Source organism: Labeo rohita, chromosome 13 (genome assembly GCF_022985175.1).
Source record: "Labeo rohita strain BAU-BD-2019 chromosome 13, IGBB_LRoh.1.0, whole genome shotgun sequence".
Classification (NCBI taxonomy): Eukaryota; Metazoa; Chordata; class Actinopteri; order Cypriniformes; family Cyprinidae; genus Labeo; species Labeo rohita.
This window is the reverse complement of record NC_066881.1, coordinates 12,371,541-12,443,629: the sequence shown is the minus strand read 5'-3', so window position 1 is coordinate 12,443,629 and position 72,089 is coordinate 12,371,541. Positions and strand designations below refer to the sequence as shown.

The window sequence follows — 72,089 nt, the reverse complement described above, 5'->3', positions numbered from 1 at the left end:
TCTGTGGTAGAATGTAACCTTTGGTTTCAGTTTAAGAGTAACAGTCATTATTTAGAATCTGTTTATTTAAATTATTACTAATTATTATTCAGTTTATTAAATAATTAAATGTTTGACAGATGGCATGCTGTTTTAATGTAATTAGAAACAAATAAAGCCTGAAAATCTGTTGCGGGTGCAGATATTTCCCCTTAATGAAAAAGTTAATTTCTGACACTGTTGGAGACTGACATTAAAATCATGGTGAAATAATCGCCTGAGTGTGTTATTAGACCAGCGTGTGACAGGACTCTCTGCTACCGCACATAACTGAAATACCCACCAAAAAGCAAAGCGCACTGTCCCACAATACGCAACAGATGAAGAGCCAGGGATGTGTGTGTGTTTGAGGACACCTGTCCCCAAAGCTCACTCCTCTCTACGGCTGTCTCTCACACATCCTCGCTAATCGCTGATTTGGCAGCGTTACTCTGACAACATTCCAAGGTCCAGTTTCAGGAGAAGAGCTCTCACACACACAAGCTTACACAATTACACACAGACGTACACTCACACGTCAAACACACAGTCGTTCTGGGGGCTTTATGTCCCTTTTTCTTAACATGGTCTCCGTTTTGAACTTTTATCGCAGTGTTACAGCTGTGAACTCAATTGCGAAATGGTTTATACGTAATACTTGTAAAAAAAAGTGCTAATATATTAAGAAAAGTTCTGATATCTTACAAGGGGATCTGACGAATGAAAGCCAAGATACTGATAATGCAATAGTCCATAATTGATGTCTTGGACTCAAGCGACTGATTGCATTTAATATCATGTTTCACAATATGGGAATATTGTAATGCACTTTATTTGTAGAGACCTCAAAGTTCAAAGTGTTTCCAAGTACGCAGGAATTAGCCCTAAAAAGAGCATTTTGATATAAACATACTAATTAAAAAAGTATGCTTGGTTATAAACTGCTTAAATACAACTTCATTACTCAAATAATTTTGAAAATCAAAGGATGTGTGTTCTTATTAAATTCACAGTTGAAGATCTATGTGGAAAATATGCAACTGTTACGATGTACTGAAATTTTTAAACATTATGTTGAGATGTTTTTAAACCATGAGGTTGATGTGGGGTTGGTACAAAGTTATAATCCTTATTTAACATGTAGATTCAGTAAACTTTTTTGCATGCAGGGATGCCAGGATACCAGTGACATACTGTCCACTATCCATAAAGCCTTTTTAAAGAAGCCAAATTCCGCTCATAGAACTTATTTCTAGATAGCCAGTAGTAAAAAGTAATCTTTCCTAAAAAGGATAATCTAAATAAAATAAATTGTTTGTTTTACTATATAGTTTATGCAAGTGATTTATAAGAATACAAGCTTTCACGTTTATGCCTTGAAACCCTTGGATGTCCATTGTAAGTGGATTACTGTACATGGGTTTTTAAAGGCTGAGGGACAAGTCAGAATAATTTTCTGGAGTAATCAGCAGCATGCCACAGATGCTGGCGTTACAGCTTGAGCTGTATTTAAGCCAGAACATTCTTCTGGCGACAAGCATGAAAAGGTACATTTGAGCACCTCTTTGAGTGTGTCCGCAGTGCCTGCTTTCCTGAAACATTCAGGCGTTGTGTTGCAGAGCCAAAAGCTTTCACACAGAATGCGTCTCTCTGTGGAAACATCTGGAATTTGAAGGAATTAAGGATGCCAAATATGCTGCCACAAAACCTCCGTAGCCAGAGGGCAAAAATAAGAATTATAATTATGAATCTGTCTTTTTCAAACTCTTTTCCTCTTGTATTCACAACCTCATATCATCTATCAGAAACAACATCCAACTGTAATTTTAAGGGGCCACTAATGGCAGCCCAGACTGGTGCCCTAGATGAGATAAAATTTGTGTAAATACTACTTTAGTTAGCTACTTAAGTATAGAAGTCAGTTTCCGCCACTGAATAAAAAACAAAAAAAGGTCATTGGGACTTTTTATCTCACAATTCTCGCAATTGCGAGTTTACATCTCACAATTCTCACTTTTTTCCTTATAGTTGTGAGATATAAACTTGGAATTGTGAGATATAACTACTATTTTAGTTAGGTACTTCAGTATGGAAGCCTATTTCCACCACTGAATAAAAAATATAAAAGGCAATTGCGACTTTTTATCTCACAATTCTCACTTTTTTTTCTCAGAATTGTGAGAAATACACTCACAATTGTGAGTAATATAGTGATATAACTACTTCTTTAGTTAGGTACTTAAAGGGGTCATCGGATGCCCATTTTCCATGAGTTGATATGATTCTTTAGGGTCTTAATGAAAAGTCTATAATATACTTTGGTTAAAAATTCTCAATGGTTGTGTAAAACAACACCCTTTTTTACCTTGTCAAAATCAGCTCTGCAAAAATCATCTCATTCTGGGCGAGACTGCTTTAAATGCAAATGAGCTCTGCTCGCCCCGCCCCTCTCTTCTCTCTGTGGAGTGACGAGCCTGTTTACGTTAGCCACATTTAGCCGCGTTTAGCCGCTAAACTTGCTAACTAGCACATTATTAGGAAAGACGATTGCAAAGATTCATAAAAAACACCTTTTACTCATTTCTGCTGTAAGTGAAACTGGATCATGAATGATAATTTTACAGATTAATTAAAAACCACTGCATGGATTTTTACCATTATGGGGTAGATTTGTACATACACTGCCAACACACATTAATGTTCAAACAACATTTAAAAGTGAACTTACTGAGTAAAAAAACAAAAAAAAGGTAATTGCGACTTTTTATCTCACAATTCTGATTTTATCTTCTCGCAGTTGCGAGTTTACATCTCGCAATTCTTTTATTTAGAATTATAAGATATAAACTTCCAGTTGTGAGTAATATAGTCAGAATTGTGAGATATAACTACTTCTTTAGTTAGGTACTTAAGTATGGAAGCCTATTTCCAAAAAAAAAGGTCATTGTTACTTTTTATCTCACAATTCTGACTTTATTTCTCGCAATTGCAAATTAACATTTTTTTTCAGAATTGTGAGCTACAACTACTATTTTAGTTATGTACTTAAGTATAGAAGCCCATTTCTGCCATTAAAAAAAAAACAAAAAACAAAAAAAAAGGTAATTGTAACTTTTTATCTCATAATTCTGATTTTTTCTTGCAGTTGTGAGTGTACATCTCACAATTCTGAGGGTTTTTTTTTGTTGTTGTTTTGCAGCATAATACAAACTTGCAGTTCTGACTTTGCAATTGCGAGTAATAAAGTCAGAATTCTGACTTTTGTGTCTCAGAATTGCAAGATATACAATATTTTAGTTAGGTACTTAAGCATGGAAGCCTATTGACAAACCATTAAATAAAAAATAAAAAACAGTAATTGCAACTTTTTTTCTCAGAATTTTTTTTTCGCGGTTGTGTTTACATCTTGCAAATTTTACCTTTTTTCACACAATTGGATAATTGTTTGTTGAATTGTTGTTGAAAAAAAGTGTTTTTTTTTATTCAGTGGCGGAAACAGGCTTTCATAATTAAGGGATAGTTTACCCGAAAATGTTGTCATATTTACTCACCATCATGTCATTCTGGGAAACACAAGATATTTTGATGAATATGTGTATTTTGAGTGTTTTTTGGTCCATACAATGGAAATCAGTAGTCTTCAGTTTTGTTTGGTTTGGTTCCCAGTGTTCATCATCATCATCATTGGGTGAACAATTCCTTTAGTGTAAGAGTAAGTAGTCTAGCCAGTGTGTTTGTTTAGTCAGACTGCCAGTGTTTGATTAATTCAAATCCCGAGCAACCGTAGTTTTTCATTTAAAAAAACAAAACAAAACAAAAAATTGCAGCTGATCATCACAACCAGTGATCATGCATTTTCACTGTAAAGAAAAGAGCAGTTTTGACAAGTTAACAAACATTCTTTTTTAACACAAATAATTATCAAAGTTGATTATTTTATCCTTTGATTTTTGGCAGTTGCATTTACGTTCACTTACGTTCAGCTTGCATCCATTTACATTCAAAAATCTGACATGAGTAGGAATGATGTTTCTGCCATCTCTGTCGTCAGCCGAAGGTAACGAGCGTGTGGAACAGTCCCCTTTGAGCGCCTTACTCATCTTTTACCGTTCAGAACACAGAGTTCACATTCTGCTGTGCTGGCATTTAGACTCAATTCAAATTTTCTAAAGCTCTCTGTAAACTTCTCTCAATATGGCGGGGAGTCCTCACCCCAGCCAGCTTCAATCTGGATTTCAGCCAATTGTCAGAAGTCTACATACTGACGCTACGTTTGACACATCTTTCCTCTCTCAACCTCTCACTTTCTTGTCATTTTTCCCTTCCGCCATGCCCCTCTCCCCCTTCTCCCACTTTCGCTCTGTGCGTCATAAGCGTTGGTGTCTGCAGTGGCTTTTTAATAGGGGCTGAAAAATGTCGCCGCTTCGCCGTCCAACGCCACAGACTAACGGTAAACATCTTGTCTGGTCAGAGCGCAGTGCCAGCCGGGCACACACATGCACATGAAAACATGTTTTTACTTTATTAAATTTAGCAAAAAATAGTCGGTGACTCTGTCTTTTTCTGCAACCACATCGAAGGTATTAATTATGCTTAGGCCTCCCAAACTTTGCCTCTTATTGCATACCTCAGACCACCGATGAGTGTGTGTATATGTGTGGGTGTGTGTGTGCTTCAGCGTACAATACACACACTCAACCAGCAACAATTACAGAAGGGTCTGGCACAACATGAGTCCAGCAAACACATTTATACACAAATCAAATGAATTAAGTGCAGTCGGGAGGAGATTTCCTGCACCCTCTGTTTTTAGGTCTGTTTATGCACTGGGGCCATTTTGGAGTCTTTCTTTTTGGTCAAAGAAGTATTCAGTGTGTTGACTGAGGATACAGACCAGCTTTGGGTAGAGAGAGCCATAATCATCCTTACACAACTCACAAGTCATAGTTAAAGGGACGTTATGGTTTTAAAGACCATTTTTATTTTTAAAACTTAATAGGGGTATTATTTGATGTGATATAATTTGATGTTTTGTTGTCATTATAAGAATTCTCAGTGGTTCATTTATCATTTTAGTTTAGAGACATTTTCCACTCTTGCTTTCTGGCCTTGTAATTAAATGCTCCGTTTATTGCTTATAGACTCCCTCTTTGCATGTAAAATATAATAGAAGCATTTCGTACCATTTTGCTTTTGACTCCAATATAATCTACATCTCTCCATCATTGTCTTTGCAAAGCCTTTGTGATGCCAGAAACCCAACAAGCAGCAAAAGATGGTCTTTTGAAAGTTTCGAGCTCCGAAAGTTAGTGTATTCTCATGGTATGACCCCTTTAATTCTGAAAACTACATATATTATGGTGCACTGATTACAAGGACCCTGAGGTGCACTCGTATACCCTGAAATGCTTGTGAGTCATCGGGTAGTTTTTTTTGTGTTTACTGTGTATACCACATATAAAGTATTGAGGGATGGAGTCATTGTGAAAGCTGCAGTGTGGAGTACCAGGTGCCCACAGTTATCTTGTGGCCTATCATCAGCTCAAACAAACACATAGCTTTTGCATTAGTAATATTCTGAAGCCTCTGATCCATCCACCATCTTGGATTTTGAACATCATTGTTGTAAAATGGAATCATTGTAATCAGATGCTCATTACACTCTTGGGGATGTAACAATTACCGGTTTGACGATAAATCATGATAAAAATTTCCCACGGTTAGTATTACCGTTTCATATATTAATTATCATTATAACCGTATTCGATCGCCGCGATTTGAACAACTGACGATAAATAAATACTGTCCAGCATAAAGCACAGTTAAGTAACAGTCTCATTTGCACACAGCACACACAGTAGTTTCGTAGTTCTTTTCGTTCAGTGTTTTAAAAGGGTGCTAATGGCATAGGCGCCGATCCAGAATAACACAAGATAGTCTTTGTTCATTTCGTTCTTCATTTGAAGGGTTTTTTGATGTTTTTCTAATGGCAAATGCAAAGAGTGCATTATTGTAATTACGAGAGGGTGCCTGCATGAATCTCTCGGATTGCAGCGGGCTTGCTCTCCCAAATATACAGGTGCATCTCAATAAATTAGAATGTCGTGGAAAAGTTCATTTATTTCAGTAATTCAACTCAAATTGTGAAACTCGTGTATTAAATAAATTCAGTGCACACAGACAACAAATTAGAATACTTCATAAGACCAATAAAAAAAAAAAAAAAACATTTTTAGTGAATTGTTGGCCTTCTGGAAAGTATGTTCATTTACTGTATATGTACTCAATACTTGGTAGGGGCTCCTTTTGCTTTAATTACTGCCTCAATTCGGCGTGGCATGGAGGTGATCAGTCTGTGGCACTGCTGAGGTGATATGGAAGCCCAGGTTTCTTTGACAGTGGCCTTCAGTTCATCTGCATTTTTTGGTCTCATTTCTCATTTTCCTCTTGACAATACCCCATAGATTCTCTATGGGGTTCAGGTTGGGTGAGTTTGCTGGCCAGTCAAGCACATCAACACATAGGCATTTAACCAACTTTTGGTGCTTTTGGCAGTGTGGGCAGGTGCCAAATCCTGCTGGAAAATGATATCATCATCATTAAAAAGCTGGTCAGCAGAAGGAAGCATGAAGTGCTCTAAAATTTCTTGGTAAATGGGTGCAGTGACTTTAGTTTTCAAAAAACAGTGGACCAACACCAGCAGATGACATTGCACCCCAAATCATCACAGACTCTGGAAACTTAACACTTGCTCTCATCTGAAAAGAGGACTTTGGACCACTGGGCAACAGTCCATTTCTTCTTCTCCTTAGCCCAGGTAAGACGCCTCTGACATTGTCTGTGGTTCAGGAGTGGCTTAACAAGAGGAATACGACAACTGTAGCCAAATTCCTTGACACGTCTTGATGCCTTGACCCCAGCCTCAGTCCATTCCTTGTGAAGTTCACCCAAATTCTTGAACGGATTTTGCTTGACAAGCCTCTCAAGGCTGCGGTTCTCTCAGTTGGTTGTGCATCTTTTTCTTCCACACTTTTTCCTTCCACTCAACTTTCTGTTAACATGCTTGGATACAGCACTCTGTGAACAGCCAGCTTCTTTGGCAATGAACGTTTGTGGCTTACCCTCCTTGTGAAGGGTATCAGTGATTGTCTTCTGGACAACTGTCAGATCAGCAGTCTTCCCCATGATTGTTTTTGTCACGTTTTTGTCATGGCCAAAAAAACAGACTGAATTTGCATGCCCTGCTGTAGCCTAAATTTTGACCGGTTGATGAAAAACAAGTTTATGTGGGTTCGACACATTTAAACAGTTCAGATAAGTTATCAAAAATTATGTATGGAGCAGATAAAATACATATAACCATTTATAAATCAGTTATCAGTTTGACCTAACCCTTTTCTTTATTTAAAGGCTGAAATATGAGGTTTACCTTTTATGAAACGTTTTCAAAGCTTTATTTGATCATTTACATTAGATATTTGAACATGCCATATAAGTTGTCAGTCATGTTGTCATTTAAAATCCAGACATCATTGGTACTGTTATTGTTTTACTGATTAGGCAAACAAACAGTCATTTTATTTGTTGTTTGTTGACTTCAAATGTAAAACTTGGTGAAGTGATTTATGTGTCAGTACTTTTTGAACATTTCCAGCACATTTTAACAATACAGTGATAATACTGATAACTGTGATAATTTTGGTCACAATAATCGTAATAGGAAATTTTCATACCGTTACATCCCTAGTCTGTGTATATAATTTAATTTAATAATGTAATAGAATAATTGGTCATCATAATATGAATAATGTTGTGCCACTGAGTTCTGAATAACATAAAAAAAACTTTTCATATGTTTTCATATGTTTCAAACTGTCACACGAATTGCACTTGTGACTGTGAGTGTTTGTTTGCTGGAGTCCTGCAGGCTCTCCAGAGCTGAAAGACTCAAATATGTCCTGAAGGGGAACATCCTGCTTCCCCAGAGCTCTGAAGAGACTCATTCAGTGCCTTTAGATGAGTGTGTGTGCGCACGTGTGCGCTGACTTTACTCTGCAGCTCAAGAGCTCCTTTCACAGATGTGTTTGAGAGAGCCAGGTCTAAATTGGTGTGTCTGATTCAGAGCTGTGTTTGCTCAGGGGGAGGCTTTGCATCCCTCATTCCTATACACTTCTTTTTTCATTCTTGCAGGGTTCTCTGACTCCAACAAGCCTCGATTTCTCTCGTTTTTTCCTCCCTGCATGACATCTTTGACTGCTGTCACCCTATTACCAGGTTGTCCCACTGTGCAGTAGTTTGGATGTAATTGCTCAGGGTTCACTGGAAATCAGTCACCTCACAGACTCTTCGAAATCAGATGCTACATGGGATTTGTCAGATGTGTAATCTTGCCACAGACATCTGTACGTCACAAAGCGCTTTACAAACTTTTGGTTATATTTCTGCATAATTAAATTTGCTGAAGGCAACTTCAATGAGGACATGTGTTTATGTACAGATGCGTAATGTGTTTGGTCACGCAGTGGCACTAGTGATGCTGAAGTCATCCTAAAAAGCCCTGAAGGAATGAGCTGTGCATTGCTGCAGGAAACCGTATGATCATTTCTAAGTCAAAAGCATCAGTGAGATGCTCTCCATCACTGAAAATGATCACTTTGCAAAATAAGAAAATAAAGACACAGTAATGTACAAACAATTGAACTGAGAATCACACACTGCCAACACACAGGCTTTGCCTTTTGATTCTTTCTGAGAGTTTTGATCAGTGCAAAGTGCACATTCAGTCCGACTTCTCTTAAACGTCCCAAGACAGATTATCCTGTTCCCAAGACTGATTATCCTTACCCTGTTCAGCACTGTAGTGGCAAGCAATTCCAGCTGCAGTGTTGAACCGATTCCCCATTGTCCTGTCTTCTTGTGCATTTATTTTACGTGGACAGCCAGACTTTTTGGGGGACTTGAATGAATTAGTGTCATTGTAGACCTGCAACATTCAGGAAATAACAAATTTGGAAAGACCAACTTCTCTTGCAGTGGTTAAAAGTGTCAACTCTTTGGCCTATATCTGGACAAACTCTGTCGCAGTTTTTCAGTTCATCTTGCAGTCTCAGTGAAAGAACACTGCCAGTTAAATAGGGTTTGTCATAATCAAGGAAAATTAGCACCAGGTGCCAGATTAACACCAGTGTGCGAAAGAATGCAATTAATTCATGAAATATGCTTAAACTGCCCTTCTAGTCATGTTAGGATAACTTCAAATAGGACTACGCAGTGACTTTGAAACCTAGTAAATTGCAGATTTACAGCGGAGATCAAAGTGAGAGCACAAACTACATTGTTTTTCCTTTTAATCATTAGTTGAAAAAATGTAACCCTAAATTGAAGTAAACTGATTAAAAGTGGCAGAAGTGAAATAAATTCTTTTCTCCAGTATATGTTGACCACAATTATTGGCACCCCTAAAAATTCTTACGAATAAATTTTCTATGAAACATCTTCCCTTTCAAATTTACTGTACATTTTTAACATACCAGAGTGATTACAAACATGAAATTGTCCAGTTATGACTTCCTGTTTCACAGACGTATAAATATGAGTTAACACAAAGGCCAAATTCCCAGAAAAATCAAAGAATATAGTTCTGATTTGCAGCAAAAGATTGTTAAGCTTCACGAAATAGCCTGTACGAAAATAGATACAGCATTGAAAATTCCCATTTTAAACATCAGGGCAATAATTTAGACTTTCCAGTCTCGGAGAGGACTTGTGTCTATATCATTTTAATGCATGGTCAGGAGGAGAGCTTGAGTGGCCAAAGACTCTCCAAGAATCATAGCTGGAAAATCTCAGAAATTAGTTGAGTCTTAGGGTCGGAAAGCCTAAAAAAATATTAAACAGCACCTACATCACCACAAGTTGTTTGGGAGGGTTTTAAGAAAAAATCCTACGCTCTCATCCAAAATCCAAATACAGCATATTCATTTGCCAGACATGACTGGAACTTCAAACGGGACCAGGTTCTATGGTCAGATGAAACTGAAAAAAAGCACTTTTTGGCGCACATGAGATGGGATACACAGGGACTAAAAAGTACCCCATGACCACAGTTAAATATAATGCTGGATCTTTAATGTTGTGGGCCTATTTTTCCACCAGAGGTCCTGGACATTTTGTTTGGACACGTGGCATCATGGATTCTATCAAATAACAACAGGCTGCCAACTAACCAACTGACTGCTTATGCTAAAAATCTTATAAATGGGCCGTTGTTGGATCTTCCATCAAGACAATGATTTAAAACAAACATGACGATCAACACAAAAAAATAAATTTTCTGCCATGGCAATTCCAATCCCATGACCTGAAACATATTAAAAATAAGTGGGGTGAATTAAAGTGGCGAGGCACCAACATGGACATTTGAAGCATCTGAAGAGTCCTGTATGCTAGAATAGTTGCTCAGTTGTTCTCCAACCTCATCAGGCATTGAGACTCTTGGCAAAGAATCTTGGCATGATGGAGGTTGCAAAGGTATTGAATAAAAGAGGGTCTAAATTAACAACTAAATTATCATTTTTTATTTATTTCTTATATTAAAGGGACAGTTCACCCAAAAATGAGAATTCTGCCATTAATTACTCACCCTCATGTCGTTCCAAACCAAGATGTTCATGTCTTTCTTTCTTCAGTCATAAGGAAATTATGTTTTTTGAGGAAAATATTTCAGGATTTCTCTTTATATAGTGGACTTCTATGGTGCCCACGAGTTTGAACTTTCAAAATGCCGTTTAAATGCAGCTTCAAAGGGCTCTAAACCAGGGTTGAACTCAGTCCTGGATGGCCAGTGTCCTACAGAGTTTAGCTCTAGCCTCAGTTAGACACACCTGAAGCAGCTACTCAAGCTCTTGCTAGGCATACTAGAAACTTCCCAGCAGGTGTGTTGAGGCAAGTTGGATCTAAACTCTGCAGGACACCAGCCCTCCAGGACTGAGTTTGGGCACCCCTGCTCTAAACAATCCCAGCTGAGGAAGAAGGGTCTTATCTAGCAAAACGACTGGATATTTTCTAAAAAAAAAAAAAAAAAAAAAAAAAGAAAAAACAAGTACAATTTATATACTTTTTTTAAGCATTGTCTAGCTCTACGTGTATTCTGTGTATTCCGGTTCATGGTTGAAAAACTCCAGTCTCATTTTCTCCTCCAACTCCTTCCTACATCGCTGTTTTACCTTTTTTTGTAAAGGGCGTTTGACCTTTTTTGCATGTTCACTTTGTAAACACTGGGTCGGTGCTTCTGCAGTGATGTAGGATGATTTTGAAGTTGGAGTAAAAAAGACAAGACGAGCATTTGAGGTCTTTTTTGTTTTTTTTTTTTTTTTTTTTTTTTAGAAAATATCTAATCGTTTCACTAGGTAAGACCCTTCTTCCCCAGCTGGGATTGTTTAGAGCCCTTTGAAGCTGCATTTAAACTACATTTTGGAAGTTCAAACTCGAGGGCACCATAGAAGTCCACTATATGGAGAGAAATCCTGAAATGTTTTTCTCAAAAAAACAAAAACAATTTCCTTACGACTGAAGAAAGAAAGACATGAACATTTCGGATGGCAAGGGGGTGAGTAAATTATCTGTAAATTTTTGTTCTGGAAGTGAACATCTCCTTTAACCATTGATGTCAATTGATGTTCTGGGTCTTAAACATGTCAGTTGTGTTACCGTAAATGCAGGGTCAGAAAGCTCTCAGGATTTTATCAAAAATATCTTAATTTGTGTAAAACATAATTGCATAAAGGTGAGTAATTAATGACTGAAATTTTTGGGAGAACTAACCCTTTAACACATTGGATGATGTTGCATCATCCTGTACATGCTACCCTTACATGTTACAGTTTCAAAGTAAATGGACATTGTTCTTAAGGAAGGCATCTTCCCCATCTTCTCCAACAGTACTCTACAGTGCAGTATAAATTGGAACTGCAATCAGAAAAATCACAGATTAGATTTGCTTCTCCAAATCATACAGTCATAAGTAGTACTTCCACGACTGGGAAAAACTCCCAAAATGCATTTTTACTGCACAACAGCTGTTTTGCACTGCATCTGGGCACTTTTCATGTTTTTAGTCAACTAGCCAAGCACAAAAAGTTGTGTGCATCCGTCAACTAAATCTGTGTTTTTGTATATGAATACTGACAAGATGAAAAATCTTTTTTTTAAGATATACTTTGCCATGACTTGCACCGTTCCTAAATTCTGTCATAGTTTTTAAGCGTAACCATATTCTCATATCTAAAATGTCCTGAAAAAATTGACTATTTTGGACTGTGATTCTAATTTTAAGTGCTCCTGCTATGCATAAAACCCACTGAAGTGCATCAGATGAAGATAAGTTTTTGCATATTGTAGATCAGAGTGTAACAGACACATTATGTTAAACAAATATGTAAGCATTAAGTTACAAGAGACTGTGCTGTATTGTACATATGTCATATTCAAGGCATTTTGAGGGCACAATTAACAAATGTTACAGTATCCACTGTAGTTGTCCGGTAGTAAAAACATAGTTTGATCAGTCATTATCCGTGTTTCGTCATTATATTGTGTTTGCTACAGTTTGCAAGGGGAGTAGAGTTATATTCAAGCAGTTTTAAGGCATGAAAAAATTCTTTTCACAAGAAAAAACATTTAAATATGTCATTTTGATGATCAAAGATCAGTTTTAAGGGATAAAAATGTTGACTACGGGGGACTTTAAATAAATAACAAACAGTTAATTCTGGCACAGTTTTGATGCTACATTATTGATTGCTTATGTTGCTATGGGTGGTTGCTAAGGGTGCTGTGCAGTGATACACTGTTGGGTGAAAAGTTCATAGCAAATTCATACTTTATTGTGAATAAAACACAACTGCTGACCAATCAGAATCAAGTTTTATATACAGTACTGTGCAAAAGTCTTAGGCCACTAGTATTTTCACCAGCTAAAAAATGGTTTAAAGTAAGTTATTTCTATCTTTTGCTGTAGTGTGTCAGTAGGAAACATCAGTTTACATTTCCAAACATTCTGTTTGCCAGAATGCCATTAACTGTAATAATCTAGTGAGATTTTTGTCTGACAACAGCCAGTGCTCCACACAGACATCTGATCTCACCATCATCCAGTCTGTCTCTGGAATGACATGAAGAAACAGAATAACTGAGACAGACTAAATCCAGAAGAACTGTTTCAACATCTCCAAGATGTTTCAAATAACCTACCTGCAAATCTACCTGACAAACTCTGCACAAGTGCACCTAGGGCAAAAGCTACTTTAAATGCAAAGGATGGTCACATCAAATGCTGATTTATTTTAGTTAATAGAAGTTCATTGATAAAGAAAATCTATTTATGACATTGTTTTTGACAGCATCCTCATTTTATGTGCCTAACTGTCTAAAAATTTTAACAGTACTGTAGCTTTGTAGGTGTAGGTCTCTTAAAGCATCTTGGAGATGTTGCCACAGTTCTTCTGGATTTAGTCTGTCTCCGTTTTGTCTGTTTCTTAAGACAGACTGGATTGAATGATGCAGAGATCAGATCTCTGTTTGCACAAGGAGTCTGACAACAGTCTGTGCTCCATACAAAAATCCCACTGGATTATTATAATTAATGGCAAAATGAATGTTTAGAAATGTAAACTGATATTTCCTACTGACACACTACAGCAAAAGACCGACTTTAACTGACTTTAAACCATTTTTTAGCTGATGAAAATACTAGTGGCCTAAGACTTTTGCACAGTACTGTATATAAAAAAAGATACATTATATATTAGAAAACAAATATTATTCAGTAGATTTTACAAGAAAATACTACTTTAGTCTTTGCTTAAACATTGAGGCCCGGTTTCACAGATGGGGCTTAGACTAAGCCAGGATTAGCCCATGGTTCAATTAGGACTTTTAAGTAATTTTTATAAACGTGATTAGAAAAAAACATTACTGGTGTGCATTCTGAGACAAAACAAAGCCACTGATATATTTTAAGATCAGTCAGTTCAAGTTTCTATTTGTTAAAACATCTAAGACTTACATTTTAGTCTAGGACTAGGCTTAAGCCTTGTCTGTGAAACCAGGGGTGAATGTTTAATTTTAATGTTACTTTGCCATTTCCTTGCAATTATTTGTGAAATTTACTAGCAGTTTCTGAGTGAAAAATGTTTCAGGGTAGATTCTAAATCAGTTTCTCTTCTCTCTCTCGCTCTGTGTTGCAGTTTCTTTGTGATTATTTAAGGTAATTAAATATAGTCCTATGTGTGAACTGTCAGTTGCTGAGTCATGCACCATATAGCAACATCACAGTGTTACTTTCATGTCTTTTGTATGATTTTGTGCGGTTTCTCTTTTCATACCATCGTCAGTTAGAATAGCTAATAGGTGCCATTAGGCTTTATTGACAGCATTTGTCATGGCATTGTTGGTTTGGAAAGTTGTGTTAATGCTGTCAACAGAGCTTAAGTCACTAATGGGACCAATCAGATATTCTGCTTTGGTTAGTTTTTTGAAAAGAGAGAGCACAGATAAAATAGTTAGTTGGTGTCATTTTATAACTAAGATTGACTGCTTAGTATAATAAACTGGCCTTGGAGGACATGAGTACTTTATCTCTCTCTCTCTCTCTCTGTATGTATTTAGCAAGGAAATGTCTCAGGAGAGTAAGGAAACCAGTAAGATACACACAAAGCTGGCTAATAGTCAATGAAGTAATAATGATTTATTATTTTAATATTGTTGCATAGTCCTGTAGCGAGACTGATCATTTTCATTGTATTATGTTGTAATAGACTGTTTTTTTTTTTCTTTGAGCGAGCCCATAAGGTCATCCTGAACATGTCGTCCGGGTTCATTTTGCTTTAGTAACTGAATGGCTGCACATTATTTGTAAATTCATCAAAATGATTTTTTTTTGTTGTTGGCCAAAATCTTAAATAAAATCTAAAGTTTTCGTTTGGCTGAAGTAAAGGTTCAGTAACTGAATTTGGGCAATTGTGTAACTGAGCTCTTGGTGTTCAGGGATTTTCAGTCATAATAATGTGACCTCTTAATATTTCAGCCAAACAAATTTTACGTATTGCTACTCTAGAAATTTGTAACTTTACTTAAATTCGATTAAATCTGTAAAATGGAAGTTCACTTGATTATTTTGTGTTGGGACTACATGAATCATTTTGTTGACATAATGAACAGGGCTGCATTTCCCAAAAGCATCGTAAGCTTATTTGATTGTAGAACCATTGTCACCAATGGAGCTACGATCGACTTTGGTAAACTCAGCCCTGGGTAGTGGGTCTGTAGTTCCCAGCATTCTTTCTGAATTAGGATAGACATTTTTTCCATGTGTTTTTCAGTAAAGAGAAGGACTTGTTAGTGTTTAATATTCTGTTATGTTGGAGGTTTAGAAGAGTTTGTGTTATGGTTTGAGTTTTGTGGTTTCCATTGTGCAGAAGATTTGCGCTTTTGTGTTACAGAACAGTCATGGCGTCTGTTGCTTCACTCAAAGAACAAAAACTAATGTCAGTAATGCGCTGAGTTACAGTTACTTACTCGTTCTAAATGTTGCATATGGGCCATTCTACAAAACTGAACATCATCTTCTTGAAAAAAAAAATGTTGTTTTCCACAAATTTTGCAAATTGAATAATATCCAAGGTACACATTTCTAGTAATTTTGCAGTGAATTCTCATATTGCATTTCCAGAAAATGTTTGACTCCTGAAACAAAGTGATATATAATTAAATAGTTATATAATTATAATAGTAGTATATTATATAGCCAAGTAATATATAATTTAATAAGAATGAGGTTATATTGACCTCTTAAGATTTTGTTTAGGCTACATCAGTGCTTGAAGTGGAAAAAAAAAGAAGTGCCGGTACTCGGTACGCCCTAATTAACAACCCAACCATGAATAAATATGTACTTTTTATTTTTTATAATTCACAATGTATGTATAGTGCCACAGTCAATAAATCAATAATCAAATACATGTTTTCAATACAAATAAGCAAGTCCTCACTGTTAATATATATGGATCCATTCAGAATCACTACACCTCTGACCACCACATAATCTAAAACTCCTTCAGCCAGCATTCATTATAAAACACCCCTGCTTTTAAGCCAAATACACACTGAAAATAATAATTTACCGGCATCTGGACGCAAATCACTATTCTCTGTATTAGCGCTATTTTGAACTTTCAGTTTGAATGCTTTCACTTCCTGAACCCTTGGACTTTCCAGGAGTTTACAATTAAAATTATGTGATTGCAAAAACCTGTTTCTTTTCATTTTAAGGTATTGTTTTCGTTATGCACTGATTCGAGAGCCAGGTCTCATGAAAATGCGTATAAATAGCATGATTTTCTGTTTCTGTTTGGCATGTTATTCATATGCTGAAATTTACTTTGGTGTGGATATGATATGCATGTGTTTGTCGTGCATATTGTACGCATCTACCCCATGCACTTTCATGAGATCGGGTGACAACCCCTGAGGTAGACCAACTCCGCTTGCATCCATTCATGTGAATTGTCGAGATGAGATGACTCCTCCTGGTAGTGTGATTTATATAGTGCCATTTCCAAACGCCCAGACACTAACGTTTTGATCTGAGTACCAGCAACATGTCAGAAGTGCCACTTCAAGCACTGGGCTACATCTACCTTGTGAATATATTTTTTGTTATTTTATTGAAAAGTTTTCAGAGCTAAATCAATAAAAATTACAATTTTAACACTATACACTAAGTGTAATTTATGAGATTTGTTGGATTTTGAATCCAATCTTTCTTTGTAAAAGGCAAAAAGTTAATCACGCTGATTTCAAAGTTAAGGATTCATTAGTTTTCAATATACACTAAACCAAACCAAATCTTAGTTGATAATTCACTATATTTTATTTTTGACAAAACATCCCATGTTTCGGGTGTGGCACACAGTTGTACCCATATAAAAACTAAACATTGTGCGTAATTGCAGAAAAAAAAAAAAAAACATTAGTAGTGATGTTCTTTAAAGTTACACACAGATTTTCAGAATTTTGAACACACTTACCTCAAAAATGATAGAACCTATCTACTCACCATGTAGCTATGAGAGAGGGGGACACATGAATATTTCCTGATCATAAATGTAGGGATGTAGTTAAAATCAATCTCAGCCAGTGGACTAAAACACACACCATTTCAGTAGTGACATAAAAATATGGGACACTTTTTTTTTTTTTTTTTTAGTTTACATTAACGATTTACAAGGAAAATATATTATATATATATATATATATATATATATATATATATATATATATATATATATATATATATTTAAACTAAAAAAATCAATAAGATGTTTTTTTTTTTAAATTAGTAAAATTATTTCAATATGGTTTTCATAAGTTGAAATGTATGGGTTTGGGTTCAAGACAGCCACCTCCCAATTAAAAGTGCCCATTAAATGATGATTTTATATATCATCGGTTCTAGCTGATGGTTCTATTTTTGTCAAAAGTGAGGTATTCACATATTTTTATTTGGTGACAACTTATTTATATTATGTGGTGTTTCTTTTGTAAGCTGTGTACATTTTGGGCCTTTTTTAGAAAACAACAGTGGTCCTATCCACATTTTTTTAATTCTAAGGCAAAGATATATTAAGCTTAGCGATTTTCTAAATATTATTGTGGGTTTCAATAGATAATAGAAAGATTTTAATACACATGTAAGATTTGGATACTTAAATGCTTTTTAAATGTGTTTTTTGGTTGTGGGACAACAGTTCACACCAATTCTGAATGGCCCATATAGTAGTAAAATTGAGCATACATGCACTATTGCTAGTTAGTATGACAGGAGCTTGAATTTATTAAGTAAGTTTGTTTATTAAACTTGTTTTTTTGTACTAAACTAGTCAAATGTTTCTTAAAGTTCATTAAACAGATTATGTTTGTATTCATTTATTTATTTTGTGTGAAGCACCATTTAAGTGTCACCGTTTCAGTCAATGATTTCAAAAGCCATTTCGGACCGAAAAGTTTTTTTTTCCCCCCTTGTCCTTCAAATATATTTGTCTACAGAAATTTTGGAGCATCATTAGTATTCTCCATTAGCTATGACTGAAGTTTCAAAATGTACTTTATTTCATTGCATTTCAAAGCGAAATATCCTTATTAAATTCCTCTCTTGATAATTATGGCAAAATAACAGTGAAATACTGAGTGTGGCCAGTATTGATTTCAAAAGAACGTGACAAGCGAGCACTGGTTTTGTTGTGTTTATTGAAAAGGTTTTGATTGACAGCATAATTCCGTCAGGCACAGACTGATAGAGTGTAAAGAGGTTCAACAGCTCCAAAGGGGCACAACTGAAACAGAACGGAATGTTCCACAGATACAGAGATATGGAAAAAGAACACAAAACACTGTTAGTCAACTATTCCATTCTTTTGTTAAACAGAGAGGGGATGCAGATGCCAAACGAATTCTTGAATTCTGCAAACGCGTTACCTCGCCGCATAAAGAAAAGAAATCTACCTGGAATGCACCGTTTAAGAAAATACTGTAAAGAAGCTTTCATCCCTATTTAAAACAAAACAAAACGAAAACACACCTATATAAAATCTACTCGACATATAACAATCATTTGCAAATTTAAATCTATAACTTAATTTAATATCTTAATTCTAATAAGAGCTGAATGGCACTATCAAATAGAGCTTAAGAGGAAAAGAACAAAAGTGTGTCGACATCAGACCAGTATTGCTCATCATCCAGCCGCTTTAAAAGTGCTGGGAAACACAACGTCCTTTGAAACTGTCTGGATGCTCATTGTAAACATTTAGGAAACTTTCTTCAACCTCTAAACGCATCCCGGCTCTACCTCCATCCCAAAACACACACGAGCACGAAGGAATGCCGTCCTTTTGAACAAGAGAAGGTCATGAAAGCAAACGGATGACGTTAAAAACAAAACATAAATACGAGGAAATAAATAATGTGGATTTGTGACGAGGGAAAGGGACCAGCGACATTGTTTGATATGTCTGAAACAATGCAAAAGGGCTGTCAGTAGTAGAGCGGAGGATGCGGAGGTGAGCCAGAGGTTACAGGTTGTACAACAAAAACAAAGCTGAGAGCGAACGCTTGCCCTGCCATCCCACACCAAACAGTAAACGAATAACCGGACAAACACTGTATCTAACAGAACACGATGTCCCTCAAGCCGGAAGAAGAAATGACAGAACGACGCCAATCTGAGAATCAAGGTAACGAAGTGCCTCGCACAAATATTCACATCCTCGTTCGAAGAAACACCCTGCTTATTGACGTGGCCGTACATTCAAACCGTACGCCGTAATATTCAGCCACTCAACTCCCTCCCAGGCACTTGACAAGTACAAAAATTCAATGGTTTGCAGGAGGAGGGAGCGACTGCTTCGCTCGGCACCTGTACAGTCACCTCCTATCAAATCTACAGTTTTCGTAGTTTAGCAGCAAGCGAATCATCCTCTTTTTGCCCCCCATTATATATTATTGCCAGCTTTCTGCTTGAATGCAATTGTCTGAGGACACCCTGAGACACGACCAAGCTATCCCATAATGCTTCGCTTCGATTCGCAGGGCCAGAGACACACATCTGACAACCATGCACGCTAGAGTTGAATAGCAATAACGCTTCTGCACTCATTAACATAAAACTCAGAGCAGAGAGAAAGATTTTGGCACTTCGCAAACATACCGACCCCGAGGATTACCTCAAAATGTTATTATACATATTCATTAGCAAAAAAGCACATAAGAGCGACAAACTCGTAAAATGGTTTAACCATACGTCTACTGTATGTGCCATGCTGGGTTTTACCCACACATAGCACTCCTTCATATCATAGAGCTGGATGAAAAGACCACAGCGCTTAGAATTGGAGAAAACCAACACTGTTTTGTTTGAAATACTGTAGTGAACGGATCTGCTTATGGAAGCCCAAATATGGAGTTTTTACACCAAAAGGATGAAAAGTGCTTAAAGTGTGAGTCCGGTGCAGTTTCCTCATGAAGATCAGAAGCACTTGTGGTCCTTTTATCATTGAATTCAATACTGAGATACGGGATAAGCAACTTCTGGCGTATTTCGTGTTTAGAATTCATCATTTCTGAATTTGACCCAATTCGTTTCTCATACATTCTTGTCACCGTAAACGAAGAAATGGAAGAAAACAAGCAAAAAATAAAACACAACCCACGGGTTGAAATCTTGCACTTCTGTGGTAAATAACTTACAAAATTGAAAAGAAAAACCTTTGTTTACAGTACCAAAACCCGACTATAATTTTAGACCCCTTTAAAAACCTTACGTCTATAAATAGCTTTACAAATATACATGTTAATTCAAATAAAACTTTAGTTTTGCTTTTTTAAGATTAAATGTTTACATGATCTCAACAGTGTATGCTCACTTGCTTAAAATGTCATTCTTTCTTTTTTTGTTTGTTTCTCTCTCTTTTTTAAGTACACTGCTACCGACTGCAATATGATACATATTTATATCTATATATTTACAATAAAAACTTTTAAGATACATACAAAGCACACAGTTATATATCTTCTAGTTAAATCTCACATCTAGGAGACCTTACTCTCTTTCTTATTAAAAAAAGAATGAAAAATGTTCTTTGTGAGGAGTGGAGAAGAGAGACTGGCCATGGGTTTGATTCTCACTCCAGTCGGATATTGCTGTAAAAACACCTCGACTTTGTCGCTTCAGAACTGTGCTGATACACAGTGTCGATCCGTTCTTTTGTTTCTGTCCAGCAATTTGTCTGTTTTTGGTAGGCACGGAATGGTTTGACCCCGCGAAGGAAAAAACGAAACTGGCCGAATACAAAAATAGGAATTCTCTTTTCAAAGACAAAAAGCTGAATAATGATTTGGAAGAACAGGAGCTGAAGGATCCGTAATCCATCCTTCAGACCTGTGAACAGTTGGAAGTCTGAAGCTTCTCTCTGAGCGTTTCATGAGATCCACACTGCACCAGGAGAGCCTCGTCCGCACTGCCGCCACATGCCGGTCCAGTGCAGCGAACCTGGAAGGTCCCCCACAAACCACTGTTTCTGTCATGGGTCCTTATGTTCGTATGACTCCGTTGCTGTGGAGGTGATGTTTAGGGAGGCAGGGCTCGTCGGGTAAAGGGTCGTGAGCGAACACAGAGTCGTCGCCGGAGGAACAGGTGCTGTTGGAGTCTGGACAGGTAGGGGAGTACTGCTCAAACGGCACTGACAGGTCCAGATACTCCTGTTGCACACAAACACATACACATTAGAATTGGCGAGTTCGGGTTATAATAAAGAGTTAGAGTGTTTGTTTTGATGCACGAGCGCTCTTACGTCAGTGGAGGTCATGGAAAGAACCCTGTCGTGATCCTCCACCAGCTGTCTGAACGTGGGTCTTTGTGAAGGAACAGCGTGCCAACACTCGCGCATAATCATGTATCTGTACAAATCACGACACAAAAACAATACGTGCATTTAATACGCGCCAGAAATAAAATGTTTATTTTGACAGGCAATAGATGCATCTACGTCATGTCGGAATTACTGTAATTATGAGATTCCAACTTGTAAAAAGCTCTTGTGATTACTTTTAATAACTTGTAAACTGACTTTTCCAAGACTTGTAAATGACGCCGACTTCAGCAGTAAATGTAGTTAAACATTTATATTTTTTATTTAATTCCTATAACGGACTACTGTTCATATCTTAACCCTGGTGGAAAAAAAAATAATGGCAGAATAATATGAAAGTAAACTATAAACAATATCGTTGAATAACTGTCCAATGTCCAGCTGAATAAATGTAGGCATTTACATAACAACTGTAACTTGTGGTATTGTGGGTTTGTCCATTGATTGCTCAGATTACACAGATTTGCTGCCATATGAACACATACTTTTGAGTTTGATGATGTGAATTGTTACCAAGTATTAAGGACATGGAGAGAACACGGCAAATATTGCATTTTTCTGATATAAAATAAAATGCATTTTGTTATAAGTTCAAGTTTGCTTGTTTGTGTATGTGGAGATGTACAGTTTGTCCAATTTTTTTTTTGTTTTTTCAAAATAGAATTTTACTATTATAATAATACTGTTTCACTGTAAACACACAGACACACACATGCACACACACACACACACACACATATATATATATATATATATATATATACTTATTATTAAATAAACTAAAAATAAGACAGTATAATATATTATATAATAAATAAAATATTAAATAATTCAAAAAGAATTTTACTATTGTAATAGTACTTTTTTTCTGTAAAATAAGAGTATTTATAACATATGCGTGTTTTCATTTGTTATTATTATTATTATTAAAAGCATTTTACTATTATAATACTATTTCACTGTAAAATAAGAGTATTTAATGAAAAAATACATATAGAAAAATACATATATTTGTTTTACTTTGTTATTATTATTAATAAATAAACAAAAGCATTTTACTATTGTAATAATACTATTTCATTGTAAAATAAGAGAATTTACAGAAAAATATATTTGTTTTATTTTGTTATTATTCATAAATAAATCAAAAACATTTTTATAATAATAATAATAATAATAATAATAATATATTTCACTATAAAACTATATTTTACTGTAAAATAGGGTATTTGGGAAAAAATGTTTATAATTGCCCTCTAATCTCCAACTGTCCCATCCAATATCCAAATACTTCACCAACCACACCCCACATCCAAGCCTGCCGTCACAACACCTAACAGTTCCATTCAACACATTCCGTCTATTGTACCAGTGTTAGGAAAGCTAAGATGAGCTTGCTACAAGCTACTACAAGCCAACTGTTTAAAAAAGTAGCAAGCACACTACATGCTATTAACAAAAATGTAACTACACTGAAGCTATATAAGCAGTATCATTTAAATTATAGCCTGTCATCATTGCTGGGTAGTAATTGATTACTGGATTAGTTTTAAAAGGTTTAAAGTACTTTTTAAAATATTTTATTTTTTGTATTATTATTATTAATAAATAAACAAAAAACACATTTTTCTTTCGAATAATACTATTTCACTATAAAATAAAGAGTATTTAAGAAAAAATATATATTTGTTTTATTTTATTACAGTTATTATTATTATTACTACTACTACTAGTATTAAGTAGTATTAACACTATTTTACTGTAAAATAAAAGAGTACTTAAGCAAAAAAATAAAAATAAATAAATAAAACACACACACATATATATATATATATATATAATTCTGTTTTAATGCTCTTTTATTTTACAGTGAAATAGTATTATTAACTAGAGTTCAGGTTTGCTTGTATGTAGGGCTACACAATTTGACTTTTTTGTTTTGCTTTATTTTATTATTATTAATAAATAAAAAAAGTTTATTTAAGAATATATATAATTTGGCTACCTTAATTTCTTACTTTTCTTCCACATTTAAGCTTCTCTTTTTTTTATTTCATTAAATTGTAGCTTTAATTTAATTTAACGCTCGCACTAAGTCATACTGGTTTTAATCATTCAGCCCTACTCTACAGCATTATTTTAAGAGATGAATAAAAAAGGTTATAAGGTAAAAATAAGGAGTTTTCTAAATGAAAAGCAAAGAAAATCACCAGCGTACAGTTCATGAGTGCAGTTGGCAGGTTTGTCCATCCGATGACCTTCCTTCAGCAGTTTAAAGAGCTCCTCCACTGGGATACCTGGGTACGGTGAGCCGCCCAGTGTGAAAATCTCCCACAACAACACTCCGTAAGACCACCTGGGATTCAAAAGAGGTCACAGTTGAGAGCAAATAAGAGACAAAAATCACACATTTACAGTACTGTACAAAATGTAAGTCTAATTCAGGGACAAACGAAGTGTCTAAACACTTGTTGAACCACTATATATGCTAGTTGTGCTTGAAATATGAAGTAACAATACTAACACTATCTGTCTCTCTGGGGGTGTAGATACTTGGCAGATGTGAGAGAGGAGTTTTGTTAGTTCTCACTGAGGCTTATAATATATGTTGGTGATATGAGACGTGAGTCTATTAAACTAGAGCGAGTGTGTGTGCTCACATATGTGTATGTGGGTGAGTGTTATCACAAGCTGCTCTGTTAACTCAGGGCTCTTTTGTTTTGGCCCCATTCCTCCCACGCCACCACTGAGCAGTGCTAATCAAATTAGCCACGCTAAGAGACAACAGGAGCTATGAGCCAGCTAATGCTACCCAGCCAAACACACAGGCGCACACACGCACACACAGTCAGTTAGAAGCCTTATGGGAGCCGCATAATTGGCTCGTCATTATATCACTATCCATTCATTAGCTTTATGTTGGAGTCAAATCTCATTTACGCCCATCAGCGTGGTGCTCACACAAACTCACACACATACAGAGCAGACTGAGTGAATGAAGGGCTCACTGCTCATATATCATAGCATAAGTAGAGCCTATAGGCAGAGGCAGATGATATTATTGTATTACTGCTGTCTCAGGCCAGTTGTGATTAAAGAGTATTTAGACATATTGGAAACTGCAGCTCCGGGTACCGGTCTGAGTGTGATGAATGGGTGTTCGGTCTGCTGAGAGACAGTGTGCAGTATAACATACTAATCAAAACCTGATGTGCAAATACAGACACACACACACTACTGTTCAAAAGTTTGGGGACAGTAAGATTTTTTTCTTTTTCTAAAGAAATGTATTAATCTAATAAGGATACATTCAAAAGTGACAGCAAAGACATTTATAATGTTACAGAAGATTTCTGTCTTAAATGCTGTTCTTTTAAACATTCTATTCATCAAAGAATCCTGAAAAAATATATTACATAAATATTAAGCAGCACAGCTGTTTTCATTGATAATAAGATTGCTAATAGAAATGTTTCTTTAGCACTAAATCAGAATATTAGAATGATTTCTGAAGGATCATGTGACACTGAAGACTGGAGTAATGATGCTGAAAATTCAGCTTTGCATCACAAGAATAAATTACACTTTATAATATATTAAAATAGGAAACTTGTTTTAAATTGTAATGATATTTCACACTCTTAATGTTTTAATGTATTTTTTGGTCAGCGTTTTACTGACTTGTTTCCCAAAATTCATAATCGATACACTAGATGCATAAACACCAATGTGTCATAATATAATATAATATAATATTATATTATATCAGTGGTGTGCGGTGGTGTTCTGAAGTGAGGAGGCAAAGTCCTCAATGTTTTGTTTTTTTTTTTTTAAATTAAATGTAAATTCAGACACATTTTATTGGTTAAATAAACATTATTTACATTATCAGAAAAAAACGTAATTCAAAAAATAATATTTTTACATTAACAATCTAATCAATATTCTATTTATTAAAGCCAAGTATGAATCACCCCAAGTGATTTTAAGCATTTTACATTTTTTCTAAAATAGCAACTTAAGGCAGTAACAGTTTAAACAATATATTTCATTTGTAAACGTATGTTCAGCCATTCTTTTTAATTTCAGTCATCAAAGCTCAGTAAATATTGGTCATTTACTTTAAATCTCACCAAGCTGATCACTCACTAAAAACTTCCACAGATCATGGTTTTTTTATGCCATTTTAAGTCTTATTTGGATGTAACAAAGTGGTTATATCTAAGTGTGTGAGTTGTATACTTTCTAAAAGTTAGTTTTCTAATTAATGCCATTATACTGTTTATTCAGAGTGATTTGCGAACGCGTACGAACACAAGAGGTGGGATTTATCGCATGAACCAATCACAGCCGATCATAACCAGTCATATCCAATCATATCACAATGGAGGCATTGCCTCCTCTCACGCAACCTTCCTCCATTCATTCTCAATTACCCCCCACCAAACTGACCGGATGCTTTAGGCAGTCTGTTAAAACTCAATGGGCTAAGGAGTGGCGAGAGAGACACGGCCTCCTGCTGTAACTTTACCTACTGGTTTTGCTGTTGGATGATGTTTCTTTAGAAAAACTAATGATTTATACACTTTTTAATGGTATATTTTGTAATACTGCCATTGTTTTATTTCTGTACTACTTTTTGTACTTTTTCTCATCTAATATTTTGAGGAAACACTGCCTCCCCTGTCTCCTCGGAGAAAACGCCCCAATACATATACAGTATCTTTATTTAGTAATTGCTCTAATGAATGAAGTCTAAATTTGACTACACTAGTCATGCTGTATGTTTATTGTTGAGTGAATCCAGCAGAAGAACAGAAGGATGTGTTTCTTTGTTTCTTTGTTTTATTTAATGATTCTCAGCCCTTTCAACTTTGGTCAAAGATGTTGTTTTCATGTCTGGTGAATTCCAGTGCGGGAAACACTGGCCTGCTCCCTTGGATGGCTTTGATGCTATCGTTGCAGGGTTGCAGTGTTCACTTGCATTCCTTTACCGCTTGATGAACTTTATGAACAGATGGCATGAAGTGATGGGGAAAAGAGAAGAGGTATGCATGGCAATGTAAACTCACACATCGCTCTGGTGCGTGTAGACGCGGTCGAACAGTGCTTCTGGTGCCATCCATTTGACGGGCAGACGACCCTGAAAGGACACAGATCAGTCAGAACAACAGCGGTGCTGACCCAGCAAGACATACAGACGCCCAACGAACATCAACAGGCCTGCAGCTTAATCTCCTACTGTCCCGTCTAATACAAATACACTTTAGCAGTCCGCGTCAACATCGTTCCGCTCCCCATTGCCCTCTAATCTCCAACTGTCCCATCCAATATCCAAATACTTCACCAACCACACCCCACATCCAAGCCTGCCGTCACAACACCTAACAGTTCCATTCAACACATTCCGTCTATTGTACCAGTGTTAGGAAAGCTAAGATGAGCTTGCTACAAGCTACTACAAGCCAACTGTTTAAAAAAGTAGCAAGCACACTACATGCTATTAACAAAAATGTAACTACACCGAAGGTATATAAGCAGTATCATTTAAATTATAGCCTGTCATCAGTGCTGGGTAGTAATTGATTACTGGATTAGTTTTAAAAGGTATAAAGTACTTTTTAAATTGCTCATAATCAGATTACAGTCATCTTTTTATGGATTACATGATTACATATTATTCACACAAAGGTAGTAAATCATTCATAATTTATTGATTCTCCCTAATTATTTTTGAAATGTACTTTCTCGAAAATCATACTGTGTTTTATAGCATTTAACTGTGACTATATTCACAAAATTTTCACAGAATGGCCGTGTACAGTAAATGCCATGTGAATAAATTTGTGATCCATGCTTCAAAAATTGGTGACAAAAGCACCTCTCAGTGAGTTTGGCTCATAGAAAAGTATAGAAAATAGAAAAGTAAATAATATAAGTCTAAAAGTAATTATACAGTAATCAGAATATAATTACCTAAAACAAGTAATCTAACAGATTACATTACTAACTACATTTTTGTCATGTAATTCGTACCCAGCAATGGATTACAATTTGCAAGCAATCTACCCAGCGTTGCCAATTATTTTCAAATTACGTGACTGAAAATAGCCAAATCATTATTTTGAATCCCAAATTTACATGGGATTTACATGGCATTTATGCTGCAAAAAAGACAAAAAGAATGAGTTCTAGCTACACAAAAAGTGCTGATTCAAATGAATCTGTGAATCAGTTAAGACCCTGGACCACAAAACCAGTCATAAGAGTCAATTTTTTGAAATTGATATTTACACATCATCTGAAAGCTGAATAAATAAGCTTTCCATTGATGCATTAGTTTATTAGGATAGGACAATATTTGGCCGAGCTACTTGAAAATCTCGAATCTGAGTGCAAAAAATTAAAACATTGAGAAAATCGCCTTTAAAGTTGTCCAAATGAAGTTCTTAGCAATGCCAATTACTAATCAAAAATTAAGTTTTGATATATTTAAGTGGTCACATGGAACATGATCTTTACTTAATACCCTAATGATTTTTGGCATAAAAGAAAAATTGATAATTTTGACCCAAACACTGTATTGTTGGCTATTGCTACAAATATACCTGTGCTACTTACGACTGATTTTGTGGTCCAGGGACACTTTTTTTTAACCAGTTCATCAATAAATTAACTTGGTAAAATCTTACAGTGCTACATGCTGGAAAACAAGTGTTTTTTCCACAGCTAAGCTTATGTCACATTGCTGAAAATGTAGTAAAGATAGCAGCGCCCCTTTAGCTAGTTACTCCTGAAAAGGCATTTTAGTGGGCCAGGAAAACAGTTATATGTTCAATACCGCCCAGTCCTAGCCAATACCCACACATTCTTATTACCAACTCCAGACCTCAATCAACAGTTATTTCATTTATGACAAGCAGCTCATAAACACACCTTCAAAAGTTCCAAAACTAGGCACACAAAAAATTCAACACCTGCAGGCTTGACATTTGAAATCCAGTGCGTAACCACATCCGCTGTGCTACAATCCAATGCCACCCAAGAGTGCTATCCTTCAAGCATTTTGAGATTGATAATAGTGCCGACTTACGTTGGTGGTCTTCTTGTAGTAGTCAATGTTGTGCACATCTCTAGCCAGGCCAAAGTCTGCAATCTTCATCACGTTGTCCTCGGTTACCAGAACATTCCGGGCCGCAAGATCCCTATGGATACACTGGCAACACAAACAGAACGAGGGCCATCTTTTATGCTCACGTCTGATAAATACACACTACGACATACACCTTCGGAAAATAATAACTGGCATTCGTGGACAGCATTTATAAACATTATAAACATTACAAGCATCTTAAATTACTTCTATTTTTAAAGGTTTACAAACTGAGATAAGTAGATGTGTTACCTTCTTTGAGGCCAGGTACTCCATACCCCTGGCGACCTGATAGGCGCAGGACACCAGATCTTTAAATGTAAGAGTTTCATTTGGGATTTTACAAGTGTCAAATGAGTAGTCCATCCCAGGAGGTCTTCTCGCCCGCAAGTATTCCCTAAGATTCCCTTTAGAGGCATATTCCACCAGCACATACAGAGGACCTGCGTGAACACAGTCAGAAACAATTCAGTTTCAGCTCAAAACATCAAAGTTGAGATCTTATCTTGTGTCTATGTGCATACTGACCATCTTGTGTGCATGCCCCCAACAAGTTGATGATGTTTTTGTGTTTTCCAATCATCTTCATCATCTCCATTTCAGACACAAGGTCCGACAGGTCCTTGTCTGTGCCGTCATCTAAAAAAAGGTAACAATATTACAATTTAAAATAACTGTTTTCTATTTTAATATATATTAAATGTAATTTAACCTTTTGATGCAAAACTGAATTGTCAGTATTATTTCTGTCTTTAGTGTCACATGATCCTTTAGAAATCATTCTAATATTCTGATTTGCCGCTTTTTTCAGGTTATTTAATAAATAGGATTTATCTGAGATCAAAAAGTTGAAAAGAAATTACGTTTTTTGATAAAAAAAAAACATTCCAGGATTTTTCTCCACATAGTGGACTTTTATGGCGATCACTGGGGTGAAGGTCCAAATTGCAGTTTCAGTGCAGCTTTAAAGGGCTCTACATGATCCCAGACTAAGAATAAGGATCTGGTCTAGTGAAACAATCAGTCATTGTCTCAAAAAAAGGTCACGCATGACATAGGTATAAATACCGACCCAGCGTTTACAAAGCGAATGTACAAAGAAAATCAAACGCCCTTTACGGAAAAAGGTGAAAACAACGATGTCGGACTATTTTGAAGTTGGAGGAGAAAATGAGATGGACATTTTGAACCGAAGTACACAGACTAAGAACTAACCGTGCATGACGTTTCCAACTTGATTATGTAATGCATGAAGTCATGGACAGGCAGAGCTAGTGCAGAGCATTTGTGGTTAAAAAGCATATCATTTTTAATTTCTTTTAGAAAATGGCCGATTGTAGGGACCATATAGAGCCCTTTGAAGTTGCATTGAAACTGCAGTTTGGACCTTCAACCCGACGATTCCCAATGAAGTCCACTATATGGAGAAAAATCCTTGAAGGCTTTCCTCAAAAACCTTAATTTCTTTTCGACTGAAGAAAGAAAGACATGAACATCTTGGATGACATGAGTAAATTATCACATTTTTATTATGGAAGTGAATTGATCTTTCAAATGTAACGTATACCATCTGAACACACACTCACCTTTAAGCATCTTGACAGCAACAGTGAGAGGTTTGTTGGGTTTCTCTTTGTCAATCCCAATGGCTTCAGCCATAACTACCTGCCCAAAGCAACCCTCTCCCAACGGCTTTCCCAGCGTTAGTCTGCAACAGAATCATCAATCAGCAAGGAACAAAACTCACACAACAGGGTTTACTAAAACTGTCTATTACAATTATTATTGTTATTTGATGTTCAGTTTGTAACTCACTTTGTACGTGGAAACTCCCACTTGGGGTCAGAGGGCAGTTCAAGCTCAGAAACGTTGGGCAGCATGGGCCCGTCACTGGATGACAGTCGGGCGATCCGGACCAACGGGGTGTTTGAATTCATGGAAGAGTTAGATTCCAAGGACACCTGCTTGGGTAAAGAATAAAAACAGCATGTTATTGTCCCTGAAAGAAAATAAGACCGCTAGTGTAAAAGCGAGACAGAGAGAGAAGAAGGATCAAGATGTCTATTTTAAGAAGATCGTCTACTCTGAAGTGTTGTGTTGCAGACAGAAACATGGTGTCTGTTCCTCAGAGGAGTGCTTCTGAGAGAGAGAGGTTTGTAGCTGTCAGATCTCCACGTAATGGACCACAGAATCTCACTGGTGCCGTGCACACACAGCTATGCTTGGGAGTTTCACTGTTGTCTTGTGTCCAAAAAGGAGCTTGGGAGCCACTAGCTCAACTGGCTCTTTTTTTTCTTTCTTGCATTTGACGTACATATAAAGTTAAGTATTCAAAATCCAACTAATTTGCAATGGCATCATCATAATGTAATATGTTCCTCCTAAATGTGATTGGTTTCCTTCTGGCATTGATTTGCATCTTTTAAGTAATTCGTAACTGTCTATGCACAAGAATCAATACACATGTGCGCTGAATCTCACGACAACGGCATGTTTGCCTATAACGTGAGCACTCTTCTTCTAGTTCCACTGCTATTTCCTTTAGAAAATGCAAATTTGCGTAGACTTTCATGAGAGACTGAGAAAGTATGTCAGCAGCAGGAAGATCAAACTGTCTGACAATGATATCTCAATATTTTCTAAATTCAGAACGAGCACACACTATTTGAATAAAAGAAGAAAAAAAAACATTGCAACATGATTATGTTGCTTGCGTTGATTCCAGTGTGACATTGTCAGACTTTGATTGCTGGAAATAACTTGAGGGGAAAAAGAAGAAGAGATTGAGAGAGCGACAGAGATTAGAGAGACAGTGTGTGTGTCAGCTGCAGCTGCTGCGATTTAAAATGTTTAAAACAACTGAGAGAGAGCGAGTTTTACCAGGAGAGAAACATGATATAAACACAGGCAGTCTCCAGGAGAGCAGGAATATCCCTCTGCCACATCACATCTATGACATCCACACAGTACGTCTTCATAGACACGAATAGCCCGAAGATATACTACACCAGCTTTACGTTAAGCGTGCAAAAGAGATGCAGAGAGAGAAAGAAAATAGGAAATAGGCTGATCAAATCTTGTATCTACTTTCTGTTACCTGTCTCTTGAGGGGGAATTTGGACAGTTTTTGAACGGGCGGCGTGGGGAGAGTCTTCTGCGTGTTCATCCGCATGCGGCAGAGGATAATGATGACCATGGTGAGGATGAAGAGCACGCAGCCCGTCACGTAGATGAGGATGTCCGCATAGTCATCCTCTCTCTCCATCTCCACCGCTGACACAGAGCACAAGAGCACAGATTAGACATGGGCTGATGACATTATGAGAAACAATGACTGTTGTGAATGGTACCATTTAAAACAATTTCTAAACAGCTGAGAAGTACTTATTTAAAGGAGTATGTAAATTTTGGACACCATGATCAATTAAAATGTTTTAAAATGGCTCACTTTTCTATTAGTGTCTATTATCAGCATCCGAGCGCTTAAAGGGATAGTTCATCCAAAAATGAAAATTCTGTCATTAATTACTCACCCCCATGTCATTCCAAACCCATTAGACCTTCATTCATCTTCAGAACACAAATTACATTATTTTTGAAGAATTCTGCTGTATAGACAGCAATGTAATTACCATGTTCAAGGGCGAGAAATAATAAAGACATCGATAAAAATGTCCATGTGACATCAGTGGTTCAGCTGTAATTTTAAGAAGCAACGAGAATACTTTTTGTGCAAATAAAACAAAAATAATGACATAAATGAGGCACAGTGTATCCGGGTTCTACATCAGACACGGAAGAGAAGAAATTGTTGAAATAAGTCATTCGTTTTCTTTTCTTTGCGCATAAAAAATGTTCCATAGCTTTATAAAATTACAGTTTAACCATTAATGTCACATGGACTATTTTAATGATGTCCTTACCACCTTTCTAGGCCTTGAATGTGTCAGTTGTGTTGCTGTCTATGCAGGGTCAGAAAGCTCTCGGATTTCATTGAAAATATCTTAATTTGTGTTTCAAAGATGAATGAAGGTCTTACGGGTTTGGAACTAAAAGGGTGAGTAAATAAAGGGATAGTTCACCCAAAAATGAAAATTTGATGTTTATCTGCTTACCCCCAGGGCATCCAAGATGTAGATGACTTTGTTTCTTCAGTAGAACACAAACGAAGCTTTTTAACTTAAAATGTTGCAGTCTGTCAGTCATATAACGGCAGTCAATGGAACCCACAGCTTTGAGAGACATGAAACAATCAGTCTTTACAAGAAACTGAACAGTATTTATATAATTTTTCACCTCTGATCCACCGCAATATCCAACTGTCCTAAGCACATTCACAACAGCTGGCATGTGACGTGTCAATGCGCTCTGGCATTGTAGACGCATGCGCAGAAGCGATCTGTCACACGTATAAGTCACTCATTGTTTACAAAGTGCAAAGAGATAGTGGCTACGACGGCTACTCAAAATGGTAATTACTTGTGCTTATTCTGATTGTTGGAACTGATTAAAAACTAAAAGATTGTTTGCTTGCATTGGTTTTTCACAACAAACTGAGGTCACGCGCCGGCTGTTGTGAACGCGCTCAGGACAGTTGGACATTGCGGTGGATCAGAGGTAAAAAAAGATATAAATACTGTTCAGTTTCTTGTAAAGACTGATTGTTTTGTGTCTTAACACCTCAATGTGTCGTCACGAGCCGCAGGGTTTAATTTTGTTGTCTGTGTATGTTTTTTTTTTCACTCTCAAAGCCGTGGATCCCTTTGACTGCCATTATATGACTGACAGACTGCAATGGTTTGAGTTAAAAATCTTTGTTTGTGTTCAACTGATGAAACGAAGTCACCTACATCTTGGACGCCCTGGGGGTAAGCAGATAAACATCAAATTTTCATTTTTGGTGAACTATCGCTTTAACTTGCAAATGCAAGTACAATTTGCTAAGCTTTACTTTGATGAGAAAATAACTGAAGTTTTACTGGAGGATAGGAATTATCTTCAACTTTTTCTCAGTGCAAAATTTGCCTAAAAGGTTTTCTTCAGAACTTAATGTTGCACTTGTGCAATATAAAATCAGGGTGATTAGAAATATTTGTGGCCAGTAAATTTTCTCAACTAATCCACCTCTGTGGCAAAAGGCTCATTTTGGACCCTGTTTGTTTCTAATACACATAACCACAGAAGTCAGTTTATCAACTTGAATAAAACATGAAACCCAACATAAATTGGCTACTAACTACAGCCTCGAGACTTACCACGCTAACTTTAAAAACAAGCCCTACAAATGGTTAGATTAAAGATCATGTTAAGTCAATCATTAGTTATTGTTTTGTTCGAAATTATAAAGCAGAAAGCCTGCAGTTAATTTACAGCCACCTTACAAACTAATTAACATGCTATCGCGCCCCCGTGCAGGTACAAACATCCCATAATGCCTCTCTCTCTGGGAGGCTTATTTGGCACTTGTGTGATGAGCCACACAGATAGAGTTCAGTGGCTCTATACGAGACTAGCGATTTTAATTACAGCAGCAGAACGGAGAGCAGGATAACAGGATGAGCGCAGAGGATGTAAGAATTAATGAATCGGGCCTCCCAGATACTGGGACTGTGTGCCATCAGTAAATAGTCCAGTAAACACAACAAGCACTTCCATCACGAGCGCGTGTGTTATCAAGTGGAAACAGTCTATGAGAAAAACCCATCATCTCTGCATGTGCCATGTTTAAATCTGAAAACAATTACAAACTACCAAGTTGTTTTTTTCAGAGGGTGGCATATTTAATTTGACATGAATAAAAACAAGGCTGCCGTCTGCCCTGGCTCCATTGAGAAAACATTTCAAAAACATTCTGCAAAACTATAAACATTCAATGACAATAGAGAAAACAGGAAGTGTGGAGACAGAAAAGGTGTGAAAAGAAAACCCCAGAGAGTGAGAATATACCTGGTAACACTGTAAGCCAGGCAGAGTGATGGTTATAGCCAATCGAGTTCCCTGCCAGACAAGTGTATTGCCCCGCATCCTCAAAAGACACATTGGTCAGGTAGAGAATCTCCAGCTCTTTATCCGTAGTATTTATTCCCGCAGTCTGGAAAAGCAAGGAGAGACGGAGAGAGAGAAAGACAGATGCGTAAACCACAACCCTTGAGAAAGAAACAGTGCCCAACACCGGGAGGAAGATCTGAATGAGTGAAGATGAGATAACCCATCACCATTAACCCAGAAATCCCACAATGCAGCATATGAAGAGATGACCTAGAAGCAAAGTAAAACCCCAAACCCTGATGGAAAATGTAATGCATCAGCAGCAGCAGCAGGTCACATTAGTTTTCATCCAGATCTGTTTGAGGTGCAAAAGAAAACATAAAAAGAGCAAGGAAGAATATTACCAGCTTCAAGCCTAATTTAACCTCTCACTAGATAAAACTGACACCAATTTATGTAGAAGTGTGAGTCCCGGTATTCCCAGAGCTGTGTGTAGTGTATGAAAAAAATCAATAAGAATGTGCGTGTGGCACAGTCCCGGCTCCTATTAAACATGCCCTTGTTGCATTGATTGGGGGAAGAAGCGAGCGTTTAATTGAAGAAGACACACACTGCCTTACGTAACAAGTCCTTGAATCAGGTCACCTTATTTAACGTGTGAAAAAGGGACGAGAAGAGCAGGGAGAAATAGAGAGTTTAGGGGAGTTTGACTCTACGCCACCAAAGTCTTGACTGACAGCAGCTGTTTGGAGAAAGATTTTTACCTGGCTGGGACACCATGAGCCAGAATGTATTCTCTGACATGCCTACAAAGTTGTGGGCTCTGCACCAGTACTGGCCTGCATCTTTTTCTGACACATTATACAGAGTCAGCATATCGTGGGCCTCTTTTACTTTACTGACAAAACTCTGTAGAGACACACACACACACTTAGTCAAGAGGTGAACACGTTCACACATGAATAAACTCTTAATGATTTAAAATTCTCCCGCAGCTTGTTCTACCACTTTTTTTTAAGATGTTGATACACTTAGGGGCAAATTCACAAAAACAGTTGCGCCACTCTGGTACATAACTGCAAAAACCTAGCAACCTCTCAAAATAGCCTCATGACAAAAACGTACTTGTGGGAACTTTTTCGCAAGATGCAAAATATTTACCATCATGTTCGTTACATGACACATTCAATGTGAAATGTCCACTGAGTGATGCTAAAAGGCACTATAACTCTAATGCTCTGTGACATTTTAAAATAGCGTACCATCTGCACTATACCTAAACCTACCCGATAGTATGAACAAAAGTGTATGTGATGTAAAAACACAAACGCAAGCATGCCGTTTTAGCTTGTTTTTCGATCTCTCATCTTTCAGCTCTTTCATCGTGAGTCATGTTTTTCACAGGATTCGTACCCAAGGATTCCACATCCTAAGTCTAATTCTGTCCTGGCAGAGCTACCAAGCAAGCTTATGTTTGGAAAGCAAAGCATATGGAGTTGTAATCAAACCTGTGTATGAAAACGATTACAAGTGCTTGCTGTTTTACTGCCTCTAGTGTTCATTTCAGTTGGAAACTGCAGTGATATGTACTTGTTGCTACGTATATTCGTGTCTTGCAAAAAAGTTGCCACAGGTACCTTTTTGTCATGAGATCAGGTAGCAAAATCCAGTTTAACCAAGCATTATCTGCACTGGTATAGGAAGCTGAACTGTACTTGAACAGTTTAGAAAATTTACTGACTACAATTATTTATTTTAAACCACATGCAAAGTGATTTATTAATAGGGGAAGAGGGGGCGGTAGTGGTTACATTAATTTCTTGAATCTTTTAATCTACTTTGCTATCTCAATTCAAATGCACAAACTGAATCAAAATTTCTCAAGAATTTATTTCTGAATAGCACCTATCACTGTGCATCATGTGTATTTCAATGAACTCACTGTCATTCTTTAAGCTTCTTATAGATTTTGACTTACAAAACGTAACGCAATTAATGTTACTGTAATGTTAATGTAAACCAACCAACATAGGCTCATTGAAAATACATGCCTCTAAAAAAAAACATACCTATATGTATGAAATCACTGCAGTTTCCAGTCGAAATGAACACTAGTGGCAGTAAATCTCAGACAACTTTTATACATTTTCACAAAAAGTTTGATTTGATTACAGGTACAGAGTTTTGATCAATAAAGCTTAATTTTCACACAATTACTTGCACAATATTATGTTATGAATTCAAAATTGTAACATCCTGCATGATTTGAAAACTGATACTTTAGAAAGTTGTCGTCACATACACAACCTCATATGCATCCGTTTGCAAATTCAGTAGGTTTGCTCGCCAGCTCACGCGATACAGCATTGCACTTGAGTGATGAATAGCTCTGGTACGAACCTTGTGAAACTATGGTTTGACAAAACAGCTCAAATCTGCATAGGGACATTAAAATAGCATGGCTGCATAAACAAATGTGTTTTTATATCACTTTTGCATTTGTTAACACTATCAGGTAGTTTTAGGGTTGGGTTTAGTGTAGGTGATATTTCTAACACATTAACCTTTAGCGACACTCCCCGGATATTTGAATTCTGAACAGCCACAATATGTACCTCAAGCAGTGTGATTAAAAAACGCAGCATTACGTGCCTGTATCAAAATAGTAAAAATGTGCCAAGGTCATGTACTGAACGTGTTTTAGCGCCACTCTATAGACATTTCACTCTGAAACTGCCGTGAACAGCCACGTCTGTCAGCGGATCCGCGGACATGGCTTTCAAATGCTCCCATCCATGTGTCTGTTGAGCACATGAACACTATGGCCAATCAGCGATGTTTAAAAATCGGCTCAACTGCACTCAAATGTGAGCGGGAAATAGACGTTTTTAAAATTTCAGTACCGAAAGTACCGAACCCAGTACCTTTTAACAACTCTAAAGCAGTAATGTACGAGTTGCAGAAATGTACAATGAGGCATGTATTTTCATGAGCCTGGGTTAAAACCAAAACACACAGTGCATGCAAATACACAACACTATCATCAGATGAAAACTGCAACCCATGAAGATGTATGTGCGGTTTGAATTTTTATTGTGGGATAAGAACAGGAGCTTGGGAATTATGGCAAGCTGGATTCAAACTCATTCCACCTGGGTTTGCGCCACAAGTCAATAGGCTACCTGCTAGGCCATTGCTCTGATGTCACCATACGTTATAATTAAATGCTCAAATATGGTCTTCAGCCCCTTCATCCACACATATCTGTTTCTGTGTTTCTTTCAGACGCTTCATTTGCTTTATTCTCAGTTTCCGTTCTTTCCCTTGATCGCAGGCTTTGCGCCACACATGATCTGTCGCTCAGCACTCTCGGTCTGGGAGGGCTGGGGAAGGCTTTAGAGGGTGCGCAGATGAGACTGCGGGGAAGGGAAAAGCCGGCGCGCGGCTCCCAGTAAAATACTGTTTCAATTATGTGGGAGTCTAAAATAGCGTGGCGGTCTGGCCAGCCGACGCACTCCCCTCCTCTGCCTGCTGACTCGGCCCTTCCCTCGCTTCCCGCACTCATTTTTTCCATGGCTTTTTCGGGAGCCTCTTCCCTTGTTCCCTCCCTCCTTCTTCTCTGAAGAGTGAGTGGGGCAGCACAGCTAATGGCTGTCTCCCTGCGCGACGCCACCGCGGCGGTTAGCTTAGCCCAAAACAGATGTCTGCCTCCTCTCTCACTCCTCTGAGAGGAAAAAGAGAGCGAGAGACCCCGAATTCTCCACTTGCAGAGTCTATAGTGAGATGCTAACATGGGTGGGATTAAGAGTTAAGGGAGGTGCTCGCTAACAGTCACTCAAAACTCACATGAGACTTAATATGTGGTTTAATTTAAGCTGCACTTGGACACATTTCAACAAATGCCTTCAACGTCTATGAAGGACCATTCTAACACTCAAAAAATAAACATGTTTGCATAGTTCAAACATTTAAATCATCGACATCATAACAAATCAAAAAAGGTGTTCATAAGTATTTGATGTACAAAACTGAAAAAAAGTGGTGGTTCATTCATGCGTTCTTCTGATGTGCCATTATTGATGACTGTACCTTAAGGATGTTGACGTAGGGGGCGCCATTGGGCCCATACTGGCTTCCATTCACCTCGATGTGTTTGAGCCACTGGATGTGTGGCTGAGCATCACTGTACACCTTACAGTGAAACTCGACGTCACTGCCCACCACCACTGTCTGATTGGCCGGGAGCCCCGCCTGTAGGATGGGCCGGTGAGGAGAGCGCTCTGATTGGACGAGAGATAGATTACAGTTAGCGATGAAGGTAAGTTTAAGTTAAAGGCTTAATATGCGTGTGTGTGTTGTGTTCATACCCAGCACGTCGAGTTGGTAAGTGTGTCTGATTGTCCCGTATTTGTTTTGCACCACACACGTGTAGTTTCCCCGGTCGGATGGAACGGCACTCTCCATGACCAAACTCCACTGCTGATGCCTCAACTAGAGAGAGAGGATGATAGAGACAGACACAGAGTTTTATTCATACAGTGGGACATTACATAAGAGGTCCACTTGAGTCCTCCCTTAGGTTTTTCTGTTAGCTGAAGAAAAGCAGGTGCTAAATTCTCTGTCTGTGCAATGTTCCACTGAGCTGATAAATCTGAATTGAATTTGAATTAAGGTTCCAAACAGAATGCAGACTTGCAATTTGAACGTAGAATAGATAGATAGATAGATAGATAGATAGATAGATAGATAGACTTTTGTGTTTCACGGGATGAAGCATATCGAGTAAGAACAACACAAAGATGTGTGAATAATCACACACTTATTTTATTATTTTTGGGTTTATTTTGGAATACGTTTAACATCACCAGATATGGAAAGTATGCCGATTGGTCAGAAAGTCTCCTTTTGTTTACACAAACCCTTCACGTCATACACACACACACACATATGCATACACACATTCACAGAACCATTCATTCATTCATAGAGCACATTCTAATTGCATATATGTCTCTCTCTCTCTGCTTGTTTCTGTTTCTCTTGCTCTCTGTCTCTCTCTCATTCCTCCTCTACGCACTTCGAAGGTCTGAGTGGAAAAAAATGTAACTGTGTAAATATTATGGGCTGTGTTTTTGAACAGTTGCATGGTAACACTGCCTAAGCGGGCAACACGCACATAGACAAACACACATGCCTAAGAAAGTTGGCAAGGGCGCCTGTGCCCCCTGTACTCCTCCTCCCCTTCATCTTCTAGATCCTCACCTTCTAACAGGCCGCTCTCGCTTGCTCGCTCTCACTCAGTGAGGCTTCGGTGTTTGCTAATTGACACAGTGCACTGAAATGTGTCACTAGTCATAGGAGTCAATTTTTGTATAAATAAGTTTTCCATTGATGTATGGTTTGTTAAGATATGACAATATTTGGCCAAGATACAATTATTTAAAATCTGGAATCTGAGGGTGCAAAAAAAAAAAGAAAAAAAAGAGAAAATCACCTTTAAAGTTGTCCATATGAAGTTCTTAGCAATGCATATTACTAATTAAAAAGAACGTTTTGATATATTTACAGTAGGAAATTTAAAAAAAAGGTCTTCATGAAACACAATTTTAACTTAATATCCTAATGATTTTTGGCAAAAAAAAAAAAAAAAAAAGATAATTTAGACCCATACAATGTATTGTTGCTACAAATATACCCATGCTACCTAAGACTGGTTTTGTGGTATTATATTATATTTTTATTTTTTAAATTGTCAGTTGAGCAACTTTAGACTAAAGAAAAAGAAATATTCCTCTAAGCTACATCAACTCATGCTCAGCCCCCCTCTCAGTGAAATCCTAGATTCGCCTTGTTAACTTCCCAAAAGTATTTAATGTCAACTACCCATGTGTAGTGAGAGTATGAGGCATCGAGAGTTAATTTAGGACCCTATCTTGACACTGACATTTTGTGTGTGTGTGTGTGTGTAAGACATTTATCTCAATGTGTCTGCTGAAAAAAAATGCTGTGAAGAATTCTCAGCTGTTCCTCAATCTACCCCGAGCACTTTATCCAGAGGGGAATGGGAGGAGAGAGTTAGTACATTTATCCCATCCTTCATCAAAAGATAAGAGCTGAAAAGTGTTACGATGTGGTGCTGGACCCTGCTGATTCAGATAGAGAAAAAAAACAGCACAAAAAAGACCCAAGCAGAGGTCCGATAATCAGTCGAAAAGCGCTGCTCAAATTCCTCCCAGCATTACGCTGTTAACATATTAAGCCTCTTTAACTCTGATGTCAGACCGGGGTTAGGAGTTAAGACCAGTGCGGTGTATATTCAACTGATTTGTCACAGAACTGCAGAGAATAATGCGAGTTTACGGACTCGGGAGGTGCCAAGAAGCTCAGGTCTCTCTTGAGTATGTGTGTTTGTACGTGTACGTTCAGGATTTATGGTTGTGTCAAAATGGTGCGAGGTTGTTCCGATAGTGCTGCTGTTTAATTTGACCCACAGAGACAGGAAGCAAAAACAACTGACCCCAGGGCGAGTCATTAAAACGACAAAACTGTTTCTCTTTCTCTTTCTCAATGGAAAGTAGTACAGTAGTCTCACTGGAAACACTTTTTTTTACCATTAAAAGAAGCCACCGATATTGTACAGATGGTCTATAATCATACACACCCTAATATGAAAGTCTGCTGTAGAGAATGAACTACGTGGCTATATCAGTCAGTTTATATTGATGAAGAGAAGTGGTCACTAGTTATCGACATCAGGCTACACGAGAATAGTGAATATCTTAATATGAAACCCATGATATGATATTTACTGTGATATTTTAAAAAAAGACAAATAAAGACTTGGAAAAACTAAACATTTTTAAAGTTGAATTATTCTATCTAATGCACTTTGAGAGTTCAAAATTAAGAGCTTCAACCCATGTTCTTAACTAAGAAAACTTAAGTCAGAAAAAAGCAGTAAATTGACTTGTACCTGAACTTCAAAGGGGACTATTTGTGGTATACTGTCTCAGTCTAAATTACATCCACACTGGTGTTTTAGGAAGCCAAAATAATTAGAATATACTGTAATAATAACAACAACAATTTTATATTTTTGTCATTTCTATGACAGTAATAGCCATTGTAAAACGACTGCACTGTAAAATAAGTGAAAATGAATATTTCATATGTATATTATTTTTGCTTTACACACTACAGTAGGGAAATTACAATACTTCTTTCTTAATTTCTATACTTGAAAGAAATATTTGAATTTGGACTAACGTTACTCATTTAAACCCCTAGCTGTCAGCAATTCATACTGCACTCTTAAGCTTTTATTTTGACGGAAAACTCCAGCTTCAGTGAAAACAGGCTTACAAAAATGTGTCTCACTACAAATTTAAAAATGCTGTAATCATCTGACGTGAAAATAAAGCATAAATGGTGGCTATTGCGTTCCCAAAAGCACGCTAAACTCACAGCACATGCATTAAACGAGTTCACTGCATTCACTGTGAACTGAGCTGTTCTGAGGTGTGGAAAACACCGGATCATGAGCTGATCGCCTGAACATCGCTTTGAAACACGTAGCGAAAACAGACTTGACAAAGCTTTCGATTTTAGTTCTTTTGACAAATACTGTGCCAAAACACAATGGCCCTAAACACAACTTTAATTCCTTTTATGTTAGAATAAAAAGTTTAAATATATTTTAAAAACTACACGTTTTGCCTGAAAGTTCTATTGTTTCATATCATCATGTGACCACGATGATATCGAGATTTGAGTTTTGCTATCATGATACTATGATATTAATAATACTGTTACACCGCTATTAAACACCTGACCTTTAACCATATTTTTTACACATAAATGAATAACAAATTGCACCTAAGCAGTTAATAAAGACGTACACTGCTGTTGCCCACAGACAAAAGGCACATTTGTCGGTGGATTAGAGATTCACTGATGCTCCAAGCATGTAGAATTTAGCACTGGTGGTCCCACAGAGCACTGCGACTGAAATTGAGTCATCTCTCAGAGGACGTAACAGTCTTTCTTCAGCCCTCTCGTCAATTGAGCTGTTGAATATGTTGCAAGCCACTCGCATACACTGAAACGCAGCGTTTTCACAAAACATCAGTGTGTGTATGTGTGCGTGAGGTGTGACTAACCCACAGTGCCACAGATTAGCATTCTAACAATGCGACTTCGGCTACCATATGTGAGCATGACAAAAGCCACGCCTCCCCCTGCCAATCAAGGTCTCTAAATCACCACGACAACACCCTCTCGGAACCTCCCCCTTCTGATGACTCAATAGAGTGCTGACCTTTGACCTTAGGACCTTGCCAGTCAGGCAGAGAAAGTGTCTGAGGAGTGTGTGTGGCCATTTGAAGGGAAAGCTGTGGGAAAGTCAACTGTCTAAACAAAGCCATGGATCGTTTCAAACAATGAGAGTACGGCATGTGACTCATTTTCTTGCATTTAAAACTCATTCTGCAATCTTACCGCATTTAGTCAGCAATTAACGCGCCCTGACCGTCGGCCAGAGAGTTAGTCGAACTTACAATTGGCTCCGGGGCCAACAGAAACATAATAACAGCGTTATTGTTTCCCGTGCAATGCAAAAAAGAGATGTAAAACGCTGATCTCTCAGAGAACTCCTCATGTTTAATTTCGCATGACGCTCTGCATTTTAACACATCGTTGAGTGTGTTATCAAGTCATCAGGGCTGTCATATCCACACGCACAAGGAGGTCACGCATCCTTGTGCATAAATATAAGAGCTGTGACTTTTAGCCTTGGTCTTAATAGAGACAGAAGACGTTCAGGGTGAGTTGCTGTCAAGCTCTTGTGTATGTGTGTGTTAAATAAAGCTATTATGATGCTGTCAGACATCTCTATGCCAACAGTGACTGTGCTGATGCTGAGGGCAGGTCTGGTATAATGGATGACCCTGGGTCAGTGCGAACCCCTGGTGTGTGTGTTTGTAAGGGCGGGCCGGTCACACTATGGCCATGGAGAGGTGGAGAGGTCATTGTTTTGTTTCTAAATGTCTCTCTTAGGGGACACTGGTTATTTTCTATGCATATAGGTCAACGCAATACAACGCTGTGTTAAAGAATCTGAATGCACGATTGTGTGTGCAAAAAGAAGCCGTACAGAAGATGCTGTGTTGACTTTGTTACAGGTGTTTCTCTTAAAATTCTGTTTAAAGGAATAGTTCACTCAATCCCTCATGTTGTTCCTAATCTGTAAGACCTTTGATCATCTTCAGAACACAAATTAAGATATCAAGAGAGCTTTCTGAGAAGAAATTGTTGAATAAAATCATTACTTTTGTTTTCTTTGCACACAAAACCATAGCTTCATAACATTACGGTTGAACCACTAATGTCACATGGACTATTTTAATGATGTCCTTACTACCTTTCTGGGCCTTGAACGTGTTGCGTTGCTGTCTATGCAGGGTCAGCAAAATCCTGAATTTGATCAAAAATATCTTAATTTGTGCTCCGAAGATGAATGAAGGTCTTACAGGTTCGGAACAACATGAGAGTAAGTAATTAATAACAGAATATTCATTTTTGGGTGAACTAACCCTTTAATTCAGAAACAAACTATTCAGAATATAGAGCTACAAAATTAATATGGATAGAAAACTTAGAATATTTGATCTCAGAAGGACTTGAGTAATACTTTATATTTAAATCTTTTGATTTCCGCCTTTCATATCTGTGCAAATCTGAGCACAGTTTGAGATTTCACTTGAACCTCTTTAGATGAGACCTCAAACTGTGCTCAGAATTTCCAAAGATATGAAAGGCGGAAATCAAAAGATGATATCTAAAATCACTGGTGTCCTTTTGCTCAGTAAAAGTCTCAGTTTGTTTTCTGTTTCATCTCAAGGCTTCATATCTATGAGAAACAACTGAGATATTAAAGAGAAGATGTAATTCATGACTTTTCCTTTCCAGTGAGGAAAATGTGTGCCTCTTCAGGAAAATTTTGTTCAATAACGCTGTAGTATTTAAAGCGGTAATTCGCTGAAAAAGTCTCATGTAGCTCCAAACCTGTATGACGTACTTTCTTCTGTGAAACAGAAAAGAACCAAAAAGCTTCGGCGGCCACTGACATTTCCTAAAATATCTTCTTTTTGCTCCTCAGAAGAAAAAAAAAAGTCCTACAGGATTGGAAGGATGGTAAATGATTACAAATGTTATTTTTGGGTGAACTATTCCTTACTTCCACCCCTATTTTTTAACACAGACTTGAAAATGCACTCTCCAAACTTAAATTGTTATAATTCATGAACGAAAACATTTTGTAATATGATTTTGAAGCACAATTTCCATAGTAATGCAATGTCCAATTTTAAAGTGGTTTTCACAGGGTGAATTTTGAGGTTTTAAGGTTTCAATTGATTTATAATTTATGATGATAAAGCGCAATGCAACAACGAAAAAAGACTTTTTGTGACAAAGGTCAGAACTCCTGTTATGATGTAGATTTTTGAGGTGCACTCTTGTCATAAATTAATCTGTTACTGTTCCAGCATATTTTGTAACAAAAAAAGCAGTGGTTCAGTATCAATTTAGGAGTCTTAGATCTTTCCAACAATATTTAAGCCCAGTTTCACAGACATAGTTTAGCTTAAGCCAGGAGTAGGCCAAATATTTAAGCAGCTTTTATAAAAATGCACACCTGTAAAGAAAACATTACAGGTGTGCATCTTGAGACAGAACAATGACACTGACATATTTAAAAATATGTCAGAGCAAGATATTTTCAGTTGAGACAGCTCAAACATGCATTTTAGTCTGGGACTAGCCTTAAACCTTGTCTGTGAAATCAGGGGATAGTTTGTCATGATTAGATTAGGATTTAATTGTAATATGTGACCCTGGACCACAAAACCAGTCTTAAGTAGCACAGCACATTTGTAGCAATAACCAAAAATACACTGTATGGGTCAAAATTATCGTCTTTAATGCCAAAAATCATTAGAATATCAAGTAAAAATCATGTTCCGTGAAGATATTTTGTAAATTTCCTACAGTAAATATATTGAAAATTGAAATTTTTGATTAGTAATATGCATTGCTAAAAACTTCATTTGGACAACTTTAAAGGCGATTTTCTGAGGTTTTTTTTTTTTGCACCCTCAGATTCCAGATTTTCAAATAGTTGTATCTCGGCCAAATATTGTCCTACCTTAACAAACCACACATCAGCAGAAAGCTTATTTATTCGAAAATTGACCCTTATGACTGGTTTTGTGGTCTAGGGTCACACATACTAAAGTAAACTTAGTAAACTTACGGTAAGAGTTAAAAGGTTAAATTGTGGGTGGTTAAGTAATTGAGCATTAAGGAGCAACAGCCCTGAGAGATTAAAAAAAAATGGCAATAATAAATAAAAATAATCTACAGAATCAGTGGACGGCCTCCAAAGCACGTCACCCGCACACAAACGCAGCAACACATAAATAACCAGACCACACAGAACTTTGTGTTCTTCTGTTCTTTCAGAAGAACAGCAACAGGTGGACGTACCCTCCAGAGACACAAGCAAATAAAATCCAGAGCGAGAGAGAGCGCTCTTGAAGGAGCAGATGTTGGGGATCTGTGTAAATTATTACTAAATCGCAGACTCTTATTATCTGTAATCCTAAACACGCAATCGCATGTTTGCACACGCAAGTGTACTTAATCGATATTCATATTGTCTTACTTTAATCCCGCCCATTCTCTGCTCTCCCTTGAATTCCTTCCCGTTTTTCAGCCAGTGGATGGTGGGAGCGGGGTTGCCGGCAGCGGGACAGCGGAACTTCACTGTATTGGCGGCGGGAACGGCCAAAAGCTTCTTCTCCATCCGGTCGGGACGGGTCCAGTATGGAGCTTCTGTTAGGAAAATGAGAATAAAATCAGATACTGCTGAATATATAAACTAAACATGACAAGTTTACAAAAACAGGTCAGTATATAAGTGCAAATATAAGTGTTATGTTGACATGCAACGCACTATTTTTCAGGGGTTAGGGTGTTCCCTCTCTGGGAGTCTTCGTGTGGGTGAATGTTTATGGAAAGATTTTTCTTTCTCGCTCTGTGGCAGCGTCAGACTGGCTGCCTAATTCCCAGACTGAATTAAAATTTGTTTGGAAAAGCAAACATGCTTACATACGCTCTTACGTGAGTGTGAGGCGCGTTTATGCTCTCGTAGACAGAACTCTGAAAGATTCCCAGTGTTAAATCCTTCACACAGCCATGAACACACAATGCGGATTGCTAATAATAACCTATTATAATAACAGAGCAATTTTCCTTCATTTAATCTTCCTACAAATTAAGTTTATAATGTTGACTGTCATGCGGTCAGGTCTGTGTTTACGCTCCCTAGTAACTAATGGCAAATATCAGAGCGTAAATACTTACAGTAACATCTTTTAGCTAAAATAATAGTCATTATTTTTATTTTCAGACGAGTCTTGCACTTTGTGTGCGTGTATGTGTCTTTAAGAGCCTGAGTAAACATACTTTCATCCCTCCTCAAACAATTAACTCCAGATCAGATCAACCCGCGAACTTGGCGATTAAACCCACAGACGCCACATTTCGCTCCAGACGTACAAGCGCACATCTGTGAACGTGCGCACACACAATAAACCCATTAAATAGACTGAATATAATTCTCTCTCGCGTTACTCGCTCATGCTATCAGATTGTGAATGTAAAGGGTGATTGGCAGGCTGGCATTTCCTTTGGCATAAACGACACACACACGCTCATATTTTCACATGGTCAGTGGGACTACAACAAGGGTCTGTACTCAGCAGCGGACCTGGCCATATGTGTGTTTGTGAGTGCGTGTGTATGTGGTTTGCTATTTTATAGAGTTCAATACAGACAATTTGAGCTTTGAAGTGGGAACCGCGAATCTACAGTGACCCAACTTTTTTTCCCGTTTACTTTTATTCTACAGCCAAAAAAAAGCCATCAAAGCAGAGCGCAGCTCTACACAGCTGATATTACGCACAGCTTGCTTCAGTCAGCCAAACTTAGAGCAGTAACTAGCACTGCATCATTAAGATATTACAGAATGATGTCATCAGATGTCACACGACCTCAGCTCTTCTCAAATGTTCCAGAGAACCCAGACCTCACAGCTCTTAGCTCCAGTGTGCTGATCTCCCGCTCTTTCTTTCTCCCTCTCTCTCTTTCTTAATTAGAGCTGGATTACTGGTCATTAAACTCTAAAGGGGTTTTGGTTTTTGCCTAATCCCTCGTTTTATGCCCTCCCCTCAACACTGAGACCCTCCCCCAACCTCCATCCCACCACAGCAGACAGATGCATTAGCTTTCCCTTCCCTTCCCTCTTGCTTTCATTCTTTGTGAAATATCACAAACAAGATCTCTCCCAATTCTCAGTTGTTTCTCCTACAAAGCAATGAGATTAAATAAAGATAAAATGGAAAAAATCTCAGATTGTTCTCCCTCAGGAAAAAATGGTGTTAATCCTGTCTCATCTAGGGTTTATTTATCTAGTATTTAATTATATTTTCAATAAGAATTCATTTGTTTTCATTTTGATTTAAGATTTTTTAAAACCATGGCAAATTTTCTAATTTTCTTTTAGTTTTTCAAGTTTGAGTTTTTCATCTAATATTTATATTTCATTTGAGCTTGATTTTAATTGACAAAAATTATTTTGAATAGTTTTAGTTAACAATAACATGACTGAAGTGATCTTAATGTTTCAAACTGTTCTCTTTGATTTCATTAATATTTCTTTTATTATTAGTAATAGTGGTATTTCATTATTTAACAACATTTGTTTAAGTTTTTCAAGTTTAAGTTTTTCATCTAATATTTGTAATTCATTTGAGCTTGATTTTAGTTAACTAAAATTATTGTTAATAGTTTTAGTTAACAATAACATGACTGAAGAGATCTTAGTGTTTTTTTTAAATGTTCTGCTTTTTTTATTTTTATTATTATTTCCTTTATTATTATTAGTAGTAGTAGTAGTATTTCATTATTTAACAATTTTTGTTTTAGTTTTTCAAGTTTAATTTAATTTATAATTTCATCTAATATTTATAATTCATTTGAGCTTGATTTTAGTTCAATTATTTTAATAGTTTCAGCTAAATGTTACAAACTATTCTCAGTTTTCATTATTTCCTTTTTATTAGTAGTAGTAGTATTTCATTATTTAGCCTTCTTTGTTTTAGTTTTTCAAGTTTACGTTTTTTTATCTAATATTTATAATTTATTTGAGCTTGATTTTAGTTACCAAAAATTATTGTTAATAGATTTAGTTAACAATAACACGACTGAAGAGACCTTAGTGTTTCTAACTGTTCTCAGATTTCCATTAGTATTTTATTATTTCCTTCTTTATTATTATTATTATTAATATTTAATTATTTAACATTTCTCATTAAATTCAAAGATCTGGGCTATGCTATCCATATTATTTATCTTTTTTTTATTATTATTATTTACAAACTGTATATAAACATGTTCTCATTTCTCTCTATTTTATTTACATTTTTTTTTTAAATACAGACAGATCGAGTGATTCTGATTCTCTCACTTATATTGACACATTTGCCTGCACAAACATTTATTAAAATGTTTTTAAAATACATTTTTAAAAAATCAGTCGGGTTACTGAAATGAGAACTTACCAACACTACAACATTTAAAAATAAAATCTTTCTCTGGTTTCTGTCTTTACTTGTTATACACATAGTTGAAGATATTTTGGGATTTTTTAGTCACATTTCGGTTGATGCCGTTCGACTTTAAACTATATCTCGTCTTTTCCTTTCCTCTGTCTCGATCTCTCCTGAGAATTTGCGTTTTAGCATCAAGTGGGGGGAAAAAAGCAGCTGATGAAATGAGATGCAACCTAACCCCAGCTAAAAAAGACAGCAATCTCATGCATTTATTACACAAAAGAGAGACCTCATAAAATCTCAATCAAAAAAGAGGACTGAAATGAGAAATAAGAGGGTGAAACACACCATTTCCATTACCTGCATCGTCCTCATCTTCATCATAGTCCTCATCATCACCAGAGGACAGCGAATCTAAGAAAGGCAAAGTGACAGAGAGAGAGAAACGATCTTATTACTACACAGCACAGTGGCTTTTCTGTATGAACAATGAACCTATTCATATGATCTGCAGAATGAGGAAAATAAACTGATAACAAATCAAAACCAATTACTGCACACACACACACCTCCCCTCAAACACTGACACACACAGCGCTTAATGGATGGCAGATGTTAGCAAAGATTCAGTGAGTAAAACGTCTCAGAGATTTCTGACAACAGCTGTATTTTTACACACATGTCCTGAAATACACACACATACACACACACTTTCGTATCCTGCTTCTAAATGAACTCATTCAGAGGGGGGAAAAAACCCGCTATGACCCTGAAAAGGAGATTATTCTGTCTTCAGCTCCTCCTCTGAGAACATTTACACAGGTAAAACTGTACAGCACACACTCCTAAAATACCAGCGGAGCGTGAAATCCAACACTAGGCCTATTTAGTGCTAAAGATATGCTGTTACTGGGACACTGAAGCTTTGTGTGTGGCTACTTCAGATTTATACTATATTTTCATGTTTTGTGGCTTAACAGTCTTTATAAAAAGTTTGGAGTTCTAAAGGTTGTTGTTGTTCTGTGGTCTTACATGTTTTTAAAGGATTAGTATACCCAAAAGTTAAAAATCGTCAAGACGTCAGTGACAATGAGGTCAAACGCAAGAACATTTTCATTACGACTGGGAATACAGCACACAAGTTGGTCCCCATTGACTTTCATTATGGAAAACAGCAGCTTGAACATTCTGTAAAACATCTTCTTTTATGTTTCACACACAACAGAAACTCAAACAGGTTTTGGAATGAAATATGGATGATTAATGATGGTTTTATGTGTGAATTATCTTTTTAAAGCTGCGATGCTGTCTGTCAGTGCATCTGGTAGCTGTGTCTTGTGTTAAAGTGTGCAGAACAGGATATTGCTGTCTTGTGGACTCTTTATCGGCATGCGATAATTGGTGCCCGTTTCACTTTTTTTCTGTCTTTCTCCAGACGCTGGCGAGAGCCGATTTGCCCTGGCCTAATGCCAAACACATGTCGGTAAAAAAAAAAAAAACTCTCCCCGTGCTCTTACTTTTTCCATCTGCTTTAAATGATGAGGTGATTCCAGATAATTACATTCTAATTAGTTGTCAATGAGCAGCTCAGCTTGTGTCCGCTAAGTTTACCAAACCAAAGATCACTCCACACTACTGTTTAAACACACACACACAGCCCACAAAAACAAATCTAGGCATTCCATCATATAATGTCTGGTTTTTACAGTATTTAGTATATACTCTGCACATCAGGCAAATTTTTAGCATGCACAGACATTACATTGGAATGTAATACAAAAAGCAGTTTTAAATGTCTTTTCTGAATTATTTACTGACTTTAAACAAACATTAAACGATTTTTACATCATATATTAACTTTTTATTTTTTAAACTGTTTTTTAATAAACAAATGATTCCGTTCTAAAATGTTCATAATTAGTTTTTTTTATTTCTAACATTAGACCTAGAGTCAGCAATGCCATTTTCCTCCCCAAGGAAGCCCTGTTTTTGTAATTCCCTCATCTTTATTTGAATACAGCCCTTGTCACAGTCTAAAACAATCGTGTTCAGTCCATGTGGAATAGTAAACAACACGTAGACTATTTAACATTATGCCTTCGAGTTGTGAGTGTACGATAAACGTCAAGTCAGCCTGTAGGTGTGTGCTGGGAGTATGTCTCAAGACCTGTTTGCCTGTTGGGATTGAGTCTGACTGGCGAGTTTCCAATTAATGCTTTGCATGCCCGAGCTTGTGCACCGCAGTCTACTGTACTAAAAGAACGACAACACTACTTAAATATTATTCGGAGAGACTGACCGGTGACTCTGACGGTGTAGTTGCTTAGCAGCGTGCTGCTGTGGGCGTGTCTGCAGGAATACACCCCCGAGTCTTCATAGGAGACATTGATGATACGGAGCACTTTTTGCCCCACCCGCGTACGGTTGCTAGGAGACACGGCGTCGCCGTCTTTCTGCCACACGATGGGGACCAGGAAGTCGCGCGGTGTGCAGGACAGATCCACGGTGTCCCCGACTCCTGCCACGTAATCCTCCAGAAACACTTCCACCTCGCTCGACACCCAGTCTAACAGAGAAAACAGAGATATGTATTAATGGAGTAAATTCAATCTGCTGTGAATTAAAGTATTGATAATGAATTTAGATTTATGCAAATTTTAAGTGATGTGATAAAATGCTTAGCAAGTGAACGTTTTAAGTAGCTTATTTAATTTACACGTGTTTGATGAGATTTGTTAGCATTAAGAATGCATGTTTAAGTTGTGATAAGATGGAAGTAGCATCTTCAGTATTGTGACATCAGAGTGAAACTATCAAAAAAAGTCATCGGAGAAGTGATCAAGAGAAGATCAACATTTTTGTTAAAAAAGGGTCAAAAATTAAACATATGCTTTGACCAATTGTTCACAATAAAATAAAAAATGTGGGTGAATTTCTAATCATGTGGGTGAATGTAAAATCGATTCATTGTGATTAACTGCATCTAGTGTTTACATTGTATATGTTTCTGTATTTATATATACATATAAACATACACAGTACACACACATTTACTATGTAAACACAAACTTAAATTTTGGATGTGATTAATCGTTATTAATCGATTTGACAGCACTATAAAGTTGGCATAAAATGAAAAATCACCTACATTTTTGATTTTATTGAATATGTGTGTGTATTTATATATATACACATACACAGTACACACACATATACTATGTAAACACAAACCTTTATTTGGATGCGATTAATTGCGATTAATCGATTTTTATAATTTTAAGTATGTTCAACAGTGGTAACGCTTTACATTAGGGATCACTATTCACTATTAACTAGTTGCTTATTAGCATGCATATTACTAGCATATTGTCTGTTAATAAGTACTTAGCGCATTTCACAAATTCACATGCCCATCCAGTCTTGATGGTTAATGGTAAACAAACTTGGTTTGCTGTCTTTAATGAAGGCTCGAGTTGAACCCGAGGCTTGGCTTGAGCTATGAATTCAACCCCCCCATTGCGGTAATAGCTAGAGGGAGAATAACAAAAATAAAGGAGGAGATGGGAATGTGGAGGGATGCCTGAAGAATTGACACTGGGACGGTGCATAAGTGCCGCTTATATGACAAGACCGAATGAAACCTACTTTTGGAACTTAATATTAATGCCTTATTCTGCACAAACATATCTACAATAACAGCTATTTACTGTCAATATGCAGGAAATTAGGAGTTTGTTGAGTGTAAACTCTTAATAGTGAAGGCGTCCTCTTATCTAAAGTGCTAACATATTGGTCAAACATTTGCATCTGTATATTGCATCTGCATTGCTAGGAACCCTTACTTAACACAGTTACTGTTGTCATTTGCATCTAGTAGAGATGACAGACAGATCTACAGTATAAAAAATAATAATAATAAAAAAATCACTACATTCTTGCTCAGAGACGGATCTTAAAAAAAAAAAAAAATCACAGAAACACACACCAGGAAAAATAAACAAATATGTTTATTAACCATCCCGGTGAATGACATGGAGACCCTGCTGAGATGCAGAAATTCAACATGCTAGAATAAATATTCCACCTGACAGAGTTTCCTCATTTTCCCCCTCTCTTTTTTCCCATCATCTCCAATAAACCTGGTTTTCTTTCTGTAGCATCTCTATCACTCTTTCATTCTTTGTTTTCAAAGTGACATTCATCTCTGGGAAGAGCAGTGACAGACTTACAAAGCATTGATATACTTGATAGATGTTGTGCTTACGTCTGTGTGTGTGTATGAGGTCAGGAGTATGCTGGCAGACGGCTTGCAGACAAGACTAAGCTGGAGTGGAATACAGAATCGGGTGTATGAATTATAGATCGCCTGCTACATGTGAACGCATACACACACGCTGTTAAGTGCAAAGTCCAAAAACACCACTCTGAGGTTTTCTGAAGGCCACATGAAGTGTTAATATCTCTTTGATCACTTCTCATATCACTTCTTGTGTGTTTCACTCCTGACGCCATCACATCTGCCTCTCCATTGCCTTTTTCTACCTTTCATCTTGTCTTTCACTCATTTCTGTACCTCTTTCTCCCCCCTCTATACCACTCAAATCCACAGCGCTGACATCAGACGGCGGCTCCTTCAGTGAATAAATGCCGCTGTGTGTGCGCGTCTATTCTATATCCTGTGAAAGAGAGGGAGTGTGTGAGATGTGTATGTGCGTTTGTCTAACATATGCTGGGGCCAGTGAAAGACACTAATGTGTGTGGGGGAAGGGGTTATAAATAAATATCATAAATGGCTACTGTGTGTTCCCATATTTCCCAAGAGGTGTGTGGAGAATAGAGCCAGTGTGAGCGCTGAGGTTTTACAGGGCTGATATAGAAACCTCTTGAGGACCACAGATCAGGTGAGACTTTTATGAAGACTCACAAAACACCATTGACGCTGTTAGGCCTCATGTGTCACCGAAATTCATAATGCAGAGAATGTATCTGCTATGCATTTCCATTCTTTTAAATGGCAGTTGCTTGCCTGAGGTATGTGACTGTAAGTATCTGCTGTAAATATCATGTGACTAATCACTCTGGAGCCACAGGACATGACATCATGACAGCACTGATTGGCAAAAGGCAAAACTAGATTACTAGATTTCAGCAGTGGTCAACCATCCCGGATGTGAACCTTTGGCAAAGTCCTGACCTTCGTGACCACAACGCTACCGTCCTCCAAAGCCTGTAATCATACTTTCACTCTATAATCAGCTTCATGTATTTTCATAATCACTGTAGATTCAAGCACTGTTTTATATTCAGCACACACACACACTTGCATGTATTGAGGACAGTTTTCCTTTGATCATACGGAAAAGATGAAAGGTTTTTTTGTGTTTTGCCAGAGTTGTGCAGGGTAATATGTGAGATGTGATTTAAAACCTGCTGCCATGGGCAACACAGCAGTTGCTGGAATATATTTGACTGCTTTTATGAAAGAAACGAACAGGTCAACACTCGGTGTGTGTTTGTCTGAGAAGGGCATTTTTAGCAGTAATCAGAAAACAGCAGTTTAGTTTAAAAGTACTGTATGTGTGTTTAATATGAAGGGTGTGTATTTAGTTGACTAAATCAGGACATATTAGATTTCTATTAGTGTTCAATATATTTATTATATTAAAAATATTAGGACTGTCAAATGATTAATCGCATACAAAATAAAGTTAGTTTTCCTAATATATGTGTGTGTGTACTGTGTGTAATTATTATGTGTATATATAAATACACACAAATGTATATATTAAAGAGAATTATGTTATTTATGTACGAAATATTTTTATTTAAATATAATATAAATTATACAAAAATTATAATAAATACATATACTTGTAAATATTTCTTAAATATATACACAAATGTGTTTGTACTTATATATACATAATAATTACAAACAGTACACACATATATATTAGGCAAACTCAAACTTTTATTTTGTATGCGATTAATCACGATTAATCATTTGACAGCCCTAAAAATATATATATACAGTACAGTACATTTTCCGTTCAAACGTTTGCAGTCGGTAATATTTTTATATATTTTTTTAGAATATTGTTATCGCTAGCATCATTACTCCAGTCTTCAGTGTCACATGATCCTTCAGAAATCATTCTAATATTATGATTTGCTGCTTAAGAAATTTCTTATTATTATCAATGTTCAAAACAGTTGTGCTGCTTAATATTTTTGTTGAAATTGTGTACAGACAATTCAAAAGAACAGCGTTTATTTAAAACAGAAATCTTTTGTAACAGTATAATTGACTTTTGATCAATTTAATTAGGGCTGTCAAACGATTAATCGTGATTAATCGTGATTAATCGCGATTAATCGCATAAAAAATAAAAGTTTGAGTTTGCCTAATATATGTGTGTGTATTGTGTGTAATTATTATGTATATATAAATACACACAAATAATGTATACATTTAAGAGAAATATGTTGTGTACAAAATATTTGTATTTATATATAATATAAACTATATAAAATTTTTACTAAATACATATACTATATAAATATTTCTTAAATATATACATGAATGTGTTTGTAATTATGCATACATAATAATTACACACAATACACACACATATATTAGGCAAACTTAAACTTTTATTTTCTATGCGATTAATTGTGATCAATCGTTTGACAGCCCTAGTTTTAATGCATCCTTGCTAAGTAAAAGTAAAAAAATAAAAATAAAAAAAAGAAATTTAATTTCTTTCAAACCCCCAAACTTTTTAACAGTAGTTAAAATGTATATGTAAGTGTTTTGCATTTTTAGAAATGATTTACACACACACACACACAAGCATGTGTTGGGTGGAGGTTAATGTGGCCTCTTGATTTATTTGCTTGTTTTTAGGGACGTGTATTGAGTCGCTATGCTGTTAGTTCCAACATTCACTCACACACATACAACTGACAGCATGTGATAAATGTGTGTACGACTAACAGTCTCTGGTTCCACTTGTTTTGAGTGTTGCAACAAAACGACAGGTTAAAACAAGAGAATGAGGGGGGAGGATAGAGAGTCTACACACACACACACACAGTCATGGCTGAAAGCACAGGTACATGATCTATTGTGACACAGTGTAATCAATACACGTAGCTGATTTATAGCAGGTAATTAGTCTGCACCTTTATCTACTCTCACACACACACTCTCACACCAACCTGAGCTGTGGCAGTCTGCTCTTTTGCCGTTTCCCGCTGCTTTCAGCCGTTTGGCGTGATACACTCAGTCAACATCCCCTACTGTCGTCTGACCTTCAGACAGAACACAACACACATTCATGCACACAATCTCACGCACACTTCTCGCACTTTTCCGCTCAAGCATCTTTCTAAAACTGAAGTCTGTGTCCACTATACGAGTGAAACGCAGATGCTGAATGCAAAACCCTCACGTTTCTGAGCCGGATCCTCGGCTGAATGAGACTGGCGGGAGAGAAAGAGAGAAAGACGCAACGGCGATTAGGATTACGACAGAAAGAGAGGTGGGCGGAGAAGAGTTTGCAGCTTGTTACCTCTTTTATTCTGTCCTGTTGAGGCGTGTGTGTGTGTGACGGCGTGCCCCTGAGGAAAGTTTAAGAAAGCTGCTGCATCCAAAAAGCCTTGTCTACACATCCACACACACAAACCCACCCGCATCAGTGCGCTAATTAGTAACGGAAGCTGGATGTACTGAACATCCAGAGCCTGAGCCAAACTCTTTGAGCACACACACATCTATACAGATTTATATATAAGTATACACATACCTTGTTTTCAATCTTCATCCTTAAACATTCTTTCAAAGGTATTCCGACACATTCACATGTCGACACACTCAGTAAGCCACACAAACACTGAAACACACAGGTTGTAATCAGGGACCGGACCATCTTAATTGTCATTCCATAGACGAACTGGCCTAGTTTCAAACCCTACACACTGTACAGAACACACACTCTAAACACACTGCAGCAGCTTGTAAAATGAACAAACACATGCTCTTAATCTAAAGTAACATCAGGACTTCTTTGGATATTTCAACAAACGTTTTTATCCAGATCCAGTTTCTATTCTTAAGTAATTTTCTCAGAATTAGGGTTCTTAAAAATGTATTTTGAACATAAGAAAGTGTTTCATTTGGAGTGAATTCTAAGGCTTGCTCTTAAATAAAGGTTTCATTTATTAGGACACGCCCCAGTGTTCAAATTAGTGGTACTTTTGCATTTGGACCCACCCTGATTTTGAATTTTCAGTGACATCTTTTGAATTTAAAGGGATAGTTCACCCCAAAATGAAAATTCTGTTATTAATTACTCACCCTCATGTCGTTCCAAACCTGTAAGACCTCCGTTCATCTTCAGAACACAAATTAAGACATTTTTTATGAAATCCGAGAGCTTTCTTACTCTGCACAGACAGCAATACAACGCAAGTTCAAGGACCAGAAAGGTAGTAAGGACATTGTTAACATAGTCCATGTGACATCAGTGGTTCAACCGTAATGTTATGAAGCTACGAGAACACTTTTTGTGCGCAAAAAAAAACAAAATAAATGACTATTCAACAATTTTCTGTCTTCAATGCCACTACACACAAACACTGTGGTACACTGTAAAAAATTACCGTGAATTTAACAGTAAAAACCTGTAAAAATGCTACAGTAAAAGCCTGTTATAAGGTTAACAGTAAGTTCCCCTACTATATATGGTGAGAAACAGTATTGGACGTTGCATGTAATTTTAAGGTAGTAGACCGTTTTTGGAAGTAAAAAATAATGTAACATCTACAGTGAATAACCGTAAACTGACATTCCCAGAATTCCCCGCGTTACATTTTTTTAATTTTGTTTTTTTGTTGAAATAACTGTTTCTTAGTTTTTTCTTATCACTGTGCATCTTCTATATATGTTAAGATATAAATGCTGCTTGTGATGGTTCATCATGTGACTTTCTCATCATCACCTGCTTTTGGTGGTTATCAGAGTATTACAAAGGTACAAAACAGAGTACTTCAATAGGTTGGTATATTACCATTATATCAGTTAATAAAATTACGGTATTTAAATGTAAATTCAAGTTAAAATCGTAAAACTTAAAACGTTTTTTTACCGTAAATTTTACTGAATTTGTTTTACAGTGTACTCTTGTAAACGTGTGTCAAAGACTGACGTGGAAGAGAAGAAATTGTTGAATAAAGTCGTTATTTTTGTTTTCTTTTTGTGCAAAGTATTCTTGCAGCTTAATAAAATTCTGGTTGAACCACTGATCCCCAAGACTATTTTATCGATGTCCTTACTACCTTTCTGGGCCTTGAACATGTCAGTTGCGTTGCTGTCTATGCAGGGTCAGAAAGCCCTCAGATTTGATCAAAAATATCTTAATTTGTGTTCTGAAGATGAACGAAGGTCTTACAGGTTTGAAACAACATAAAGGGTGAGTAATGAGACACAATTTTTGGGTTAACTAACCCTTTAATATTTGATACCACGCATACATTGTATACACAGCTAAAAGCAACTAACCCTAATCCTATTGCTAATGTAAGTACATGTTGTTAATTAACATTGCTCAGTACTTAATAGTATAATTACACTGTAACAAAGACACCTTAAATAAAGTTTAATCTCAAAATAGCCGAACATTGTCTGATTCTTAATTTTGGCCAACGTAAATGGGTCTATCACTATACTAAATTGTTGTGCATCAAATGTAAATGTGTGCTGTGAAGCCAAGTGAGTTGTCTTGCGAACAAAGTTCACAAAGAATAAAAAATGAGCTGAGTGAGATGTCACTCTTTCAACTCTGTGACCTCAAATTACCCTCAAAGAAACACAAGCGATCAAGCAAATACACACACAAACACGTCACCTCTCCATGGCCCCTGCCCTGCCCCCTTTACCCACTCCGTCTTATAGTCTGAATAGAAACATAACATTTTCAGAGAGAGATGGGGTATTACTGGGCAGGAAAAGTACTAATCCTCTGCCTTGCTTCCTTCCAGCCAATGATACCCAGAAGCAACTGGCAACAGCTGCTCAGAAAGATCCCAAATCACACACACACACAGTGTGAGTGTATTAACATGAATATGCAAAGCCATTTATAACTCAAAATTTTAAACAAAAACAGATTCCCCTAAACATGTGACACACTGTTTAGTCTATCACACAGTATAAATGGCTAATAACTGAAAACAAAAATTTTGTACAGCCCGCTGTCCTCGTCTAACATTATAACAGTGCTAAACAAAGCCGAGCATTTGATCACTTTCGGTTACAAACTGATCTGTGTGCGGTATAAGCTTTGTTACACTGTCATTAATGCATTATTAATGCTTTATAAACTATTCATAAGCATCCCGGGAGAGAAAGCAGCCGTCATAGAGGACTCTGTGTTCCTGAGGAGCCTAATATATAAGATGCTAAGCCAAAGCTTGAATGTTACCAAAATCCAGAGGAGATTGATGGATGGACTGCTGTTTGTGCAACACATCAAGCACTGGTTTGTTGTGGATGTGTGTGTGGGATGGTATGTGTTGGACCAGGAATATTGCCAAAGCAGAGGTTCATTCCATGGGTGGTAAAGGAGAAGTGTACATGTCTCTGTGTGTGTGTTTGTTGGACTTCTTACAGCACATAACTTCTGCCATCTGTTCATGACTGCCAGAAGTGGTATAGGGGAGCTGAGGGAAATCAGCAACACACACACTCAAGCACACGTTGACTTGGCTAAGTGAGGACCTACCATAGACTTCTATTGTTTTCATATAAAGCTAATTATAATTGTTAGAGACTAAGTCTAATTCTTAAAGAAAACATTTTAGAACGCCGCAAAATTTGGGAATTCTTAACTGTATAGTTAACATATGAAAACTTAATAGATATAAAAAGAGTCTGATGAGAATGGTCAAGGAAAACGTGAAATAAGTTTAGACTAACTGCTAGACTCTGACACAAGCCGTTTGTTTCACAACTTACGACTTTTATGTAAGTAATGTCCTTCAGGGGAACTGATAATTACACTGAAGACACCCATCCTACAAGTTGACAGGCCAGCAAGTGTCTACGTGCTTCACACGCCTCTGCTTCTGTCTGTGTGTACGGGCGTGTGCTTTACCACGCAGGTATCTTGCATAAGGAAGTCTCCCCATGTGTGTGAACAGGTGGTTACAGACAGCATTCGGAGAATGTGTTTCTTTTCTCATTAATAACTCATCTGCTGACCTGCAGTGAGTTTCAAAGAGCATTAATGAGGTGAACAAATCCCAACTAATAACATCAGAATGAAAGAAAAACACACAAATGTGCAAAGGGTCTAAAAGAAGAACAAAAATGTACAGATAATTTACTCACTCCCTTGTCATCCGAGCTGTTCATGTCTTTCTTTCTTCAGTCGTTTTTTGATTTTTGAGGAAAACATTTCAGGAATGTTCTCTATACAGTGGACTTCAATGGTGCCCCCAAGTACGAACGTCCAAAATGCAGTTTAAATGCAGCTTCAAAGAGCTATAAATGATCCCAGCTGAGAAACAAGGGTCTTATCTAGCGAAACGATCGGTCATTTTCAAAACAACTTTTAGATACAACAATTTAGATACTTTTTAACCTCAAATGCTCGTCTTGTCTCGTCTCTGCGATGCATAGTCTGTGTAAATCGGGTCAATACAGTTTGGGTATGTCGAAAAACTCTCATCTCGTTTTCTTCTTCAACGTCAAAATCGTCCTACATCGCTGTTTTAACCTTTTTTTGTAAAGGGCATTTGATCTTTTTTACATGTTAACTTTGTAAACACTGGGTTGGTTCTTCTGCAGCGATGCAGGACGATTTTGAAATTGTGGAAGAAAACGAGATGGGAGTTTTTCGACATCGACCGTATTGAAACGGAAAAAAACAGAGCTCACGCACACTTAGACAAGATGAGCGTTTGAGGTTAAAAAGTATATAAATTGTTAATTTGTTTCAAACTTGACCAATCGTTTTGCTAGATAAGACCTTTCTTCCTGGAATCGTTTAGAGACATTTAAACTGCATTTTAACTGCATTTTTGAAATTCATGCTTGCGGGCACCATAGAAGTCCACCATATGTAGAACATTCCTGAAATGTTTACCTCAAGAAACATAATTTCTTATCGACTGAAAAAAAAAGACATGAACATCTTGGATGACAAGGGGGTGAGTACATTATCTGTACATTTTTGTTCTGGAAGTGAACTTCTCCTTTAAGAAATGCTACTTTAAATTGTTTGCGCATCAAAACTTTAAAGGGATAGTTCACCCAAAAATGAAAATTCTGTCATTAATTACTCACCCTAATGTTGTTCCATACATGTGAGACCTTTGTTCGTCTTCGAAAAACACAAATTAAGAGCTTTCTGACCCAGCTATGCAACCACTCTGTGAGTAATTAATGGCAGAATTTCCTTTTTGGGTGACCTGTCCCTTTAAGACAAAAGAATTAGAACTTGATTTTCTGCCTTATAAAATGGAAAAATAGTTAAACTTTGATTATCAATTCTAATTGAATAAGCCATTTTGTGCCACTTTACATCACATACGCCTTCATGCTGTGCTTAAAAGCACATCTTACTAACGTTAACTTCACTCTAATGTGCGGCCCCTTGTGGCTTACTGCTTTAATCTGTCTGTCTGAAATGATCAATCTAAACTTACTGTCACTGGATACACAGACCTAAAAAGATGAATAGAGGAATAGAAAGAAAGAGAGAGAAAAACAGGGGATTTGGTGGTTGGGATTAGAAGTGAAAAGAAGCTGGGTGGTGAAGTGTTTGCAGGTTCTTGTCTCATAACAATCCCTCTTTGTTTATCCCGCTGTGGTTTCTGCATTCTCTCCTTTGGACCATGTGTGAACATTAACTGTAATTCTCTCGCCGTCTCCTAATATTTACCTGCTATCAGTATGAGAAATCAGATCCAGCAGCAATCAGACGATCTCTCCCAACACACACTCGCGGAGCGGAGAAATGGGCCAAGAAACATCAAGCTCCTTTCTATTTTCTAAGTGACTGTAACATGTTTAGTAGAGCCATCTAGAATCCAAAGCCAACAAAGACTCATGTGAACTCAGCCAAGAAACCTGTCTTTAACAAACAAATGATAACAATCAACACCTCTCTCAACACCATACCTGCCCACATGTGCAGAAATATCAGACACTATCTGCCTGGAGTGATAAGCTATTATTCAGTCCACACACACACACACACACATACACACACTCTTAGCTGTCATGTAATCCGCTCTGCAGGGCCTCATCCGTCAACTGCAGCATAATAAATCAATGGCAAGGACAAAGTGTGTTTACATAATATCAGCAACACAAGTGCTCATTGCAACAATACACACTTTGTGCCACTGTACAAACTCAAATCGAAGAGGCTGTAACTCGAACTTCTTAAAAACACAGAATCACTGACAGCTTAATTTTCAGAATGTGATACATAACCCTCTGTTTTTTTGAAAGTGCCCAGAAAATACATTTTCGAAGAAAAGATGTGCATCACACAGGTGAGTGAACTTAAAGTGAGCCCAAATCAATTCATAAAGTTGATAAGGGTTTACAGATTTCAAAAAGATGAGGTGAAAAGGTTCAGATGAACTAAAATGAAACATAGTTTGACTGATTCATTCAACTGATTCATTTACAAATGAAACATCACTGTGACATCTATATTAGACCTACTGTATATCTAGGCGACAAAATATTTCAGAGAAAATCATAACTGTAAAAATGTATATTCCCTAGAAAAATGTCCATAACCTTTCCAGTCATTTCAAATAACTTTATAAGTGTTTTTAAAATTATTTTGATTCAGACCGAATCACTTATGAATCATTCAGATTAATTTGTGAATTTGACAGTTTCACTGAACAGAGTCTGTTTAAAAGAATAAAATATTCACAAATCAGTTAATATTATATCATTCTAAAAAATATTTCAGAGCAAAAATAGTTGTAAAAATTTTAGGATTTTTTAAAAGAAATTATTACTTTTATTCAGAAAGAATGCATTAAACTGACCAAAGGTGACAGTGACGGCATTTATAATGTTACAAAAAAGGTTTGTTTCTTTCAAACATTCTATTCATCAAAGAATCCTAAATAAAATATATCACGGTTTTCACTAAAATATTAAGCAGCACAACTCTTTTAGTGATAATAGTAATATATGTTTCTTGAGCATCAAATCAGCATATTACAATGATTTTTGATGGATCATGTGACAATGAAGACTGGAGTAACAGCTACTGAAAATTCAGCTTTGCCATCACAGAAATAAATTACATTTGAAACCATATCAATATAGAAAAAAGTTATTCTAAATTACAATAATATTTCAAAATATTTCTGTTTTTATAGTATTTTTTATCATATAAATGCAGCCTTGGTCAGCATAAGAGACGTTTAAAAGTATTTTAAAAAACACTAACCTCAAACCCAAAAATGTATTATGCACAAAATGTATATTCAAAGTTTCCATGACTTTTCCAGGTGTGAAAACACAATGTAAAAACTCTCTTAGATACAGGTTTTCATGCAAGTGAGCCAGAGGTGAGGATGAAATGTCTGACCTGTGGGCTCTGGGGACAGCAGGTGGGCGCTGTACACCGGAGGAAAGATGAGGGCTGCGAGGTACAGAAGGAGACAGAGCGGGACCATCCCGGGCTGAGTGACGCGGGGACGAGTGTCCTCTCCACAGAGACCAAACTCAGACATCCTCCACCGTTCCACACATGCTGTCAATGTAGCGCTGCCACCCACACACAAACACACTCCTGTCTGAAATGCTCCCGTCCCCCACCTGAAATTCAAAAAAAATAATCAACAATCATAAGAAGCCTAACAGAAAAGGAACACAGAACAAACACTGAAAAGTAAAAACACTCACAGATATTCAATAAAAATCAGGCCTGTTTCTTGTTATTTTGACATAGGACTAATTTTTCAAAACACTCTATTGAAACCCCGTGCTGACGTGCAAATGTCTGCAGCAGTCCCTTTGCGTATACTGTAAATTGAAAAATAAAGTGCGGCGACCACACACAACTGCCACGAGCGAATGAAATGGAGTGATTTCGTATTATATGTCCCGCGCTAGTTTAGGCGAGACTGGGATTTGTTGTAAACTCTCTTTTGCCTTCTAACTCTCCCTTTTTTTCCTCCTTCTCTCTGGTCGGTCTACTCTGAAACACGTCTTTCACTAAGCTAACACAAACACACTTATCTCTCTAAAGAAAACATATGCTCCCCTCACACTCTGTGACTTGTGTGTGTGCGTGTCTGTGTCTTGCCACATAGAGAGTTTACATTAGTTACAATAAAAGGAATGTAAAGAGCTTTAAATACACACACACACACACATAGTGTAGGCTGTATGGTTTGATTCCCCACCGAGAGATTTTCGCTCAAAGACGCCGAGAATTTGAGAAGACTCCGTGTTGCTTTAAACTTGAACTCCTGTTATTTCAGAACAGCCTTGGTTTAGACACACAAAATGTTTGTGTTCACTTTAAACGGTGGCATTCTTCTCGAACGGACGCACACGCTCTCCTGAGGCTAGTGTGGCGCTGTTTTTCTTTCCCTTGACGAGCAGACGCTCGATTCTTGGTCAGCACATACTAAAGAGAGAAAGAGAGAAGCCGGGCTGGTGTGTTGAGTAACTTAGTGTTTTCTCTGGCCGGCTGAGCCGAAGCATGCACTGCGCTGTGGGCTGATAGTGTATCAGCGCTGGCTGTTGTAGGAGAGAAGGGTATATTTGTGGAGCGTATTTCTGGAGTGGGTATCGTAGGTGTGTTTTTTGAGTATGTTTCTGGAGCCATACTATCTTACAGTAACAAAGCTTATAAGCAGGGGAGAGGCCTAAAGCAGAAACAAACTCTGATATATTCTTGGAAAAGGCCTTAAATTCTATTATTATTTTTTTCTATTATTATCTTATTATTATTCAAACTTAGTACTTGATTCTGATTGGTTGATCACAGCATTCAAGACTACTTAACTGTATACTTCACCAGCCAAACTTTTTAACTAAACAATCTCTTTCTCCTGCATAATGATATAATTTCAACTCAAATCACAATTCAATATCTACTTATTTACTTATTTGGGGATAAGCAGTGTAATGAATGGGATAATGTGCAGTAAGCCAGTCATTATCGCAAAAATAAACTCTTTGTGGTGATACAAGACTATCCTGATCACCCTGTTGTGGTTTATTTTGCGATAATGAATGTATGATTGTGCAGTCTGTTACTTAAAACAACATGGTGTAGTTTAAATAATAAACTGTGCCTGCTTGTATCTTAGCTATGCATTTATAGTAAGTCATTTTAACACATCCTTCAAAAGTTTACAGTCTGAAAGTCTTTTTTTATGTTTTTGAAGTCTTAGGCTCACCCAGGCTGATCAAAAATACAGTAAAACTCTATTTCTGTTTTCATAAAATGTAATTTATTCCTGACATGGCAAAGCTGAATTTTCAGTATCATTACTCCAGTCTTCAGTGTCACATGATCACTTAGAAACCATTCTAAAATGCTGATTTGCTGCTCATGAAACATTTCTTATCATTATCAATGGTGAAAATAGTTGTGTTGCTTAATATGTGTTGTCAGGATGACTGAATAGAAAGTTCAAAAGAACATAATTTGTTTAAAAACAGAATGTGAATCCTGAGTAAAAGTAACCATTTTTGACCCCTAACTTCTGTGCAAATTAAACTTCAGGGTTTAGGCAGCTGTGTTTGTGTGACATGACTGATGTGTTGCCATGTGGTGTATAAAACTCTAACTCTCTCAGAAGAGACAGTGTTTATCTAGGGGATTACAGAAGAATTTGATTTGGACTCTATTGAAATATTATGATTATCAGTCTAGCCAATAATTCAACATTAGCTACTATGTTTTTACTGTCTGTGTCTCCCTTTCTGCCTCTTACTTTTAGACCCCTCAGTCAACTCTGATATATTAAAGTATGAAAAACATAATGCTCTTTTACTGCAAGCAAGCAAACAACTAGACCCGAACAAGGCCGCGCAAGAATTTTCTGTCAAATCCTGGGCGTTTATGCGTGTAACGTCTAATAGTCTAGGGTGAATGAGGGTTTTAATAGAATCCTATCAAACGCTAGTCACACCTTGCAACAAATCTGGGACTCAAAAATGTCAGTAATCTCCAGTAATTGTGCAGCCATGTCAACGGTCAGCCCAGCCTAAAATCTGCCAATGAAAATAGGGATTAGGAGGGAGACAGAGTAAGAGAGAGATAAAGAAAGCGAGAGAGAGACAGCAGATGAAAAGCTGAAGTCTGAGGTGTCTCTATTAGAGTTTGGCTGTAATCCTCTTCTGAGGACTTCACTCGCCCTCCTGCGGCTCTCTGAGAGCTCTGTCAGCGCGCGCGTGGGAGTGTGCGCGGCTACGGGTTTGTGCATCGCTTTAGTGTAGACAACTGAATAAAGGTGAGAATTAAACTCCCTAACCCACCCTTTTTAACATCCCCATGGAGAAACACATCAAACACGCACAAATCAAAGAGGAGCAATTTACAGACCGCATTTACAGATGTTTGTCACAGTGAAATTATAGGTTCTTCAAACGTCTCAGTCAGTGATTTTTCTGTGCTTTCTAGCATTAAACCCATCATCTCATATGTTTACATAAAGCATATGGCATGACACTGTCCACAAAAACATTAATAGAAAAAGAAAAACATAAGTGTAATTAAAAACAGAAGGATGAAAGAGCGAGAGAGCGCAGCAACATTGTCCATTGTTTATTGTAAGCCTCGTTTTCATTCATGCTGTTTTTAGCCCTCGGACAGCATTGTGCATTGTGTGGAAAATGATCTTGTGCGCATTTCTGCTTAAGGTTTTTAATATATATTTTAGATTAATCCAGTAGCTAATAAGCTCTAAAGAAAGTTTAAGGAGCTGTAAAGAAAGAGAGAGAGAGTTTGATGACTAACATTCAACACTCTCAAACTTTCGACAGTCCACAGAGCACCGTATTGATTTTGAGCCGGCACCAGCCCGCTAAGGGTCACAATTAGTCAAGGTTTCAATTGAAAAGAGCCTCTTTTTTCCCTGATGACACGACCTCTCACATTCGAGTTGTGTGAATGCCTTGGAGAGACCTTTACTAGTTCCACCAGAGCTGGTTTGAAAAGTGCAAGGGACACATGACTAGAAAAGTAATGATTATCATCCCTAAAAAAAGATGTAGACATTTCTAAGTGTGAGATCTAAGGTTTTCATCCTTTTAACCAGTTTTTCTTCATTAGTAAATTGCATTAATTGCACTAAAAAGCACAATGAATGTAATGTTAGCACCACTTAAAAACTGAAAGCAACTAGAAAGCTTTTTAGTTTTAGTAGGTTAGAGTGTTTTAAACAGTGCTTGAGGTCAGCAACCAAGTTTCAGGATATTTGACAAACTGACAGCAAGAAACCTCTTGAAGAAATATAAACAATAGATCTACTTAAAACAATGATATCATCGAGATTAGGTTAAAACCTAACAGTTTACAATCAAGTTCACTTCTCACCGTGGACTCCAGTCGGGTTTGAATGACTCTAGTACATGAGGTGGCTAATTGCCCCCAGTAGCCCGCGTTAACACCTCCAGAGACTCTAATTCACTTCGATAGCTACAATTGGTTTCAGATGGCCCGTGGGTACGTCGGAGGAAAAACTGGTGAGGTTCCCTTCAGTGTGAGCTAAAAACAACACAAATGAAGCCCTGCTGAAGTGGCCGCAGAAGACATGGATGCAATTTTGGTTTTAAAATGCGTCATACATCAAGCTGTAAAGCGCTTGGTCTCTCATCAGAAAGACACGCCAGCTGAGTGTCCCTTAAGGAGTTATAGAGTTTACAACAGGTAAAAACATAAATAGCTCTATATACGGAGTCTAAAGGGAATGGCTATAAACAGTTTTGTGTTAAACTCCAGCGCTCACCGGGAGGAACGGATGATATAAGCGCCCTTGACTGTGTTTCCCGTCACCTTACATCCCACGGTGGGTTTCGGGACCGTCAAAACACCTACACCTATGACAAAGACCAGCTGCTGACGAGAAGACGAGTCAGTTTAACACCTCAAATCGACTGTACACACAACAGCCTAATTTATGCACCGCAAACATTTTTAATTGAGCCGTATTGTGAGTTATTTCAGCACAGGTGCGGCTTCTCCTCACGACTGGTAGAGCAGCTTTCAAACACGCGGTGCTTATAGTCTCTCTCTCTCACACACAAACACACACACACACACCGCGCAACACCTGTCCGACTGTAAGCGATACGGGCACACACCACATGTCACCGCAGCTCACTTTTACACTAAAACTTTGTTTCCATTCCGAAGGCTTTGATTGAATCAATAGCCCAATTGAAAAACACGTTGGAACTGGAACAAGGAAACAAGCAGAAATATGAGGAATAAGACTCTTTCCTACGCCTCAAAGGCGCCTGGTCTGAGCAGCTCTGTCTGCTTCAAAGTCTGTGTCAAAACGCAATGCTACATAAAACTGGAAAAGCATGTAGATTCGATCCACTTCAGCTTTTACTGTATTCTTATTAGAGACGGCTCTGATGCTGCTTCGCGTCCATGTAAATGATGCAGCATCAGTGCGAACTTTGTTTTTCCCATGATGGATCACTATTTAGTTATCTACTTATTTATGTTAATATTTAAAAAGTCGTAACATAAGACAATGTAATAATGATAAGTATCATAATAATAAACTCCTCACCAAATTCCTTCTTGACAGTAATCCTTTTCGAGATGCAAATAAAATATGTTTATCGGCTTTTTGAGAAAGCTTGGTCTGCGAGGTTTCCAGATGTTTCGTCAATCACATTGAGGGGGGCAAATCATCCAAATTCACAGAAGTTTCCAAATCCAGTCGTGAAGGAAATCTGAACAGACTTGAAGTCAATGGAGTGTTTGAGGAGAAGCCGTATTCACCACACAGCCTTGAGCTGTCCGACTCTGTCCAGTCCTTAAACCGCTGAAAAGTGTATCAAAACCACACTAAGACTGTGTCATCTAAAGGAGCACCAGTGTAGTTTTGGCTTGTAAGAGGGTCTCGGGGTCCTACGGAAGAAGCTGCGCTCTTCTCCGCTGCGCTGTCCGGACACAACTGCTCCGCTGCGCCGCTGGGTCTGTTGTGAAGTGCGGGGCGTTTGGTGCTGTGTGAAAGCTTGGCTCACAGACTCCCACTAACAGTTTGAGCACCGGGCTCTGGAGAGAGGGAAAAAAATTAACTAGGATCGGATTTCAAACCGCGTCCCTGCTGCGAGTGCAGTGCTCGCCGCCTGCCGCCCCCCTTGCGAGTTCAGGGCAAAAAGAGAGAGAGAGAGAGAGAGAGAGAGAGATGGAGAGAGAGCCGCAGGCGCCTCCCACACCAAACCCGAATATTCAATCAACTTACTCACTGTCAAATTAGCTGCGCTCAGCGAACCCAAACCGCGCTGTGGACCATGGAGAAAGTCAGCAGAAAAACAATTAAAAATAGCAAAGATTTTTGCTGTTCATACTCTTTTCAGGGTGCGAGTTACAGCGGGGTTCGTGGGGTATGACAAGGTTTAAGAAAGAACAAAAGTTAGATACAAGTCAGTGAGGGCTAATGTACATGCTCAGGAAGATGCCACCATTGTTTGAGGATGTAACCAGAGCATCAGCTGTTCAAACGCCGTGCTTATATCGACAAAAGTAGAGCTAAAAGTATCATTTATGACTTTATTATAGTTTTACACACCAGGAATATCCACCTTTTTCTTCCCGTAAGAGAAGAAAAATGTTTCGTATAAAATGAGGTTAAAGAGCAGGTCACATGGGTTTTTCCAGAACAACAATTTACAAATAATATACTCATCCTATTGTCATCCAAGACGTTCATGTCTTTCTGTCTTCAGTTGTAAAGAAAATATTATTTTATTATTATAAAGATAAGGTTTTTGAGGAAAGCATTTTAGGATTTTTCTTTATATCTTCAATTGTGCCCCCGATTTTGAACTTCCAAAATGTAGTTTAAATGCAGCTTCAAAGGGCTCTAAAGGATCCCAGCCGAGGAAGAACGGTCTTATTTAGCAAAACGATCGGTCATTTTATTCGAAAAATAAAAATTTGTATACTTTTTAAGCACAAAAGTTCACATAGCACAGGCTCTGGGATGCGCGTCCACAGGTCGTTCTTGAACGATTCGTTCATTTTGAATGAATCTTTAATGTGACTCGGGAAGAACGAGTCGTCTCGCGGAGTGATTCATTCAGTCGTGCATGCACAACATCCTATTAGGTTCTGTACTGGAAATAGTTCACCTGTTTCGAGTCTTCGGGTTTTTGGAGTCATTCGTTCATCTCATGGGGCTGTCATGTGATGCTGATTTTGCTAAAATTAACGAAATGACTCGAAAAAAGATTTGTTCATTTTGCTAAATGAGACTCAAAGGTCCGAGTCGGTAAAATGATCCGAACTTCCCATCACTACTACGAATCACGGCTAGTACTCCGGCTAAAAAAGGTAGAGTATGGCGAAAAACTCCATCTTATTTTCTCCTACAACTTTAGAATCGTCCAACACGTTGTACCTTTTTGTTTGTAAACAGTGTTTGACTTACTTGCACTTCCTTAGTCTTTGCGCGTTCGCTTTGTAAACACTGGGTCTGTGGTTCCGCCTACGTTCGGCCTGACCTTTCGACCTGATTCAATAGTACGTAGCATCGTGAACGCGCATACCAGAACCTGTGCTACACAAGCTTTTGTGCTTAAAAAGTATACACATTTTTATTTTCCGAAAAAAAATGGCAGATCGTTTCGCTAGATAAGACCCTTCTTCCTCGGCTGGGAACGTTTAGAGCCCTTTGAAGCTGCATTTAAAAACATTTTGGAAGTTAAAAATCAGGGGTGTAATTGAAGTCCATTATATGAAGAAAAAATCCTGAAATGCTTTCCCCAAAAACCATAATTTCTTCACAACTGAAGACAGAAAGACATGAACATCTTGGATGACAAGGGGGTGAGTAAATTATTTGTGAATTGCTGTTCTGGAAGTGGACTTCTCCTTTAAGCTCAGAACTGCTTTGAATGAAATCACTGCAAAATGATTCTAATATTAAATGTGTATTCTGAGAAAATTACAATGTTTTCTGACCTTACATGCATTTAAACCTATTGTAGGGGACTCCAACACAATAGTAGGACATTTTAAAATACCTGCTCTTTAAGAGTATTTCTAATCACTTGAAGAGCGCCAAAAGACTATTTATCTTATGTGAGACTACTGTGCCTCAAAAATTACTGACAGAAATCCTTTAAAATCCCACTGTCAGCCATTAAATAATTTGCACACTGATTATGTTTTGAAATATTACATATCCTGTCATTGAACAGTGTTTATAAATGTCAACACAGATCATTACTTTAATGCCCCTCAGCGCATATTGTGCAGCAAAGAAAGCAATTCAGCATTTAAGGTGGGTAACTAAAATAAACTAAACATAGCTAAAATGTTTCTGCCTGTCTTTCATTTCATGTTACTGACTAATTCACTGACAAATCACATGCTGCTGGGAATAAAAGCACAATGTGGAAAATAGAAGCATGATATCGTTTCGTTTTAACTGTAATTTTATACCTCAAACTGAGGCCTTCCCTTGTATGTTTTGATTCTTTCACCTGCAGACATTTCAAGCTGCTGTCATTTCTTCAAGAGAAAC

The 72,089-nt window shown here is 37.3% G+C and overlaps 1 protein-coding gene across 1 annotated transcript; it reads right to left on the bottom strand.

Moving 5' to 3' along the window:
• Positions 1-18,304: 18,304 nt before the first annotated feature.
• On the bottom strand, positions 18,305-69,695 carry fgfr3 (fibroblast growth factor receptor 3). The gene is given in 19 exon segments (XM_051126010.1): positions 18,305-21,204; positions 21,207-21,333; positions 21,426-21,531; positions 23,722-23,859; positions 26,576-26,646; positions 28,597-28,719; positions 28,909-29,099; positions 29,185-29,295; positions 30,243-30,364; positions 30,472-30,617; positions 31,754-31,929; positions 34,603-34,747; positions 38,734-38,924; positions 39,012-39,135; positions 46,367-46,536; positions 49,665-49,730; positions 51,616-51,882; positions 63,947-64,176; positions 69,123-69,695. Coding segments are annotated over 18 exon segments (2,616 nt in total). The 5' UTR covers positions 64,092-64,176; positions 69,123-69,695; the 3' UTR covers positions 18,305-21,007.
• Positions 69,696-72,089: the final 2,394 nt, after the last annotated feature.